General features: G+C 30.1%; 2 protein-coding genes across 5 annotated transcripts in view; both read left to right on the top strand.

Annotated features, from left to right (window-relative positions):
* Positions 1 to 20,784: 20,784 nt before the first annotated feature.
* LOC106681331 (uncharacterized) lies at positions 20,785 to 62,914 on the top strand. Its single transcript, XM_014421591.3, has 5 exons — positions 20,785 to 20,893; positions 55,461 to 55,603; positions 56,066 to 56,217; positions 59,898 to 60,069; positions 61,881 to 62,914. The coding sequence occupies exons 1-5, from the start codon at positions 20,879 to 20,881 to the stop codon at positions 62,059 to 62,061; spliced, it is 663 nt and encodes a 220-aa protein (XP_014277077.1). The 5' UTR covers positions 20,785 to 20,878; the 3' UTR covers positions 62,062 to 62,914.
* A 4,045-nt stretch (positions 62,915 to 66,959) lies between these two features.
* The window catches only part of LOC106681330 (sentrin-specific protease 6), a 46,093-nt gene continuing 40,963 nt past the window's right edge, over positions 66,960 to 72,089 (top strand). For 2 of the 4 annotated variants that reach the window (XM_014421589.2, XM_014421586.2), the window contains exons 1-2: positions 66,973 to 67,078; positions 67,731 to 67,952. In XM_014421589.2, the coding sequence (XP_014277075.1) occupies positions 67,765 to 67,952 (188 nt within the window). In that variant the 5' untranslated portion in view covers positions 66,973 to 67,078; positions 67,731 to 67,764. Of the gene's footprint in view, positions 67,079 to 67,203; positions 67,396 to 67,730; positions 67,953 to 72,089 lie in introns of those variants that run through there. The other 2 variants (XM_014421588.2, XM_067047602.1) reach the window with 2 other exon arrangements.

Raw genomic sequence — 72,089 nt, 5'->3', positions numbered from 1 at the left:
TGATATTTTTTCTTTTTATTAATAAGACATTTTTTCTCAATCCTAATTTAATTTAATATAGTTCTCATATTGGTTCATGCTTAAACTCAGTATTTTTTTTTAAACATTTTTGTTGACATTTTAGTAGTTAACCTACTAATAATACAGACAGCTTCAGCTAGGATAGGTTAACGTTCATTCCCATGCTTTAGTTGAGAATATAGCAATGCATGCAAGAACACTTACATACCAGCATAGTTTGTTTTCAGTATCCAAGTTCTTTATAACTGAGTAGTCTCCTCTCCTTTGTCAGTATATTTATACAATTTGTATAAATATATACATAAATAATATATACATATAAATAAATACAAAAAGTTGTTGGAGGTTAGATTGTAATCAATTTTTAACAACTACTAAAAAAAGTCTTGTATTTATTATATTTTAAATTTTAAATACATTTTATATACCTGCTTATAAAAACATTCATTTCAAAGAGTCAGTCATTTTTGTAGTTCACGAATGTTTTGGAAAAATACTATAAGGTTGTTGGTCCAATAGTTCCTCAGAGTTTGCATTCTTGTTACGAACTAGTAATAGTATTTGTTTCTCTTACTCAACTTCTTTCTTGTCATCATTCATTTAAAGGATATTTCAAAAGATATCTCTATTATTTGGGACTTCTCTCGCTGTGACCAGTTGAGTTCACCAGAATCTAATCTGCTGGATAGCTCTTTTATCAATACTGTTATCAAATACCCTGATTTTTGTGGTAAATGAGAGGATCATGTAAGCTACAATAGAAAAATAAGATATTTCTGAGCTATCTATAGCCAACTTAACTTCAATTTATGAATGTACAATGTTAATTCCATCTAATTAAGTTGCTCTATCTTTACCTTTTGTAACATCTCCTCCTGTTTTACCCATCAAATACCCTGGAGAATTGTTATAACTGTAACTGCTTGATAGTTGATAGATATTACAAGTAATGTCAGTGAAATAACTCATGTTAACTATCACATGTATATGCCTTGACAGTGAACTATTGTACACTTTCTGTCATTGCGCCAAAAGTGTTAGCTACTACCATGGGGAACCTATTTGACAATAACAGTCATGATGGCATTCACAATCTTTTTAAATGATTATTTTACTATCAAATTTCTTTCCTAATTATCTTATTCATAATTAAATCATATTTTCACAACTAATATTGCTCATCTTTATCTCTTAATTTATAACATGTTCGTATGATTCATTTATCTTTATGGAATATGTTAAAACCTTAACTCCCTTAATCCTTTATTAACATAATTTCCTCCCAACTCATAATCTAAGTGGTTTCAATTTATAATAACCTAGCTAATTCATGATATAGCAGTTAAATCAGAATCAAATTCATCTATTATGTGAAATTTCAATTAGAAGTTCTTATGATTCAGAAATCTTGATGAAACACATTAAAAGTCTAATTCTCTTAATCCATGTAAATGGTTAATTTTTCATAACAAAATTAATTTACAACTTACTACATAAACCATAATTAAATTCTATATAATAATCAAAGACATTTCACACCCTTAAAAGGTGAATTATTTTATCATAGTTAAAGTCTATAACATATTGTAAATAATATTTGTTATTTTACAATTTCATATTTTATCTCCAGTTAATAAAAGCATAAGGGAATGAACAATCAAGCATAATAAATACTAATTTAAAATGCATATGAAAAATTATACATCGTTTCAACTCCAATCAATAAAACAAAGTGGAAATGACAATTTAGAATTTTAAAATAATAATTCAACTGTCATAGTATAGCAGCACTAAACAAGAAATGTAGAAGATAGTTTCAATTAGCCCCGTTAGAGGCCAACACCATCCAAACAGCAATTTCATAAGTCTAAATATAGGTTAAAAATATTTTGAATAATAATTCGACTAACTGCATAAAGGTAGCAGCACCAATCAAGAAAGATATGAATCTTAGTTTCGTAAAACCGTCGCAAGAGGGCAGCACCATCCAAACAGCCATTTCTGAAGTGTAGCATGAAAATTTTTATATTGTATTAGGTTATTAGGAACTCACAAGAGCTCAACGAGTCCGTCTGACGTTATGATTGTGTTGGAACACAGTCTATCATTTATGTTCCAACACAAGTTTTAACTGTCTGATCATATCAGTTGAGCTCCTGTAAGTTCCTAATATCCTAATACAAAATAAAAATTTTCCTGCTACACTTCGGAAATGGCTGTTTGGATGGTGCTGTCCTCTTGCGACGGTTTTACGGAACTAAGATTCATATCTTTCTTGATTGGTGCTGCTACCTTTATGCAGTTAGTTGAATTATTATTTTAAAATTCTAAATTGTTATTTCCATGTTTTTTTATTGATCGGAGTTGAAATGATGTATAATTTTTCAGTCATAACTATTTGTGTGCGTTTTAAATTAGTTATTATTTATTGATTGATTGTTCATTCTTTTATACTCTTATTAACTGGATTTAAAATATGAAATTGTAAAATAACAATTAAATATTGTTATTTACAGTATATTATTGTTTGACTTTAGCTATGATAAAATAATTTCGCCTTTTATGGGTGTGAAATGTCTTTAATTGTTATATAGAATTTAATTATGGTTTAAATAGTGAGTTGTAAATTTATCTACTTGATCTGTTTTTTGCAGTTAGTTGAACTATTATTTTAACATTCTAAATTGAATAATCAGTTAGAAACTTCAAATTAGTATTAATTGAATTATGATTCAAGTAGTGAGTTGTAAATTAGTTTTGTTTTGAAAAATTAACCAATTACATGGATTAAGAGAGTTAGGCTTTTAACCCAGTTTATGAAGACATACAAATCATAAGAACTTGTTGAAATGGAAATTTCATATAACAGACGAATGTGATTCTAATTTAACTGATATGTTGTGAATTAGTTTTATTATGATACACTGAAAACAATTTAGACTAAAAGAATTAGGAAGAAATTAATTTCATGGTTAATTAAATTTCTTCATAAACTTAGAGACACCTCTATTTCCTAATTTTATGAAGATTTGAAGCGGCAATTCCTCTTCCTACCATTTTATTTCTTGGCATCCTTCCTCTACCAAGTCCTCCATCTAATTGCACCGTCCATCATATATCTCATATCTTCTTATATTCAAATATTCTGTTTGATCCTCTATTCAGTAACTTTAAATTATTCTTCCTCTTTTTGTTATAAATTATATTTTTACATTGTCATAATAATTAAAATTACAAGCATATACACCCAGGAGTAAAACACTTTAATGATTCTGCCATCAGCCATTTGGCCTAATCAGTCTGCCATCTTCAAAAAAGGTAGAGTTAATTATTACTTTTTTCTCTTCGAAGGTACATCACTGACTAGTAAATGCTATTAAAAAAAATCAAAACAGAACTCAATATGATGAAAATGCTGTCCCTCTTTAAAAGTTAGGAGATGACAATTATGTGGTCCCACACTTTTGCTAACAATATTTTACTCATTAATGAAAGAAACCTTACCAATAATTATGGTGTTTTATTAATATTTTAAATGATTCTGGCATGTAAGAAATTGCATTCTATATTTGAAAAATTTGTTATTTATATAAATTTTGTCATGGCTTATGATAAACAAAATACAAACAAACTTGATTACACATGTCCACATAGATACACAGATAAACTAAAAAAATAAATCGATTTAACAAAAATTGTTATTAAAAAAAAAATCTAGTCTAATAAATTCTTTTACATACATACTCTAGGCTATTATGAGATAAATTATTAAGGTATATATAAAATCCTTCACAACAGTTTCATGGTATTACTTTATTTGTATAAAAGATTTTTATATGTACAAAAGATACTGCATAGACCAGACAAATTTTTTTAGAGGTTTCAATGAAGTTTTCAGTTTCTTAGTGTTTGGTAGGAGTTGTGGTTGTATACGTTTCCTCACCATCTCTTGTCTAAACATCACCCCAACAGATACCACAGTACCCAAACAGCATGAAGGCAACAGGAATATATCTTTAATTGGTTTTTCATCCTTGTCCACTGCTCCCATTCACCAGTAAATGTACACAGTCTTGTAACTGTTGGAAAATGAGTCATTGAAAATGCAGCTTTCTTCAGGTTTATCACTGGTCTTCCTAAAATGAAAGATTTTTTTTTTGTTTAAGGTTATGATCTATTATAATTTTCTAATTCTTAAAATATAAAATAATTTTTCCCAAAATCAAAATATTTTTTGTTGAAAAGGTTCTCATATTTTTAAAAACTGACTTTAAGTATTTAGTCAGCAGGATATACATTTCCTCTTTTTATATTTAAAGAACAGAGTCTGCAGTGTAATTCTTTCATGAATTAAAAAAAAAAAAAAAAAATGAAAAAGGATGGTTGCCTGATTTTAGATGATTTCAAATAATTATTATTTTGTCTGAGGATAAACAAATGAAATCGAAGAATTAAAAAAGACAAGTTTATTCTTTTATTTTGACAACTGAAATTTTGGGCTGACTATGTAGGGCTTCTTCAAGGTTGAGGGAGTGTGTACTAGCATTAGTTGAAGAGTGAAATTAGATATTTTAACAAAATTCATTACTTTTTAGAACTCTGTATCTAAAAATTCATTAATTAAGTACATTACATAAAAGAGACAAATATGCTTCTATAAGTCTATAAATGCAAAAAAAAAAAATACATTTATTATTTCTGAGGTAAATAGAACATCATTTTTTTTTTCATTTATTATTCCTGAGGTATAGTATTATCATTTTTTTAATATAGATAGTGTAAAGCATTAGAAAAATTGTAAGAAATAAAATTTTCATTTTCTAAATTGATAATTAACCCTTCATAAACTTATAAGGAGGTAACACCCTATATTGATTTTTTTTTATTTGGTTATAAAGAATTAATTTTCAATAAATGATAAACTTTATTAATTCGGAAAATGGAACATTTTCATTTTTCACTTTTATTCTAACATTTTATATATCCATAAAAATAAAAGATCTGAAATATTTTTTTCAATAGTAGTACTAAACCTCAAGAATAATAAATTATCTTAGAGAACAACCAAGGTGTTTTGTTTTGTTTCTGTTTTTGTATATTTTATTAATTATAATTAATCATTGAATAACTATTAGAATAATATTTAATTTAAAAGCATGATTAAACCAATTTTAAAAACATTAACTGGATTAATCAATATATCCCAATATTTTAAAATAAATTCTAAATTCAAACTTTTGAATATTTCAATAAATAAAAAACATACTACTTTTGACAAAAATACCACATATAATAAGTAGTAGTTAAGTTAGGAGAAAGAAGGTAAAACAAAGTTTATAATGAGTATGAAACAAATAATTCTTTTTCACTTTTATTGTGACAACAAGTTTTTACTTAAAACTGGCAAAAAAAGAAAAAAAAATGAGAAATGAAAGCATCTATCAGTTTGTGTTCCATAGAAACAAAACTAGACAATATTAAACAAAAGAAAATTACTATTTTAAAAAAAGTACAGTATTAAATTAATAATTGCTAAACACCTATCAACTCTAAATTTTATAAAGTTTAACCTAACCTCCTGGTAATTAAAAGAGTATATTGAATGTAAAAATTTATTAACTGAAGTGAGTAGAGATAGATAGTTGTTTAGGCATAAAATAATTCTTTTTCACTTTTATTGTGACAACAAGTTTTTACTTAAAATAAAAATAAAAATAATAACTAATAATTTGAAAAAATTGGCATAGAAAAATAAACACTGGGAAAAAAAGAAAAAAAAATGAGAAATGAAAGCATCTATCAGTTTGTGTTCCATAGAAACAAAACTAGACAATATTAAACAAAAGAAAATTACTATTTTAAAAAAAGTACAGTATTAAATTAATAATTCCTAAACACCTATCAACTCTAAATTTTATAAAGTTTAACCTAACCTCCTGGTATTTAAAAGAGTATATTGAATGTAAAAAATTATTAACTGAAGTGAGTAGAGATAGATAGTTGTTTAGGCACAAAACCATCAGGCAAAAATTGAGACATTTTATTTATTTTTTAAGATCTGTTTTCTACTTAAAACAACTGTAAAAAACAAAAAATCAAAAATTATTTCTTGTATTGTTTCTAAATATAATTAGAACAAAAATATTGGTCAGTGACTCTGGCATGGGTGGAAACTGTCAGCTGATAGTAAAAACTCACAAACAAATCTTTTGTCTTAAAATGATTTGTATCTGACAGATATTTGAATCCATTATTTCATACTTGTGAACATGCATGAAAACAGCGATCAGCCTGCTTTGAGAGGATGGAAAGACCATCAGCCACCACTAAGAGGGGCTAATGAAAATTTAACATTATTGGAACAAAGCTAAAAAATTTTTCAGGTTTTGTTTCTGATATATAAAGTAAAAAATAAATGTCAGCCATTCAGGTGGTGGTGGAAAATGTTTCAGCTGGTTATAAGGACAAAAAAATACTTCTTTTTGTCTCAAAACAATTTGGACCAGTCTGACAATTTGGTAGATTATTTTATGCTCCTGAGGATGGAATGAAACTTGAACCTTGAATGAAATGAGGATGGAAATAACCTTCAGCCAGTTTAGAGAGGGAGGAAATGCTGTCAGTTGCCACTAAGAGGCAGTAATAAATACTTGAAAATTTTAAATCATTTCAGCAAAACTTAAAATTTTTTCTTAAAACATTAGCAAGGATGAAAATTTTCTGTTCCAAGTTCTTGACATTTTAAGTACAAAAAATAATTGTCAGCTAGTCCAGTGGGGGTGGAAAATGTGTTACCTTATGATAAAACAACAACCAAAAGGGAGGCGCCTTTGAAAAGTTATAAATGGATTAATAATTTAATTCGCAAACATACATAATATAACATTTTTGTAAAATTTATACAATAAGTAGATATGGTTCAAGTCATAATCTGCTGCATAAATTATACATAAATAAAATTTAAAAAATATTATTGATTAATTTTAAGTTGAGTAACAATTAAATTTGAAATTAAAACAAAGGAATCAAAATCTGTATTTGTAAAAATAACCTGTATTTTGTACTTTTTGTTTATTCAATCAAATTGAGTAACTTACCTTATTTTAGTGATATGCATGTGATAAAGTCAAATTTATTAGACCAATTTAAAATTAAAAAAAAAATCTTTGGATATCTGATTAAACATAAGTCTATAAACAATATTTAAGTTTTTAATAGTAACCACAAATTCAATCATTTTGGTTTGTTTTACCGAACAAATTGTTTCCTCTCTATTTTATTAATTTATTAATTCTCTTTTTAACACTAATTAATTTGAAGACCCAGTTAAATGTGGTCTATTATATATTATTTCTAATCAACAAATTTATTTGTATCCTAAATACAGTAGCAAATTTTAATAAAAAAAATATATTTATCCGACAAGTGTGCTGGAATTTGGAGGAAACCTAATGATCTTCTTGGAGTATAGGAAATATTTTCAGGTGGTAGGCAGCCAGCAAAGCTGATCTGGAAAATTGAGAATAAATTAAAAATTGTAAAATGAAAACAAAAGAACCCAAAAAATGTTAAATCATAAATTTTGAAAATATCCTCTGTAATTATTATCATGTGCTATTATAATTATTTTTTATCTTTCTGTATTATTAATAATAATTTTATTATAGTATAATGTACATCACTACAAAATTGAAAAATATGTCATATGAAATTATAAAAAACATAGGGACTTTTGTTTGGGAGAATATTACTTATTAAAGGAAGAATATTATTAATACTACTTTCTCAACACACGATCTTCTATAATTTTAAGTAAATCTTAAATTGTGTTACTTTTCAGAAATTAAAAATTGTGTTTTCCAAAATAAAATAGGGTTAAAAATTATCAAAAAAATAATGACTATGAGAAAAAAAAAACAAAGAAAAAGAAAAATACCGAACTGGCAAGTAGAGACCAGTTACATCAACTGCTCTTACACTTCAATTTTGGTGGGAGATGAAAATACCATTCTTCTAATTTTTTTATGAAAATTTTAGGGTAGAGAAGGAGTTTAATAATGGATCGTCCATTTTGTAGACATCAGTACCTTGAACTACCAATTGAGAATTCCACTTGTCAAAACTAATTGAGGTCTTAATCGTGAATATTAAAAGAAAATTAAATATTTGTCTCTCCATTACCAATTATTGTTTACATTATTTGTCCCTAGACTCCGAGGGATTTTTAGTGAGGCTAGGAAGTGGACTAGTCAATCATTTTTTATATGTACACTTGAGAGAACTTTAAAAAACCCAAAAGAAAAAGAAAGATAAATGTATATTCATATTGGTTTTAAAATACTACAAAACTATGTAAAATACAAAACATAAGCCTCACCTGTATTGATTTTGTTGAGTACTTTGAAGTGAACACCAATAAAAATACTCATACACTTTTCTTCCTCTTTCACATCCTTGAACAACTAAAGAGGTCATAGAAGGGTACAAACGAGACCAAAATGAATAAATATACTTAGTGGTGAGATGCTTCCTGGTCTTAGTCACCTTTTAGCAAAAAAGTATTGTTAGTGGGTATTTCATGATTGGGCTAGGGAGTGATCAAAAACTGTGTGACACAGGCAGCATGCGTTACAATGATTGATGTGTTATATCTAAATTTCAAATTATGTTTCATATGAATATTGAAAAGATGGCATCCGTATTTTAAGGGTTTGCTACAAAAGAAACTGATACAATTGATTTCTAATGTCACAGCCTCAACATTGTAACCGGGCTAAGGAGTGACAATAAAGTATTATATATTTTATAACTAGTTAACAATTAATGATTAGAATAATATTTATATCATTAGACTCCATAACCAGACAATAGATATGAAGCATTTATTTTATATTTACTTAATAGGTAATATGCATTTTAATGTTTAAATAAAATCAAATGTATCCAAATTAAAGTCTCAAAACATTCTTATTTCCATAAAAGTCCAATTTTTTCCAGCAATTTGGCCATCCGCAAGAACAATTTTAAATACCAATTTACATTCACGTCAAATATTTAAAAAAACTTTTTGCTAGCTATTCTGCCCAGGTCACCAGTTTAAGTCAAAATTATTTTGTCACTCTTTCATTAAAAATTAAAACTTTTAATTATAATCAATTTAACACTATTACACCTTGCTATAATAACAATATTCATGACAAATATTGTTGTTTGGGTTTGATGATTATTTGGGGGGATATGAAATTTTCCAACAATGCTCATCTGATTTTGAACTTATCTAGGAAAATCTTTGGGAAATTTACCAAGATTACATCTAATTTCTACTTTCAAATTCATCTAATTATCCTATATTTCTATATCAATTTAGGTCCTTATTCTTCCCGTAAGTGTAATTGTGGTGTTTGACATTTAACCCTTGATCTACTTTTTGGATATCAATCCAAGGATTTTCCAGAATTTATTGGGTCGACTTGATTAAACTGTTTGCTCTAGCCTACTTTAGACTGTTTTCAAATAAGAACATCCTCTAGAGGGAAAAATTCGCTGTCGAAGCAGGGGGCAATTCATGTTTAAACGAAGGTTTGGGAATCGGACACCTCCGAAGTAATAATACTTTGCCACTTTTTGGGGGGACCTAAAATAAATTAGTTTGATCACAAATGATTCATCCATACAGTTCAAATTTAGTGATTTAGTTCACGACTCATAAAAAGAGAAGACAATGGAAGCGTTAATTTCTTACCATTTAGGACAGGAAGGAGACTCCGGAAGAAGGTATAGATCTGGGAGACCGTTAAATCCAGTTAGCAGTTCCCAGGATGTAGCACCGTTGTAGGAGCTCTTAGGTTTCTGCCATGTTCGGGAAAACTGGGAACTAAAATTAGATATTTCTTTCCATTAATTTTTTTTTTTTTAGTAGGCTTTTGGATTATTTGGATCTTTAAATTCCGAATATTTCTTAACATCATTGATACTTTAGTGTATTCCACCGCCAAAAAAAAATTCCACCCAATCTGTGCGTGCATCACAACTTTTACTTACTGCCTTACGAATTGAAATTAATTGTCGCTGGTTTCATAATAGATATTTCTATATTATTCATGGTGGCATAATTTCCCGTACTACTTTTCTAAATGAGCCTTTCGGTAGACAGACCAACTCCAATTTCAACATTTTCAAAAAAGTAATTTTAATAATATTTCTCGTAAACTTTTAACATTCATTCTTATTTTGCAAAAGTATGAAGTAAATATAAAAATATACCTGTTTACTAAACTTTAAATTCTGTGCCATTCATCCAATGCTCATTTGATATAGAATCGATATTGAAATTACTAAGAATGATTTTATGGACTCATGATCGTGCCAACTAAAAGACTGATGTTAAAATTAAAAAGGATAAGTGCAATTACAAACCTACTTAAAAATACTCAAATACTGTTACTCAAATACTTTTTTATTTATTTATTTTTTTAATATATTTATTTTATTTTCCGCCCACTTTGTAACGTATTATTTCATTTTTAAAACTTTTTTTAACACATTTGTCGTCACCCTCTTATCACGTTTCCTCTTTTTAACTGTTGCTAAATACTCATGACACTTTGTCATATTCCGGTACTTCGTCTTTCTTGTAACATACATATATTTTTAAAATTTTATAAAACCATTTGTCGTCACCCTCTCACACGCTTTCCTCTTATAAATATTTAAAATATTTTCTACTTTTTATTTTTTACCCAGTTGTAACGTATCCTCTAAAGAAAACTCTTTGTCATCTCTGTAACGTATTGCTTAATTCTGAGTCTGACCGTTCGCGGCCCAAAACCCACTTGGCGGTAAGATTTCAAGCTAACAGGTTCGTTTTATGTTTTATTCTCCCCCCCCCCTCCTCTTCTATTCTTTTCTTAATTTTCCTTACCCACGTTATTATTTATGTTCACCATATATTATTATTGTTGTTTTCAATTTTTTTACAAATATTTATTTCTTTTGTTAAACTTAACATATATTTTCATTCTTCATCTAATATTATGGTTACATATCTCATTTGTTACATATGTTTTTTTTCTCTCAATTTTATTTGTTCTTTCCATAATTTTAATTTTTAAATTATTAATAAACTAATATATTCATATTTCTTTGCATTATATAACTTCAAATTTTTATTTTATTTCCTTGATTATGTTATTTTTCCTACTTTTTCAATTCCCTATGTATACATCTTATTTTTTCACTTCTTTCATCACTTTAATTTTATTAATTCCATTCTGTAAAATTATTTACTTTATGTCATTCTGTTTATATTTTCTGTATTCATTGGTTGTTATTTTGTTGTGTTCTTTGCCCTGATGAAGGCTAGAAATTCTGGCCGAAACGTTGGCACGATTAAATAAGTTACTTCAACTTATTTGTGCCATATTTTGACTGCACTCCCCCAACCATCTTATCTTCGTATTTGATAAGTACGGTGACATGAAAATAGATAGATTGGCTAAACGCAAAAACACTGTGCATGCGTCTGCAAGTTTAACGGTGAAACACTTTTATTTATGCGTTTTTTTGCCGTTCTCTTTATATTATTCGACTTTTTGTTTAAATATTATATAGTCTAAAATTTTTGGCTTTCTAATGATATATAATACGTCTATATTACTACTTTTATTTACGGAAGTATGTTTTCATACTGGAAACATTTTTTTCCTTCCTATCTCTTTAAGTCCTCTAAAGTTAATGTTTTATTTATTTCAATTTGATTTCTAAGCTATTTTATTTTTATAGAATTATCTTAAACTTTATGGATAATAATTTATTCAAAAAAGAAATAATATACCTAAAAAATATTAGATACAAAATTAAATTTATCGAACCACACTATAACAATAAATTTAGTAAACCTACATTAAACTATATAGTACTATATCTGTTCAAACGCTTACCAGAAGAATTAATAAATAAATCAACCAAAAAAAAAAAAAACTAAAAGAAATATTTAACTGGGTACTTTCTTACTTCTATGATTCCCAATAATTGATTTTGATTCACAAAATGATCATATCTGCCTGTATTTTTTCTTAGCTCCACATAAATTATTTATTATATCACAATTTGAATTAGCAATACATGTGTGTGCTTAGTAATAGATGTTATTGGATCCTTATTTTTATCATATTCCGTATCATCTTGTTTTATTCTCATTATTATATATTTTTTTTTAAATACTGTTTATTTATTGATAGATATTACAATCTGCCACACAGGTGGTCAATAGGTAATAGTGATGAATGATCACATTCATACTAAAATAAAATAAATAAATGAATGAAAAGAAAAAAATCTCTGTTACATTATATACAAAGAGAAGAATATACAAAATGAACATAATCAAACTATGTGTATGAAAAAAATAAATAAATAAAATAACATAATGATAAAATAATATAATCTCTAGTCACATACATTATTATATTAATTCAGTAATTGTAAATTTGTAGCTTTATTATTCACTTCAAAATCCTTTTAATTATTATTATTATTATTATTATAATTTATTTATTTTTTAATAATTATTATTTTATTTTTAATTTACTTACATGTTAGTAGTTGCTAATTAAATTATTAGTTGTATCACTTAACATCAATTCATATTTTACTTATCTAGCTTAAAAATAGTATAGCCTCCACAACGCCATAATAGTCTAAACTTTAATATTTACGTTTTACTTATGTCTATCATTTTTATGTGTTATTGTGGAACCGATCGATAGATGTCATCTGGTCGGACTATATTGGATGTAATTTTTTAAATGATTAAAAAAAAATAAAAATTTATTCCCACACCTTCCGTCACCACAACTTTGATTCATATATTCCAAGAATAAAATCAAAGAGATAAAAAACTTATTAATATAATAATTTGGGAAGATTTTTTTCTTATAGAAGTCAAATCTACACAAGTTTGAAAAATCCCTGTGAGGTATAAACTATTTCTTTAATGTTTTATTAAATACATCATAGTTCCTCCGACCTACTTTTCTATCGTGAACACGGTTCTGTCATCTAAGTGGTTCAGGTTATTTTTTGTTAATTCTGACGTTTCTGAAAGTCACACGGCTATTTACCCCAAGAGCTACTCCCCGGGCCACGTAGCATCCACATTGGTCGTTGTGTCGCTTATTTAAAATAAGACGGGAGTCACCGTGAAATGGAAAATGATGCAGTTCTGGAACGTGCTAGCGTGTCATGTCATCCCAGAGGGCTCAAGAATGGAATCCCATCCTACACTTTAAAAAAATCCTTCCCAATTTCGTTCTTTTATGAAATCGTCATTTAAATTTTTTTTTATTTTATTATACTTGTAGCCCATAAACTCGAGATTTAACTATAGTAAGATTCGTTACAAATATTATTTTTTCTCTTACACATCTTAAAAATCAAGAAAACCTGTTATAAAATTGTCTCTTCCGAAGAAAAACCAGGTAGTTAACATTACTTAGTCAAGAGTGGAAAAAGTTGAAGCTGTTTTGTGAACCACGATTCCCCATCTCCCTCAACTTTTGATCAATGATCAGATAGCTATTTAATGAATGCCATCTTGCCCATCACTTTTTTTTTTTTTTTTTTATAAAAGTCAGAATCGTTGAAGATCTAGAAGTTTCTTTGGCTGGTGGTAAAGGTTGGATCGCTTGTACCCGTGGGAGTTAAGGCTAAGGTCTTAATCCGCAATAAGGACAACCTCAGAACTGCAGCGGCGCTGCAGATGCGTTGAATTCGGTCTTGGGGGTTCGACTTTTATGTCTGTGGCGGTCCCACGAAATGAAAACTTGATCCCCCAACAAGGTTTGAATAGAATGGTACCCCGTAGATACCCCCTCCCCCCGTCATATGTCAGAAATGACTAAGAAGCGGGTCATAAAAAACCAAACAAAAAAAACTGTTGGTGAGGATAAAAGGGATGGTACGACTATGTGCAATCCCATTATTTTATGCTACATAATGATTTAGTTCTCTGGATAGGTATACATTCTTTAGGACCGATCGTCTGTTTCGTCGAGAATCATTTGGGTAAATTTGGGTAAGTTTGTGAAAAAAGAAAAGAAAATGACGTTAGTGGTACACCGACCGTTTTTAAAAATAAATAGTTCTTAGTTTATTATGGACATAAATTCAAAGAAATAAGTGTTTAGTATAAAACATTTATTAAAATGTTACCCTCTGACTTGGAGAATTCGCAACAGAAGATTAATTAAAAATTAGTTACAATTCCATAAGTAATTTCTACTGAAAAAGAAACCAGAAAAAAAGTGCAATTTATTCCTGTAAGCAATTTAATAACATCAATATTTTAAATTAAATATAGTTTTTTTTTGTTTTAATTGGTAAAATAACGTTTTGTTTGCGAATTTCGGTCTATTCATATTCCTCCATCTGTCCATATCTACAAATAGCAACTTGCTGGATCTTTCCCTAGAACATAGATGTTCAAATGGATGGCTTTAAAATAACAAAAGAAGATGTCAAAATCCACATTTTCTCCAGATCACCGCTTGCTTGTAAAATCAGAATGCACTATGTTCATCACGTTCCACAATTCTGGTAGCAACTTTAAAATGTTATTACAATCCGGGAGCTCGTGAAAAAAAGGCTTATTTCATACTAAGGTTTAGGAATTTTAAATGACCCATTAACTTGAAATAACACAAACTTAAACGTTAGCACATATAAAATAAGTCAATTTGCGTAAACCTATATATATATTTTTTTAATATTTATTTATTGCTATTTACAACTGTACATTATAATACATTTAGAAAATCTGATCTAAGTTAAATTGGAGTGTTACAGGCGTGTAGAGAAACTACCCATTGGTAGCACTCTAATGACATTTAACATTAGCTTCATCTTCTTTTCAAACCAATTTTATATATTACCTTCTTATTTTCTCGTTCTGTATTTCTTGTTATTCATTATAGTTGTTATCTTTGTTTTTGTTCTTTTTTCATTCATCGCTTTTTGGTCTTAGTTCTTTTGTTTCCATAGATTTTTTAACTATATCGAATTCCCCTGCCGTTATTTTTTATTCTACCGGCTTGAAATGCAGACGTACATGCAACACAGTTATTTTATATGCACAAACGACATACATGTACGAAGTAAGTCTCCTTTTTTGTCAAGGGATTTCTATTAAGGATAAGATTAAAGATATTAGTTTAATGCAAAGAATTATTTGGAATATATAATAATTATTATTATTTATTAGAATTTGGTGCATGGTTTATACATTTTATGAACTCTAAGTATTGAAAATAAATTACTTATTAATAAAAAATAAAAATTAAAAAAATATAAAATTAAAAAATACATATGAATAAAAAACTTTTTAAAAACCTGTACTGCTATAACCTTTGAAGGGTAAAGGATTTCATTGCTAATAAGTTTTGTTTCTTGAATAACGGCTGTGCCAGGGTGTGATTCGTTCATGATCACACTCAACCTCCAGGTTTTTTCTCATTAAGGGTATGCCCAACAAGGCCTCTCGAACCCATTGGGTTGACTCACGGCTGAAGTAACAGAATAAAATTTTATTTACCATAGACGGATTTTAACCTGGGCCCTAGAGATACTAGCAGAGCGTCTTACTCTTCTACCTTACTCCCATTTTACTTATTAGATTATGGTTATTAAAAGGGATCTTAGATTCTTCGCACTTCCTATTGTCTTTATGGTTTACAATGATTTTCCCAAGAATACATCTCTGTGAGAATCAGGTCGTTGGGTTATAAGGAATACGCTAATGTCGGTTTAAAAACCGTTCTTTTAACTTACAAAGGGAACAGACGTGCGCGTGGGAGCAGAATGCATATTGCGTTCGATGTAGCCGAAGATGAACAATAAACGTTCATGAAAACAAAACATTGTTTCGGTATATGATTTAGTTTTCAAGTTTCATTTGAATGCTACTGAATTACTCTTATTTGTGTGTAAACGGCTTTATTTTGACTTGCTGATCAGTCTGTACAATTTCTTTTAGGTTGAAAAATCAATTCATTGCATTTTCCAATATTTCAATTTAATCCTCTTTGTGTTTATGAAATCATGTTTACTTGGTCAATAACGTTTACATATTCTAAAAAAGGATAAGTTAATGTGCTTTTATGCATCAGTTTCACACGAGATTCCTTATCTTCAAGTTGTATTTTGCTTGCTCAAAATGGAAGAAAAAAAAAATCATTTTCGTCATTTAATGATTTTTTATTTCCGAAAAGGAAAATCCGCTACTCAGACGGTTAACCAAATTTGCAGTGTGAAGGGCGATGATCCCTTAGGAGAAAGCACCGTCCGTAAGTGGTTTGCCCGGTTCAGAACTGGAAACTTTGACTTGGAAGACGCAAAGCACTCGGGTCGTCCTTCAACTGTTGATGACCAAATTTAAGCATTGGTCATAGACAACTCTCACTCTACGACATGGAATCTCGCAGAAACGCTTAACAAGTGTCTCAAATCATTTGTGACTCATAATTGCAAAGGCATAGTTTTCCAACACGATAACGCCCGTCCTCACGTGTCTTTGCAGACCCGGCAGACATTATTGGAGTTTGGCTAGGATGTCATTCCACACCCACCCTATTCACCAGACCTTGCCCCAACAGATTTTCACTTATTTCGGTCCCTTAAAAAATCTCTAAAAAAAAAAAGAACATAGAGGAGTTCATTGCGCAAAAATCTGAGAAGTTCTGGGAGGACGGAACTGAAAAATTACCTTAAACAACACCTGATGGCAACATTTAATAGATCAAAATGGGTCATATATAATTGATTAAAAATATTTACAAGAATCTGAAGTTTTTATTGAAATCACTAATAAAAAAGGCTATGAACTTATTTTACAACCCAATATAATTGACGAATAAAAATAAATACAAATAATAAATAAATAAATAAAATTTCTACAATTGCTACAATTTTTCAGATAGAGTTAGAAATACTAATTTATTTATTGGATGTTGAATGTTATGTACGGATTCAACTTCAAACAAGTCTTGAACCCTGAAAGTATGGGTTATATTCTCGGTAAAACTTTCGAAATTACCAGAAATTTTTTTATAATGTCGCAACTATCGTTGCAAAAAGAAAAACCAAAACCATAGGTATGTCCAAAAAAAAAGAGCTGGATGAAAACAGACAGCCGCAGGAGATGTGTCACCGTTCTCCGTGTCTAACATGCCACTTTTCCGTTACTATCCGCTACATGCCCACACTGTCTAAAAACGTTTGACATGTTTGAAACTAAAAATAAGAAACCATTTTTATAAATCAATAAGGTACTTAAAATAAAAGAAATAATATAAAATAACATTTCATAAAATTACATTTTTAAAAAGAAAAGGTAGGATATTCGTCCGTCGAAGTATTTCTATTTTAAATCCATCAACGTTCGAAAATTGTTTTGTATTCAAACTGATCCGTTCAATGGAATATTTTATCGATTTATAATAATACATTTTGTTTATTTATGATAGAGCTGACTAATTGAAATTTGTGTTTCCTTGGAATAAAACAATAATTATTATATTATGTACAAGCATTAAAAAAAAAGTTCTTTTAATCTGATTGGGAACAAAACTTTTGCTGAAAGAATCGACTGATATTATTTTTCTATTTCGAAATATAAATTAAAGCACTTCATTTGATTATTTTATGACAAGGGCGTTTTATTTTATTCTCAGCTCCCAGAGTTAGATATGGGTCAGTTCTTTCCAATATAGAATGGTATAAACAATTCTGATACATAATAGTGAGAATGCGACTACCTAAAATCTACAATAGATTAATATTTTTGGGAACCCGTATCATCTCTGATAATGTTTCACATCGCTAAAATAACCATCTTAGTAAAAAATAGTCAATATTTATATTTATTTCCGTCCTGCTTTGTCTCGTATCTGTCTTCAGGGGATAAATATATAATACTTTTGGGGACGACCTAATTTGGAGTGCACACCATACCATGGTATACACTTCGGGTAGCTTCTGGTTGCGGTTCAGGTTTATCCCAAGTTCTGTGACTAATTTTACCAATGATTGTCGAAAAACTTATGAATAATTCTGCACCAAATATGAACTCTTTTAAGGGATAATGTGGAAACGAAATTGTTTTGATAGTTCACCACGATGAATGATCTTCTCGACACGAAGGAAGGTTCAACGCGTTATACACACATACTTTCAATTGATAAAGTACTATAAGTAACTAAACATTAGTGCATTATGAACGCATATTAGCTTCGAATTAACACTTGGTATGCACTCCCGCCTTTCGAGGAATCCTTACTTATTGTACCATTAAAACAGACACATATAGGGAGTAATATTGGTCGATCTCTCAAGAGGAGTTCATAACTCCAAATAGCAGAAGAGGATCCTTCCGGCCAACCCGCCCTACTAAACTCCGATTTGGTGACAGTCCTGTATCTACCTTTGAAACGTTTACTTAAAACGGGAAGAGGAAACTTAAGTTAGTTGGAGTTTAAATTAGACTAATTTAACTTAAGTTAGAGCTAGAAGACTTAAGTTGGTTCCAATTTTAGGAAAACGGCGTCTTTTTAAACTTTTTTGTTAAGACATTTTAACGTGATCTGTCCACTTCAAACTTTTATCTAATTGGACCAAAAAGATATTTCTGGTAGTCCACAAGCAAGATCTCGTCCAGACTTAGCTTAAGTTGAAAATTCAGCAATGCACCCTTTTAGTCTCCAAATTTGTGTGGCTTTTGTTTTATTTATTGAATAAAACTGCAATTCCTACCCATTTTTCTGTTTTTTTTTTTTTTTCAATACTGTGTGCTTTCATTTAATAAAATCATATGATTTAATAGGAAAGAAGGACAAAATGTCTATAACATTAATACTAGGTCATGTCCAAATGACCTCAGCCTTATTTTTAAAAAATATTTATTTTTTTTATGAATAAATTATCAAACAAAAGGGAAGAAACGATATTTAATGAGCCTTTGTTAGGAGGCATAAAAAAAGGTACACTACTGTTAGTAAAAATAACTCGTAATTTAAAGGTATAGAATTTAAGTTACCTGCAGTAATAATTAAAATTTGTTACAGTCCACTGCGGAAAGACGTCAATAAATGTTCATTAATTTTTTTTTTATAGAGCAAACTGAATGAACTTATCTTATAGAAAATTTAGTAGTGATGTATCCATCCGTGCATGCAAGATTACCTATGCCATCCAAGATACCGCTGAGAACTCTCTCTAGCAAAGGAAAGGGTATACCAGTCTCATGCTGGATACCGGTCTTAACTATGATGAAACTCTTTGTAGGTCTCTACCTCTTCAAGGCCCGGTGGGCTCATCAGAAGTGAAGATGTGACACTCAAACCGAAACAATGATCCAGGGACGAGTTCAACGTCGAAGAGCCTATGAGGAATCCTAGAGATTCCTATTCCATACAAGATGGCCCTTGTATGTTGACTTCGCTGCAGATATTAGGAGCCTCCAAGCACAGAGATACCCAGGCTGGGTGGTCTCTTGAAACTAATATCTTCATTAAGGTAACATACCCCAGGGATCCGTCTCAGGACAACGAAAGATGCACCTCGGTAACCCGTTTGGTATGGACTTGTGCCCACCATGGAACATACATGATCTGCATACTATCGTGCATAGGCAAGATACAGATATTGTTTTAGGACTTGATGCTATCCACGTTGTGATCCTTAAAAACAGTTTTCTCTACATTGAAGAGAGCCTATTGGGGACCCTTCACATTGAGAGACCCTGGAGAGGGGACACTTTTCCACAAGTTGGAAGATTTGGAATTTGATGTTCCTCTATAAGGAAGAGGACGAGGGTATAAGTCGGCGGAATTCTAAGAGTATCTAACAGCTAAGTATTTTACTACTATTATTTCGCTTCATGTGCTCACAAATATGTTTGGCACAGGCTGTCAGCGCTGCAACTTTGGCCTTGTTTCAGTCAAAGTGGTGACGAACCTCTGTATTTATTCATTAAAATTCTGATAAAAAAAAGGATAACATTAACGAATTAGATGTGATAATGAGACAGAAAGCGAAATGACTGGATCTAAATGAGACATATAAAATTCTGATTGAAGAAGAATTGATAAAGGTTTCTAACAATCAAGATTTTCTTATTTGTAAAAAGGAAATGTCAATACAAATCTTTGATTCTCTCAAAATGCAGTGAAATAGTAAACAGCAAACCCCAATTTTGACAATATAGTGCTCAAAAACATAAGTTACATAAATACAGATTATAGATATCTCTTGGCTAGCCAAATATAAGTAGTACTTGGCTCCAATACAATTCAACTATAGGCAGTTCGATTTGAACTAAATTTAGTTTTTGATCTCATTAATTGAAATGACATTTTAATTCAACTAACTTGTCATACAAAGTTGAAAAAAGAAATAAAAGATGATCTATACTTTTAGTTGAAGTCACATTTACAAAGATTCTTTTTTTGAAGAACTCATTTTAAGGGATGACGAAGATCTGTAAATGCAGAAGAAGTCTATCCTAATCATGACACTCTCATTTTTTTGTAGGGCCTAAGTTAATTAGCCCTAACGGAACTGGGCCGTTCTTTCCCTCCTAGAAAGAAGTCGGCTACGGCTCCTCTCAGATAGTTCTGGCAGGAACTACCTGAAGAACCCTTTTACTTTCGGGGATGGTACAGTTAAGGATGGAGGAAGAGGGGAGCCCCGAGGAATGCAGGAGGGGAGCTCGCCCGTCCATTCCCAGAGCTGCCTTTACCGTTCCACGTTCATTGACTCTTGGGGTGCAGCATGTGGTCTTCGGGAGCCAGCCAGTAGCCGCACCATGAGGGTTCCGCAGGTAGGTCTTCTCCTTTATCTCTATCTTCGGCGCCGTCTCCCATCTCCCGGGGTATCCGTTTCACCATCATTCTTGATCTTAGTTTAAGCTATGTTTAAACAGAGAAGGGTATTTAGTTTATATTTTGTGATAATTCGAAGATATTTATAATAATTTTCGGAAAAACGTCAAATCAACAATCACTTTGAACAAAATCTAAAGTAACAATTTACCTCATCCACCACAATAAACAATAAATCATTTCAACCATAAATAGATAATTTAAATTATTCAACTAGTATATATAAGAATTCAATTAGATTTAACTCGGTCAGAAGAAAACAATCTAGCCTAAATTCGGGAATGAAACTCAATATTCTATTGTAAATTTAAACAGCAACATTGCCTGATTCTTAAGGATTTCCCTTAACTTCGCAATAATAGGTGGTTAACTGATCGAGCTTATAGATAAGGAAAATAAGTGTTGTGATAAATACTTTGACAGTTAACCACTATCGAATAAGAAACATATTTGTCTCGCAGTGTCTTTCTTGAATATTAAATATTACACCATAGATTGATTTATTTTTATTTATTATAAAAGAAATGTGGTATATATGAATTATCAAGTCATTGTTTATTCCTTAGCTTAATTATTTTGACTAAATAGATCAGTAACACTTAAAGTAATGTAAAAATCAAATTCATTCAATAGTAATTATAAATAACCTTCCAAGTTATAATTATATTAATTCAATAAAAGGAGGAATAATTTATTAAAATTAAAAAAATTATTTATTTATTTTTCAAATATTTTACATCTAATTGTTGATAAATAAATCCAAAATTATTATATTTTTTTATTTTCAAAAATTTAGGAACATCCAGTACTCTTTGCACATATTAGACTTACAGCCTTAACTTTCGTTCAAGAGAAACGAGTTAAGGATTAAACCTTTAAGAATTTTTTAATATATTAATAACTTTATTCTTATAACTTAACTATTTCTTATATTTCAGGTATTTGTCAAAATTTAGTTCAGATGATAAATTTATTGAGATCTGTAATTAATTTTTAAATCAAATCTTAATTTCATATTTCTGATAGAAGTTTTTAATTATATCATTTCATACTTTCATAATTGAATAATTTCATATAAATATAAAAATATTTTACATAAAAACTTAATTGATAAAAAACATTAAAACCTATTAGAAATTAACATAAATGAGATTTTAAAGAAATTAAAAAGCATACTTCCAACTATGTATACGACGGTAAAAAACATTATCTTGTGTATAAGAAATATGAATTATCAAACACAAAAATGTATATAAATGTCATATACTCCCAAGACTTAGGCATACACTAACTGAGCCTATGCAAGACGAAGGGATGAATTAACTAATTGTATCCCGCCATTGGTCAGAGTTAAATCAATTTTTCTTGGCCTTAAGAATTTTAGTTTTCCCTCAATACGTCCTCGCAGGTGAAAGTAATAGCATTTTCCAAGGAAAAACGTAACCCTAACAGATTTGGTAGTTTTAAGAATACTCTGCATAGTAAATAAAATTAAATATTAAAGTATTACAATAACATAATAATGGAGGACAGCAAACTAAGATGTATAAAGTTTTTTGGGTAGTATACTAATTTCCAGACTCTAATCATTATCATACTATTACCAACTAAATTACAATTTAACTTCTACTAAATTATTCTGAAATAAGATCTTATCCCGAAAAAAAGCAAGTATGTAATATACTTAATTCGAGCTTAAGTTGCAATTAAATATGAAAACACTATTAACAATTCAATATTATAGGTAGTCTTAAATATTTTATTTAATTTTTTACTTGTCACCAAGTAAATAAAAATATACTAACCATATGTATATTGCATTTATAATTAATTTAAATTGCTTTCCTATAGTTTATAATTTAAAGTTTTTTATTTACATTACTTAATTTTTTTTTTTTACAAACATGTCTATATTTTTAAAATTGCATTAATAACCTTGTTGGTAGTAAACTATAGCTGGCTAATGACCACCAGGAAGGAGTACAAAGGCCACAGCGGCTGCTCCAGAGACCTATTAAAAGACCAGTTCTGGAGACTCCAGACTGGAAGTCCACTCACCACCAAACTCTTTCCTCACAGCGCATATATACAACGGGAACCAATACATCAAACAATCATATTTAAATCAAATAACATTTAGGTTAAACTGACTTTTTATGTATTTTCTATTTATTTTTCAAACGTCATAGATTAAGTGAAAACTTTCAAATTATAGCCAATATTTCCAGAAAGATCAAAACAAATTTTAAATGGAAATGTTTTTCATTTAATTGTTTAAACTAGAATCGAAAAAAGTATTATCTATAGTTAACTTCTGTATAAATATACAAATATAATTTTATTTCAGTTCTACAGTGTGCATTTTAAGGCTTTGTGTCCATAGGCCCCCAGTACAATCTTCGTTAAAATTTTTGGATTGATAATATATTAGTAACTTCCTTGCAGTCTATTAATGAGTGGCTTCGGCCAAAAATGTGGCATGCTACAATTTTAAAAGCAATTGCAATTTCGTGTAAAATGCTCTTTTGTTTTTGTATTTTTATTTTTTGTTTATTTATTGTGTTTGTCCAACATCGTAATCCCACTGTGTACACCTATAATATTATGAAATATGAATTATAAAAAACGTTAAATAAGAATAGCAGAATCTTCTGAAGGAGATGGTCAGGATCAAAAATAACAAAAAAAATTTTTTAAAAATAATTATTGATTGCCGACGTTTCGACCAAAAATGTAAGTCTTCATCGAAGCTGTTGTGGAGGCTGGAGATGTTTTAATCATAAATACATCCTTCAACATCATAAAACTTTAAATAGTTGAAAATTATTTTTTTTTATTTTTTTTTCTGCACTTATCTTCTTCGTCTATTCGTCAATCATTTATAAATGAGGTAGAATTTGTTGAAACCACTTTATCACAAAATTTTCGTCATTTCATTTGTTAGAATCTTGCCTCAAGCCTTTCAAATAATTGTTTTCCAACATTTGTATAAAATATATCGACAAAATTATATGTTATAGAAACTCTAATGGGGCGAAGATTCTAGGAAAATTATATTTTTTCAATTTTTAACTAATGATATTGAAAAACGAAGTATGTGTTTTTTATTAATTTAGAATATAAGGAAATAACATTAAAAATCGGCCATTCGTTCTTGTTTATGGTTTAAGACTAACTGTTCTACAACGCAATTTATTTATACTTATTACATACACATAAGTATATATAATTCGATTTTATAGTTAAAATTTTTTTATATAAATATGATCATTTTTCTACCCCGGCTATAGCTAAATCCGTTGGCCCTTTTATGAAAGGCATCCTCGAATACATATTTTACATGTTCTATATATCACTCCCAAAATAAACTATGTAGATGGATATGGCAAATATATACAGCAATCTTAACAGAATTATTTTATTTTTGTTAATACTTCTTTTGTTTCCTGTGATATCTCAATAAAAATAGTCCCTGATGTTTCACCCATCAAATAATCACTGCTACAGACCTGAGTGTATAGCGCGAGAGCCCCGGTCGTGAGGAAGAACACCTCCTGTACCGTTACACACTCGCGACTGTCCCATACCCTAAGCAGGTCACTGCCCACTAGATTAACTATCGAAGGCCTTGATGTTCACACAATCGATCAGTGACTACTTACTGATCAAGAGAGCACTGTTCCGGTATAGCGGTATCCCAGCTGCTAAAGTGCGGTCTAGCCATAGCCGATGAAACCACACTACAAATATACGAAAGAAAAAAAAATCTGTTCCACTAAACCGATTAATGGGTTAGAGGTTTAGTATTTTGTCTGGGAGTGCTAGTTCTTGAACAACGGTGTGCAAGGAGGTGATTTATTCATAACCACACGCAACCACCGTATTTTTCTCCCATTAAGGGTACTCACTTAATGAGGCTGGGTGGATTCCTGAACCCATAGAGCTGACTCACGACTTCAGTGAAACAGAAAATATTTATCTTCCACAGCCGGATTCGGAGCCTGATCTTTGGAGTTAGTTGAAGAGCTCCTTCACTCACTAAGATATTCCACTCCCCAATATACGAAAGTAAAAAAAAAATTGAATTCTATTAACAAGATGGTATTGACTATCATTGTAGCCAATGATGACTTTTTCTTTTTTTTTAATTTAAATCATTCAACGATTGATTACAAAAAAAAAAATCTAAAAACTATATATCCTGTACAATCATCAAATGTTGGCTATGAGGCCGTGCATTTGTCTAATTTTTTGAAACTTGTACTTGAAATAGTTCCTTGTGTTGAAGTTAGGTACTTATTAGTAGATCAACCAGAATAAATATTATTCCTACTGAATTTAGGAATAATTTTTTTTTAATAACTTTTAAAATTTGAAATTTTCTCGAGCTTGAGTTTTAATATTATTTATTACTAGGTTGAATATTTTTAATAAAAGAAAAATTAAAATTTAATCACAGGTTTCACAATTCAATCTCCGTTAGAAATAGAGTTTAAAATTTGAAATTGAATTATTTCATGATGAATTCTCAATTTCTCTATTCTGGATAGAATAGGGTGGTAACCTGTAGGACATCCTCTCTTTCCTGCCTTAAGTCGGAGAATATGAGGGCGTTGAAAAAAAAAATACGGTTGCGCCGTGGCTTTGTCCAGTTCGTACATAATCCATATTACGTGGTCCCGTCTATCAAATTTTAACAAAACAAAAAATTGAACAGAAACGAATATGTATGCTGAATTTAACATATCGACAGAAAATTTCTACAGTACTACTAGATATGTGCGCCAATCAGCATAATAGAGCCTTTTAAGATTCCAAAAAGGTACGACCCATTCCTTTCCAGCCATAGAGGAAGAAATCCATTTTCCATTCACTTAAAAACTTTCTAGTTCGATGGATGAGTTGAATAGGAATAACCTCCAAGTGTACAGTGTAAAAGTAGTGTGCTTATGAGCCTCGGCATATTAATTGCAACTTGCCATTCCTTCAACAAGCATGGTCCTCCAAAGTAATATATATATTTATCCATATTGGTGAGTATCACACCATGTTCATTGGTATAAATAGTAGGTTTAGACTTTGGTTAGCTGGACATACGGAGTTGAGCTTTGGGACTCCACTAAACCATCAAATTCCTCCAGAATCCAATCCTTACAGTCCAAAATCCTTCGTAAAATCCTTAATGCTCCTTACTTTGTCACAAATCAAGTCATCCATGAGGACCTCAATTTTTCATATGTTTCCGATTTGGCCAGAACCAGATACCGTTCTTTCCATAATAAACTTCTCAACCACCCAAATCCACTTGTTTCTAACCTGGCTTCTCCTTCATTACCTAATAATCCTCCTAGACGTCTGAAAAGAAGATGGTCTCGAGATCTTCTCCTCAAGAAATGTTATTGGAGTTCTTTCAGTGGGTAGATTCTCCACATGTTTTTATCATGTCACTATGTCCCCTACAATATATAATATAACAGTAACATCTTTTAGAATAGAGGCAATCAAAGAATAAAACACGTATAACTTATTTAAAAATCTTTCCGTTTCGGATTCAAGCAGCATATATGTCAATTAACTGATTCAGGGCATAATAGCCAAAGAGTTTCTGAGCATGGCATACTAACTGGTTGGGGTAAAGATGTCAACATTGCATACCGTTATTTCAACTTGAGCTTGCCTTTCTTGCGTACTGGAGAAGGCTTGTTATCTTTAACTGATTATGCAAGCTGGTAACTCTGAACATCTAAGATGTCATTTATACATTAATTAGCATTAGCATTAATTATATACATTAATTAGCGAATAACGTTAGGAACAACTCGAGGGATATAACGTCTTCGTTTCTAAGTACAAATTCTTTATTTTATCACATCAACATCCTTTCTGCTCTCTAGCAATATTTTAAAAACAAGGACATAGTATCTCTCAATAATCATGTTACACTAAACTTCACCCCCAATATTTCTGAAAAGTTAATCCCCATGGTTATTAGTTATTCGACCTTACCACATATAACATGTAATCACAGATGACACAGATGGCGCCCTGACAAACGTAGTTACAACATTAGAATGCTAAGCTGTAGGTATACAATACAAGAATTAATAAAAAAAAAAGTCAGTTTTGTTAGGTGAAAAAAGATACTCCTTCATGATTTCTCAAACAAGAATTAAATTCAACTTTATTTTTTGGAAATCTTTTCTATTTTTAAACATGCATTTAAATTTTCGAAAATGCCTTTTTTTCATCAAAAATATTTCATTATAAGTATCATAACTTAGTTTATAGTTAATTTTGTTTAATTACGCAGTATTAGTACAAGTAATGAAGTCCTAATCCTAAAAACACTTTCCCTCCTTCCTCCCCCCAAAAAATAAAATAGATGAAACTTTGTAAAAACACTTCGTTACCATAAGGATGAAGAATCAAATGAGTCCATAAGAAAAAAAAAACATTATAATAAATAATAGAAGAAAACAGATGAAAAATGTAAGGTCATTACAGGGTTATATAAGGTGATTATAAAAATTCATAATTAATTATTATCAGGTTTTTTTTTTTTTTACAAAAGAACAAAAAAGTGAATTTTGACGATTTAAAAAAATTAAAAGAATTTCAAATAGAAAATGTGTAAAAAACATTTTTTTTTAAAGGAACCATTAAACAAATAGTTTAATAAATTGATATAGATGTAAAATTCACCAATTATGAAAGGAAAAATATCTATAATGATAAAATAAAAAATACCTGAACGGATAGTTTGAAATTATTTCACACCAATTTTTGATTAATTTAATGAAAACTGCGTATAATTACTAGTCAAAATTGATGATAATAGTTATAATTATTATTCAAAATTTTAGTAAATTTCATGAAAACTACTACTCCTACGAAGATAAACATCATGAACTACTTTATAGCAAATTATAGTAGCTTTAATAAGAGATATCTCTACGTTTCATGGTTCCTGAGATATAGATTTCCCACAATTGATTCACTAACTACTGATGTTATATTATAAAAACTATTGAACGTAAATAGTTTTAGGGCTCATATATCAGCAGATTTAATGTACTTAAGACAATGTCTTATCAGGTTTCCTAGTGTTGTAGGTATTTTTAAAAATATGTTATATAAGCGCGGAATTTTTAACATTTTTAAACAGCCGCCATTTTTATTCCCGCTAACTATACTTAGCAGACTTATCGATTTTAACTATTAATTATACATTTAATTATTAATACTAATTTAAAATTAGGGAGAAATAAACAACTTTTGTCTCCTCTTGGGCTCTCGTAACTATCTCAAGCATGGTGAGAGCGAATGCAATCCAATTTTCCCTCTGACTTTCTTCTGCAGCTGATGGGTCGTAAAACTCTTCGCTAGCTGTGTCTGAAACTATCATAATGACCGATAGATATAATAATTACTCAAACCCAGACCTCTCATTACTCATCTTCATGGGCAAGATAGAAAAAAAGGACTTAAAAACCACCTCTTGGCCTAGACCCTGTATCCTGCTTTTACTTAGTATGGCTTTAGTTCCTGGGCTTGGGGCTACTTTCTATAGCCTTAAAACACCTTACCTACAGCACAGAAGTATTCGATCTTTATTCCTAATTTCTTTTATTAAATAAATTATGAATAAAGATTTTTTAAGGAAGGTTTTGCATAGGTACGGTTTATCTATATGAATATTTTTTAATTGTGCATGAGATTTATTTGATTCCTGTCTTTGCAGAAATTGACTACATGGAGTTTATAATACCGTATTATAAATTAAACTATCTATATTTACCTGGAGTTTAAAATACTGTATTAAGTATTTTAAGCCTGTTGTACCTTGTTAACTGTTTTCAATATTTACGCTTTCAGAACGCATCGGATCAAAAAAGTTCTTGATATGCATTCATCTCTCTCTCTTTTTTTAAAAAAAATATTTTTATTGAATTTACAATTATTGTATTAGATAATGCATTCAGTAAATTTGATCTTAGTTAAAATGGAGTGTTACAAGCGTGTAGAGAGATTGATAGCACTCTAATGACATTTTACATTAGCAGGTCTTGTGGACATCTTCTTTTCAAGCGCCTCAGAGGATTGTCAGGAATGGAAGAGGATGCATGGTTAGAAACTAGGGGGTTTGAGTGTTTAGGGAGTTTATAACGGAAGGATTTCGGGCTAGATCGGTAACATAGGGAACATTTATGTATGATTTTACTTGTGACAAAGTAAGAAGCATTGAGGATTTTAGATTGTAAGGATTGGATACGAGAGGAATTCGAAGGTTTAGTGGAGCCCCAAAGCTCAACTCCATATGTCCAGACTAACATTATTACAGTCATGTAGAGATCAGTATTTTGTAATAAGTTGGAAGTTTAGACCGTTTGTCTAGTAAGTGCTGTAATAGTCGAAATCGATGTGCAGTTTTCTGTCTTGTGTAAGGATTCCTGGTTAATCGTTTGTCAAGGTGTAGTCCAAGGTAGCGAATCTGTTCGACAGGGGTAGGATTCATCTTAAAATCCAATTTACAATCAGAAATATTTAAAAAAAAAAAATGAAGAAACAATACTAGACTTAAAACAGGACTTTTTTTAAAAATTTTATTTTATATTACATTATGAATCGAAAGGTAATCTCGAAATCGAGTATACTGTAGGAAAGCTTTACATGCAAAGGTTTTATTGCAATTTGAAAAGCTCCGGCTAAACAATTTATTTCCGTAAGATAAAAATAATAATTTTATCATTTATACATTTTTAGTCATTTCTAGTAATTCCTGAATCCGTTGATCCATATTTACAATTTGAATGATAGTGTAATCAAAAGTCTTAATCTAATGTAAAATGAAAACTATAATACAAGTCTTACTCATACATTTATGAAAATGTAATTTCAAATTAAATGCCTGTAGAATTTCAATTGGCTCCATTAATTCTTCGTACGTACCTGGAAGGTCTCCAAATAATTCTTACTTCTTGCCAACGAAACAACATCTGCGACATTCCAATCATGGTTGGTCAGTTCACATAAAAGAAGCCTGTTAATGAGTTATTATTTTCGAGTGAATCCTTATTAATTACTATAAACTTAAGCGTGCAAAGCATTATGTGCAAAATAAAGATAAAAGTTGGTATCATTCGGTTTATTTAAGTTCATGGCTTAATCGGGCAATGAATTGAATCCGTAATTTGAGAAAGTTGTGTTATTCAGAGAACGGTAAAAAAAGTTCAAATTAATCGTACCAAATTCTAATTATGACAAAAAGGCATACCTACTACTTTGAAAGAAAATTCAAAACAACGAAAAAATCTTTTTTAAAAAAATTGAGATTGTTGACATCGACAAATTTCTACAAGGCACATAGAGTCTGAGGTGAAAGTTTGACCAATGACTCTATGAGGTAGAAGTAAGTTAATAGTTTCAGTCATCATTGATGGTTCATTCATTATAAAGTCAATACTTCATTAATTGTTTCTTTTATGGCGTCATTGGTCAAACTTTCACCTCAAATTCGATTATAGAAATGTGTTTGACTTCAACACATTTCTATAATCGAATTTTAATTTTTTTTTTTTTTTTTTTTTTTTTTTTTTTTTTTTTTTTTTTTTTTAATTAGGATTTAGTGTGATTCGTATCAACTTTTTTTTAATCGTTATTTGAACAACACTACTTTTTCAAGTTGAGGGTTCAATTCATAACCGTACAACTCTTGGTCGGTGGTTCCCTTACTGGGCGCCCCAGCACCTCCCGAAGGCAATACCTCCTCGGTGTTTTCCTATTCCAAGTCCTTAAAATCAAAAACTTACCTATATCCTTGATCTCTTCACTCTTCATTCATCCATTCACTCATTAAACTTTAGATCCTGTCCGAATGATTTATATATCCCCTCCTATAGAACCGCCTTCTTTAGCAAATCCTTCGTCATACGTGCAAACTCCTTCTGGAATTCTCTTCCCATCTCCATTCGCCAGTCCTCATCCATTCTTTCCTTCAAACAACACCTATTCCTTCACTTATTGTATAACCAAACCTCCGCTTCATTGTAATCAAATAAAGAGGTATATATCGATTAACATTATAAACAATAATTAAGCCAATATCCCAATGTAATTTCATTTTACTTACTGGAAAGTTCCAAGTATTTTCCAGACAAAAATCATAATGTATGAACCATGTATTTATTCTTAGGGGACTTATGTCCCAGAATAAAATTATTTTTTATATTTTATATTTATTTATACGAAAAAATACTACTAGAAGAGCAAATCGCAGTGAATTCCGGCATTTATTTCACACTGTTTTTCCTTCATTTCCTATATATTCAACCACTGCTGCCAAGGATGATTGTGCCGCAATTTCTTTTTAGCTCGACAAGTGCCGTGAAATTTGTTTGTTAAGGGTGCCCTGGGAAAAAATTATAGGAATCCACAGCCCAATGAACAGTTGAAAAATAATTTCTTTTTTCTCAACCACAACTCTGACCATCTACTTCTGAATAATGAAAGTTCGTGTAGTTGATTTAGAATGCATTCAGAAATTATATTGAAAAATTTTCGAGTAATACTAAGGAAGATCGTGTCGGACTTAAAGGACAGGAGGTTTTATTGAAGTCTGTCAATGTGAATGAGTTTTATAATAGAGGAAAAATCCTGGCCCATAGGGAGTTTCCTAATAAGCTGTATAAATAGTTCCTCCAAATAAGAAGACATGTGGGAATTCGCAATATCCTGTTCTTACACGGCAGAGGGCAGTTTCTTTTCTCAACTTCAGAGGCGTATCAGAAAATTGATTTAACTTCCGATTGGTTTTCTAATGACCAGGAATTCTGTTTTTAATGGGGAATCCAAACCACAGTCAACGACTGCCAAGAAAAAACTTGGGTAATTGAGAAAATCGCTGCTTTGCTAGTAGTGGCACATCTCACAAAAAAAAAAAAAACCTTTTGAGTTATTGATTGTGCTGATTGGGACATTTTATAGAATTACCACATTAAAGAAAACATCTCTAGTCTACGGTACTACCTTTGAAATACGTCCAATTCAAAATAAAATCCAAGACTTGTTTTTCTTTTCAGCTGAGCCACTATTCAAGAAACACAGCGATACAATTCAAGCTATTATACATCACTGATAGCTTTGGCAAAAAATATAGTGGGTATATTATATAATTAGTTCAAAAATTAAAATCTCGTATTGTGGAAGGTGTACCGTAGTACGAAGCCTTTCACTTAAAATAGTTACCCTTGGACGTTCATTCAAAAAGCATTCAAGAAGTACTGCATTGATTATTCAAACTGCAATGCAGTTTAAAATGCAAACCTGTAAGTCAACTATTCTACGTTGATTGTTGAATTATGAAACATTGATTACTATTAATAATAATTGTAAATGAACAATTTAAATTGAAAATTTCTGTATATCCTTAATTTAGCAGTGTGCTTCTATTATATCTTAAATGCTAAAACTATATTTCTTATTCCCATTAGGTTAGGATCCGTTTCTAACTTTTAATATTAGGAACGAGACAGTAACGTAGGTATAGTATATTTTGTATAAAAGGGAGATAAAATAGGCACCCTATTTGTAAAATATAAAAATAAACCGGATATAATATAACAAGAACTTAGAACGTCGGAAAATTCTGTGAATAGTGGAATAGGGAGACTAAATTTGTCAATTAAAGGAAATAAAATTTTCAAATGGAATGTAAAATAGAAAAAAAATTATAAATAAAATCTCTCTCTCTCTCTCTCTCTCTCTCTCTCTCTCTCTCTCTCTCTCTCTCTCTCTCTCTCTCTCTCTCTCTCTCTCTCTCTCTCTCTCTCTCTCTCTCTCTCCCCCCCCCTTCCTTCCTCTCTCTAATATTTTAAATAAAAATGCAATTTTTAACTTTGTTCTCTCCTAATAAAAAGTATGTTTTTTAATTAGGTCATCTGGTTAAATGGATTTTTTTTTTTGTACACGTTAAATATTCCTGGAAGGATGGTAGTTTCAGTATGATAAAGAATATTAAATGTTTACCATAAAGCCAGAAGGAAACGATAAACTAAACACTAAAATAGAATATGGTTGTTAATAAGCACATCACTATGTGGCAGGAATTTCGATTCTGGGACTCAGGATCCCGTTGTGTTGAGTCAGACCTCTCCCACTATTTCAACGGAACTGGTAGATTGACACGAATCTAATTCTTAAATATCCTTGGTCAGTCGTTTCTTACAAGTAAAAACAGGTCCATAGCTCCATGGCGTATGTAGATATTATTAACTCTAGGATAATAATAACCGCTTTACCTCCTCCTGTTACAGTCAAAGAATAGGAAACACGGCGACTGGAGTCACTAAAAAGATAATCATCAACAAACGAATGGAGATCCTCCGAAGGCCTGACCCAGATGTATATGGGAGGATGGTGTCCTGTCTTGCTTTGTTCATTTGGTTTTAATGGGGATCTTTTGAGCATGATAGATTAATTAGGTATTACTATTAAAGTTAATTATTTATAGATTTCCAATTATTTCGATCTTGTGAAGAAGCTGTTGATGCTTAATTACGAGTAAAACAAATTAAATGAATTTATCATTAGATAGCAATGTAAAATCAAACCAAAGACATAATAGTCATATCAGTAGATCAGTTTACATAAAAGCAAATAAATTTAAAAAAAAACAACAACTAATATATAAATTTTAAAACAAGTTATTTAAGAGAAATACTTAAATGAATAAGTCATTTTTACTTTTACTTGTCAATATGTGAAATACATAGTAAGGGAAAATATTGGCTTCTTGAAAAATTCCTAATTCCAATTATCGACGGAAATACAAGTTTTGAATCCAAATAACCAAGACAATGAGTCCAAAATGGTATCGGTGATTTTTTGGTAAGCATAGCTCAAAATTTAAAAGTCGTCCTAAACTGAAACAACAAATAAAGGCATGTGTATACATGGGATATTATCACAACTTTTTCGTTAAAATCTGACTTCAAGAAGTGCTACATTATAGATCCAATTTTTCAAAAATTTTCGATTTTCTTAAAAACGGCTTAAACGATTTTGATCAATCTCAGTTCATCAATGTACAATTAAATGGTTTTTGATACCAGATAGGTCTGATCCTCATTGATATAGTCTAATAGGGCTTCAATACCGAATTAACAAAAAATCTTCCTCCGAAGTACATTTAATTTTGTTAATTAGAAAAAAATAAACAAAATTAAATAAACCGCCCGATCTTTCCCGCTTGCGTTACGAATTCTTTAATATTTTGTTAAACTAAAGAAGAGACAAAATTTGTACTTGTTAATTGCATCTCGAGGAATCTTGAAATAGGAATTTTCATAGAAATATTTTTTTTTTCATAATGTTCGCCTTTTCGGTCTTTAGATTTTTTTCGAAAATCAAATAGTTATAATAATACAGTAATAAAAATACCACCCTCTCCGTCCCTTCTCGTAGGTATGCCACTGAACCTAGGATAAAAACGATTGTGAGTACTTCTATTCTTTAGAAATAGCCCACGTCGTGTGACACTTTTTTATTTCATCATTGATTCAACAACTCATTGTTTCAAGTATAGACTTCCAGTTTTTATTTCCATTTAGGAAACAAAAAGACCTATATTCAGGCCATGATTTACAAAGAGGTCAATTGGATAATAATTGGGCGCCAGTTTTTGAGGGACCAGAGAATTTGAGGAGCGAAAAAATTATAATTGAATTGTGCTCCAAAATATGAGGCCTAAGAAGAACAAACACATTAAAATAATTTAAAACTTGTATAATAATACATAGTGTATGATAACTTATGTTTTATTTACGGTATAATAAAGACCCCTTGGCTAAGGGTAACATAGATCTTCTGAAGTTAAAAGTTTCATCGTATTGCTGAATGTGACATAGCAGGGTAGAGAAAGGTGAGAAAGGGCTGGAAGTGAAAAAGTAAACGTTTATCTTCTAATATTACCCTTAGGTGGGTGCAAGACAGTTAGAAAATTATTGTATATTTTCTAGTATTTTTCTTTCTTCTTCTGTTATATTCTGTTAAATAATTTTATCATATACTTATAAATAATTATGGATTTTTCGCTCATTGTCTAATTGCTTTTGATTTTCAAAATCCTTTCAATAAATAGGAAATCAAGGCCTGTCTGAAGTATTTCAACCATATTTGATTTTTAACCCATATTTATCAATATAAACACGCAGGAGCGCAAACCTAACAACTGAATTTTACCACTGAATGTGAAACTATAATAATGAAATTGTCAAGTGATAATAACTGGACTAAATTAAGTACGCCAGCGTCTTACAAAATCAAGTACGATGTCTATAAATTTAAAATCTTAAATTATAAATATCATCAATTATATCTGATTATATTTATTTATTCTTATCTTTCTATTTTTCTATATTAAATAAAATATTTTTTTAACTTATTTAACATAATTTAATCAATTTTTTATTTTATTTTGAATTTTATATTAGCTGGTTATTTGCTGAGTTATATTATCCGCTATCCCTGCTTTGTCAGCAGCTAAGCTTGCCAGTTGTTTACATAGAAATCAGAGATATTAACTATTGTAGACGAATATCGTGAAATCACAAAAAATTTAGGTATACACGTTTTGCTTCTATTTCTGATTTTTTTCTCCAATGTTAATAATTATTAAATATCCATGCTAAACTTGACAGATGTAAGAATCAATTTTTAATTGGTAAAATATCTGCAGAAATATATTAAGGGATATTAAAAAATATATTTACAAAAATGAAAAAAAAAAAAAATGTGTGTATAAGAAATCATAGGATTTATTTTTTACTCCATCTAACTATGGTTGGTAGAGTTTTCAATTTTGACTCTGTATATAGTTTCCAAATTTTTAGTTTTCAAGTAATCGAAAATTAAAGTGAAATAACTAGGTTTTTTTTCCTCTTCTAGAGTTCTTGAATTAAATATATATATTTTTATATATATTTATTTATTGACATTTACAAGATGTAAGAATCAATTTTTAATTGGTAAAATATCTGCAAAAATATATTAAGGGATAGTAAAAAATATATTTACAAAAATGAAAAAAAATTCGTATGTAAGAAATCATAGGATTTATTTTTTACTCCATCTAACCATGGTTGGTAGAGTTTTTAATTTTGACTCTGTATATAGTTTCCAAATTTTTAGTTTTCAAGTAATCGAAAATTAAAGTGAAATAACTAGGTTTTTTCCTCTTCTAGAGTTCTTGGATTAAATATATATATTTTTATATATATTTATTTATTGACATTTACAACTGTACATAAAATAAACGTAAATTCGAAGTGAGATTAAAGATTAAAATGAAGTGAGACAGGTATGTAGAGAAAATACCCACTGATAGCACTCTAAGAATATTTTTACAATATAAGGTCTAGATGCCATAATCTTTTCAGGCGCCTTGGAGGTTTGTCAGGAATCAAAGAGGAAGGAAGGTTAGAAACTAGGGGGTTTGAGTGGTTAGGGATTTCTTTCTGGTTCGGGCTAGATCGGTTACAAAGGGAATTTTAATGTCTTAAGGATTTTGGATTGTAAGGATTGGATTCGAGAGGAATTCGAAGGTTTAGTGGAGCCCCAAAGCTCAACTCCGTATGTCCAGATGGGCCTTATTACATTCATGTAGATTAGTCTTTTGTAATAAGGATCTGTTCGACAGGGGTTAGATTCATCTTAAAATTCAATTTACAATCAGAAATATTAAAAAAATAAGAAACAATACTACAGTTAAAACGGGACTTTTTAAAAATTTTATTTCATATTACATAACATATTATGAAAGGTAATCTCGAAATCGAGTATACTACAGGAAAGCTTTACATGCAAAGGTTTTATTGCAATTTGCAAATCTAAGGCTAAAAAATTTATTTCCGGAAGATAAAAATAATAATTTTATCATTTCTACATTTTTACTCATTTCTCATAATTCCTGAATCCGTTGATCCGTATTTACAATATATTATAAACTAATGTGTTTGAGTGGGTAGGAAGTTTATAATGGAAAGATTGAGGTTAGGTTCGGGCTAGACCGGTTACACAAATAACATTAATTAGGGTATTTATTGATGATTTTAAGGTTAAATATTAAATAATGCTTTACTCTAAAATATAAAATTTGCACATAATATATCAGTGAGCTGATAATTGTAGCTCAATATTGCTTTATTTTTTTTTAATTTAGTCTGCATTATTCGAAAAGGGAGTATGAAATGGATTTCGTACTTAGTCATGAATTTCTGATGAATAAGATGAATGAGTACACATGGACTTAGAATTGGGTTTCGATTATGTGACCTGAGAAAGGTGGGTATAATTGGCATCTACTCAGGGCAGTAATGGAATTGAACTACAAATAATATAAACAGATAATGCAGCTTCGTAATAAACATTTACTATTTAAATAGAGATGTAAATCTCAAGCAAACACCCACAACAGGAAAGACGAAGAGGGATAAGTGACTGAGACTAAGGCAACCTAACGGTACCGCGACAAAGCCGCCACTACTCGAGTTCAAGGACCCATTTCTCCCAGGCATCGCCTCTTCCTTTCTTCCTACTCCTACCACGTATTTAGCCTTAATTGATTTTCTGATCAGCATCCACATTCGGGTCTAAAGCGAAAGGGAACGATAAATTACCATCATGCGTATAAAAGCTAAACATCTTTATATAAGATAAACTCTCAATTAAACACAGATATGAGGTTACGGAGTATTCGAAAATAAATAGTGCAATAAAATATTCATCTATTTACCTCCCTGAATACACATCCTCAAATCATATGCTGCAACCCACAAGTATATTTTAAATTTTATTAATTTGCCCCATTTCAATGACATACTTAGGACATCTGGATTTATTTTTGAAGCCATATATTTATATACTAAAAATTGTTTTTTTTTTTAATAACTTTTTTCTCACTGTTAATAATATATGTTTGAGGTTCATTAATTAATAAAACTACTACGTTGTGGCGAGCTTTCGAGACTTTATTGTACTCTTACTAATTCCCAATGAAAAAATATAGATTTTTTGAAAAAAAAATAAATAAATAAAATTTTCTTACCTATAATTAAAAACTAAAATTTACATAATATAAATTAAGATTAGTAATAGAAATATTATTTTCAATTGTTTTATAACTGAGAGTTCAACATAACTGTAATAACTACTAGAACCAACTCGTAAAAGATTAGTGCCAGGCGAAAAAGAGTTGCCTATGTAAAGATAACCGACCGAATTTCACGATTTTATAAGGGTTTGGAAAAAAGTGCATACAAATCAAACAAAAAACAATATTTTCATCATTTAAAAAGCAGTGTATTAAGGACGAAATAGAGAATAAAGCAATGGCACATAGTTTTCTTTATTCATTAAAACTTATATAAATAACAAAGCTATAAATGATCATAAAGAAAATAAAAATTGAGTTCTCTCTAACAAAACGTACTTGCACATATGAAAAGTCATATTTTAATCATAACGTTATGTGGATCATTTATTAAAAAGTATATACGTTGCATTTCCAATACATATTGTGACAAAATAAATAATATTGCATAACAAAAATAAAGAATAACTGCAAGGTCAGTCATGAGCAAGTCAAAGTTGGCGTTTAAACTCGCTCGTCTACGAACGGCTCTACTAAAACTGGAATGTACAATTTATTTTTTTCTTTCAAGGAAAGGGGTGTAATAAGTAGGGGGTGAAACTATAACGTGAATTTCAACTACTAAATCAATGGTAAAATTTTATAAAATAGATTTGAAAGGACAAATGTTAGAGAAAATTTAACTATGACTTACCAATTCAAAATTTAACTATTATATTATATTTAAAAATTTAACTATGACTATGGTGTACCAAAGATATTTTTCCGTTTTATTTTAAAATGTTTTTCGACCAATGTGCTCCATCCAAGAACAATTCCACAAGATTGATGAGTCTGCCAAGTATAGATAGGGGGATTAAAAAATGGCGACTGTTTCAAAACCTTAAAAAACATTGACTTTTCATTTGCAGCTCTATATCTTACAAACTGCCAACAACCCTAGAAAATCTAAGCGAACATTGTTTAAAGAAGAGTAAATTTGCTGAAATATTAGCCCTAAAAGAGCTATTTACGTCCAATAGTTCTCGAGATATAGCTTTTTAAATAGCAAAATTTCTTAAAAATCTACTGTAAGATTAGTAGTTAGTTAATTTATTTTGAGAAATCTATATCTCAGGAACTATGTGACGTACAGATGGCTATTAGCACTCAAATTAAAGCTCGTTTAATGGACTATAAAGAAGCCTATGACCTTTACCTTCATAGAAATAATAGTTTTCATGATATTTGCTAAAATAAATTGATTTATAGTTGTTCGAACAATAAATTTGATTTATGAGAAACTTTATTTCAGAAACCATTGGACATACCGATGTCTGCCAGCGCTCAAATTAAAGCTAGTTAAATTTACTACAAAATAGTTAATTATGTTTATCTTTGTAGGAGTAGTAGTTTTTATTATATTTGACAAAATAAACTCACAAAATGTTAATTTCTAGTTGTTCGTATAAAATGTTGGATTTTTGAAAAAATGTATCTCTAGATCCATAAGACGCACATATGTCTGCCAACACTCAAAATAAAGGAAATTTAACTTACTATAAAGTAGTGTATGACACTTATCTTTGTAGGGGTAATAGTTTTTATGAAATTCACATATGAACATAAATTTGGCAAATGAAATTTTAAAGTATTACTCCTACGAAGATCAACATCATAAACTATTTTATAGCTCATTAAACTAGCTTTAATTTGAGTTCTAATAGACATCAGTAGGTCAAATGGTTTTTGAGATATAAATTTTGCAAAATAAATTCACTAACTACTGATCTTTTAGTACGTCCTATACATTTTTATGAAATGTTGCTTTTTAAAAAGCTATATTTCGAAAACTAGTTAACGTAAATAACTCTATAAGGGCTCATACTTTAGGAAAATTACTCTTCTTTAAATGACGTCCTCTTAGGTTTTCTTGCGTTGTCCTACTTTTTAAGATATAGAGCTCCAAATGAAAAGTTAGTTTTTTTTATCGCTTTGAAACAGCCGCCATTTTTTATTTCCCCTACCTATAATTGACAGACTCATCAATTTTGACTAGTAATTATAGTTTTCATTAAAGTAATCAAAAATTGGGGTGAGATAACTGCCTCCTCTTAGGCTCTTGTACTAACAAGATCAGGCTCAACGCAATCATCCCACAAACAACTTAGTCTACTTTTCAGACCAGTTGAGTTTTTCATCAGATCATCTCAATTTTATTTTCAGGTGCAGTCCATGCAACTTGTTCTGTAGCCACCTAAATTCTCCTATTAACTTCTTCGTTCCTTATTATAAGCGGTCACGTTTCACATCCTTAAAGAACTTGATATTTTTTTAAAATTAACTTTTACATAATTTAAGTTTATTATTCATGTTCTTAAACGAAATAAAATTCAATAGTTTGCCAGTGACATTGTATTTGAAACTTGACTTTCACACATTAGTAAAATAAAATAAAAAAAAAAAAAAAGAATTTCACCCTGACCGCAAGAGGTGCTATTCGCGTAGGATTACGAATAATACAGTTAGCAGAGATTACCCTAGCGGTTAAGCTTATTGAGAAAGCACGTAGCAGGTTCTCACATATAACGTCCTGCCGCAAATGACACACTTAACACGTCACAGGACGTCTGCAACAGAAAAAAACGTGTCCCTTCGTGACTCCGAGTCGTGAGCTTCTAAAAACTTCCTCAACCTTAGTGGGTCACTGATGTGAAGAGCAAGATGTTAAATCTCATCTTTCCCAAGGTAGGGAAATATAATTGTATTTTAAGATCTTAATTTTTATCAATATTGGCAAGCTACTACATTAACTTTACCTGTAATTTATATATATTTTTATTATCTTGTTCCAGACTGGTTGTTTTTATGAATAATGATAAAAATTATCCTGCTGGCAGATCTAGATAGGGCTACTATTCAGGCGTTGTGCAAATTTATAGCAGAATCCAAATTAGATTTGTAAAATTAAATAAATAATAACAAATTAAATTAAATAATAAAAATTAATAAATTTAAATAAATAATAACAATTTATGTCTTCAGCTCCATTCTTTTATAATATAACAACAGAGGCAGTGTAGGACTCCAACGGGAATCTTGGGCCGACTTAGGAAAAGGAAAAAAAAAATTATCCAAGTAGTCTCAACATTCTTTACTAAAACATATAACATCTCCAACGTTTCGGCCGGTTTAGCCATCATTATTAACATTGCAGGCTATTATGCCCAAGTAAATTTAATAGTTAAAATAAATCTGTATTTGTAATTTTTAATAATAATTTCCATCCAACACAATTCTTTAATTTTACTATCACAATCAGAGTTATGCTAAATTATTTATGATGACCGGAGAGGCCGAAACTTTAGGCATGTAATACGTTTTAATAGAGAAGGTTTATTAAATTTAATATTTTTTGTTATTATTAATAAACCTGTAATTTTATATATAGCAACTATATTTTTTTCAAAATCTTTGATAAAGAAACAGTCCTATCTTATCAAAAAGTCAAGACCCTTCAGATGAGTTGTAGTTACACTATTTTTTTTCTAAACTGAGTGTACATGAATAAGTAAACTTTTAATGCAATATTACGGATAAATTTGATTCCTCCATATTTTCTGGCTGAAGAAAAGACGTTGAAGGAACAATTAGACTAGAAATAACAATAAAAAAATGTTCCCATGAAATCATATAATTTCTCTTTTTTAACATCCAATTCAATGGACGACAGAAATCTGAACGCTTACTTTTTTAACAATTATATTCACCTGAAATTCCCACGACATACATAACAAGTTTTGCGAAAATAATATTCAGTCATTTAATCAGAAATACTGTTTTGTACGTACAAAAACAAAGCATCTGAGTTTCTACAAAGCACTGTACAGATAATGCTCATCAAACTGGTTTATACTTGCTGAATTTATTGATTCTGTGCTAGGTGTTAACGTGGGATGTGCTATCATAATCTACACTAAAGCAATTTTCATCCCTTATGATTCCTCTTTATTATTTTTATTAATTTATAATTCAATGTTTTCTCGAATTAATTTTTTTCAATTTATTTAATATGATTTACAACTGTGGAATGATAAATACAATAAGTAAATATGTTGTATGTTTCATATACACTTGAAAATTTTGGGAAGGAACCACCCATTGGTGGTAAGCATTAATTTAAATTAGAAGGTCCCGTGGCCATCTTCTTTTCAGACGCCTAGGAGGATTATCAGGGATTGTTAAGGATGAGCGATTAAGAATTAATGGGTTAGGGTGGGTGAGGAGTTTGGAATGAAAAGACGCATATCTGTTTAGGGCCAAATCTGCAACGAATGGGATGTTAAGGACTTTGTGAATGAGTTTGAATTAATTTTTTAAAAATGAAATTTTAAAGATTAGGGAGTTATCGCTTCTCCGCGCCTACCTACCAACAGCTCATGTAATACGTTGTTTTTTTCCGCAAAAAGCGAATCTTGGGTTAACGATAATGAACATATATATTTTATTCCTTTGTTAGGAATTAGTACAATAATATACAGAGAAACGACTTTGGAATAAAACAAACGGGATGAGAACCGGAGCTGTAAGAAAAAGCGCGAGTCAATTGATATGGTCTGTTGAGCAAAATGCATACAAACATTAAGGAATCGTTTTAACGACTTCATGCATGTGTGCATGAGCTTCGCGCGATAATCGTCCGTGCCGTGGGAACCGCCTCGGAATATAATGGGTTGTATTAGCCCGCCGAACATCGATTATCTGTGGTTAATTTTTTTTTAATATTAAAAAACATAAAGTGATTTAAAGCGTTGGTGGCTTTCTATCATATTCTTCTTCTTAAGTATAATAATTATTTAAATTATTAGATATTATTGGAATCGTGGTTTGTTGTTTCTTAATTGCACTCAGTCCAAAAAAAAAAATGAATACCTGAGGATAATGAAGGTATTGTGGCGTAGCAAGTACTTAGACCCAGGGCGAAATCTTGGGCAAAGGAGGTATAAGTAATCTAAAATATCCAAGTTGATGTTCCTTCCTCTTTCTATTATATATTAATAATTATTTCTAGCACTTTGTTTATTCTAAGAAATATTCCTAGAGAAAAAAAATTAACCTGAAGAATTGGTGGTCCATTGAACCTTGAGGCTTGGGGCAAGTTGATTTGATGTCATTGTAAATCAGAGGTTTGGAGCACATTGCTACCACCAAAAACGTGACTAACAAATGTTCTAGGAGTAACCAGGCCCCTCCTGACCCTGCTTAAATATTGGATTTAACATTTAATTTTAATTAATTATAACTATACTATTACTTATTATTATTATTATTTGAAGGCATTTGACCATAAAAATAATTGCGTTTTATGATAATTTAGTTTTATTTATTTAATTTTAGTATTTAGTCTTAGTAGTCTCCTTTCTTATCTTATTTTATTTACCTAATATTTAGTCTTGGGCGTTGAGTATTTAAAAATTTAGTTGACAGGATACTATACTTTCACAAACAACCTTAGAGTTAGAAAGTAGTTCGTACTGACTAGACTAAGAATAGGTCACACGAGGCTCACTCACTCCTATCTTATCTCAAAACAAACGTCTCCGAAATGCCAATATTGTAACAGCAATTTGACAACTACCCATTGACCCATATCTCTCAAGAACGCCCATATTTCACGTCACACGTCAATATTATTAAGGAGATAGATAAGGTGAAATATCGGGGTTTAAACCCGAATATTTCAAAACCCCTTTAAGCATAATAACAATAAAATTAATACTTCTGTTTTTAAAATCATAAAATTTATTATCACAAATATAACAACGAATAAACGAAAAAAAAAAAAAAGAAAAAAACTAATGTAAGCAAAAATATATAAGAAATTAATGACGTTGAAGACAGTGATGTCTTACGCAATTAAACAAAAACAAAATAACTACCTTAAATATTTGGAGACGTACATAATGATTATAAAAATAAAGATATCAAAAGGTTTACAAACATTTATAAATTTCATTATCATAAAGTAATAATATTTAGAAATGTTGGAACAGTTTTAACAAGGGAAAATTTAAAAATGTTAAAGGTGTGAAAAATTAGACTGGAAACAATTGAATTCCTGAATAATGAACATTGGACAAGAAATAATTTCAGTATTTTTTCTATGTGGGTTTGATATACAAGGAGGTATGAGGAAATGGCTTTGGAGGGATCTCTTTTACTGCCAGTGTGGAATCAATCTCATGAGGGATCCGAAGAGTAGGACATTTTTGGAAATTCAGAAAAATAGGAATCTTCTCCAGGAAGTCAATTAGTTTTCCTCAGTCTAGGCCTTTTCAAATATTTTGTAGCAGTAATGTTGGTCTTATGGTCTGGAATAGAATTAGCTACAATAAAACTATAATAATATCATTAATACTATGATAGAAATAGATAGCCTAGAACTCTCCCACGATAGCCGAGTGTTCTAAATTCGAAATAATACAAAGCTGAGTTGAATTTAATATTGTTTATGACAGTTTCATCAACGGAACGGTAGAGTGTAAATTAATTAATTGAATCTTAAGCATATTCCTAAACAATTTCTCCTTGGCCGGAAAACTCAAAGTAACTAAAAAAAATGCACCATCAAACACTTTCTTGGGGCGGATGTACACAGCCAGGTGTGACTTCCTCCGGTACAACGGCCTCCTGATTCATTACAGGCCGCGAAGAAATGCCGCGGAAAGGAGGAAAAACCGATGTGGTGGACTTAGCCGATTCGTCATAAGAGTTTTTGCCGACGAACGATACGGTTCTTGAGCAAGTCAGCATCCGCTACTTTTTGTGACTCGTCCTTCTCCCGCTGACCAACTCATTAGAGGAGCGGATGAGATAAAATAACATCGGATCTTTGATCTGGGTATAGGCTATTTATTTATATATAAAACAAAACAGCAAGGTATGGAAAGGACAAGACTACAAGGAATGTTGGATCTAAATAAACCATTATTTCTTCTTTGGAAAGCTAATCTACTAACAAAAGTAATACATGTATTTTAATGTATGGTGATTGTGCCGGTAACGTAAGAAAACAATTTACAAGTACAGGATTAGAACAGTAATTAATACCCCCTGTTGTAAATAATTAATACCCACCAGTTAAATCATACGTATACGAAAATACAATACATTTTACACTTTCCTTCAGAAACGTCTCAATCTCTTCGGAGAAGAGCTTTCATCCTCTTCCTTATATTGAACCAAATAGCAACTAGAACATTTTTGCAAGTGCAATAAATTTTTTGTAGATTTGTTTTTGTTGTCGAGTTTAATTGATAGCATTATAAAAGAGTATATGTACGTTTTAATTTTTATTTTCTCATCCTCGTTGAATTACTACAGAATTGGGTGAAAACGTATGATTGAGAGTTCCCTACGATCACTGGTCCAAACTATATTAATTTTTTTAATCGTGATAACAGGCCAACTGATAAGAATAATTGACAACTGAGGCTGGTATGAAGTAACAGATTGCATGAGGCTTAACTTATGTCTATAAACTAGAACTGCTTATAGTATTTAATAATGTATCCATTAAATAAATTTGAGTTATTTTTCTGAATAAACCTAACAACCTACATTAATTTCTTGAAATAGTTATTTATTCAATAAAGAATAACCGGAATAGACCGATTTATTAATCTGGATATGAATAATATGAAAAAGTATCTTTTTGGACAATGGCTAGTTTAATGTATATATCTTCCACAGTGGATGAGTTTTTGCCATTTTGTTTTTATTTCTCCGTTTGAATTTCAAATCAAAAGTACCTCTAAAAAGGGCTTTCTGTTTTCTAATTCAATAGTAAAATTTAATGTGGAGGAACAGTTGTTAAAATCACAATTAAGGAACAGTTGTAATTCATGGTTGGTATCGCGGTTATTATATCATCAACAAACTTATATATAAATGGTATATGAAATGGGATTTTGGTTATTGCTGTGGCTAATAAATTATCTGAAAAAAAATCTGCTAAAATTGGGGCAAAAGGAGATTTTAAGGGAATGAATTTTTCGTTAAATTGAAAATATCCTCCATCAGTACATAAAGCTATTGGTTGGATAAATTGTGTTTTTGTTTGTTCCATTTTTATTCAATGATAGTTTTTTTTTTTTTTTGGGGGGGGGGATATGTACATTAGTAAACAATGATAATACGTCCAATGGAACTAGTTTGCGCCCCATGGAATTTGATTGCTGGTGATATTTTTTTTTCTTTAATCTTTAAGTCTTTAACATAGTATTCGTTGGTGGAAATATGCTTTATATCTAGTTCCAAATATTTATATATCGAACCACTAAAGCCACAAAAATCATGTCTAGGTGTTCTGAAACACACAAAATCTGAATTTAATTTTGTTGTACTGACCAATTATGGGTTTCACTGTTTGCTCTGATACATTAGATGCAAAGAAAAATCGTCCTTCTCAGGGGTTATGCTAAAAATAAAGAGAACAGTACCCAGCTGTGAAGTTGGTTAAAGCCTGGAAGGGTTGACTGAACATAAGGGCAACGCCCCAACCAACAGCTAAAGGTTCTTTATGGTTCTCTCATCGGTAATCCATCTTTGCTTAATTTATATCCAATATTCAGATTCGTTTAATTAAATTATATAATGTTAATTTTAAAAATAATTATTAGCCAAATTCTAGGATACATCTGGTATTTCTCTATTAATTCAAAAATAGAAAACTACAATTTCATTTTTCTTTTTCGTAGTTTGTTATCACAAAAGATAAGCTGATTATCAAACATGGGTCCTATTTTCAGTGTTGTCACAGAAAAGTTTGACTTAAAACTATTACAGTTACATATAGATAATTTAGGCGTTTTAAAATATAATAATAAAACTCTAAGACACCTGCCCTGGTTCAATATTTACAGGGAATACTATCAGCAACATCTTTTGGGTTCTTCGGGACGGATTTGGCCATCGGAGTTCCTCAGAGCAAAAAAAATCTCGCGTTAGCAGAAACTGAGGTAATACAATACCATAATAAAACCCGGAGTGATGTACGGTGGTGAAACATGGTCACCTACAGGCACTCTCGAGAAAAAGAGTCCCGTCTATTTATTGAAATTTACAACTTTAAAAAAAAATACTGTAGGTATATCTATTTCGGGCCAAATTCTCAACGAATGGGATGTTGAGGTCTCTATGGATGAGTTTATTTGTGATGTAATAAGAAGTATCAAGGATTTTGGATTGTAAGCATTGGATACGAGAAGAATTTGGTGGAGCCACTAAACCTCCATTCAATAATATTATTTCTTTTAAATATTCGTTCAAATATTAATATATTAATTGATGTCTGGCTTTGAATAATTCAGACATAGCATATAGATATATAGACATATAAATATGTATTTTTTAAAATATGCTTTTTTAACTAGCATAATGTTGAAATTTAAATTAATTGATTTAAAAAAAAAAATGAACCTAGAGTTCTCATGGTGATGTTGTCCCAAAGTAGGACAAAGGTTTAGAAATTTGAAGAAGGAAGACGACTGAAGATGTAATATAAGGGATGCAGGGAGCAATCGATCGCTCTTGATATAAAAGCAAATAGTACAAGAGCCAGGGGTGAGAAAAAGGTAGTTATTTCACCCCAATTTTTTATTACTTTAATGAAAACTATGTATAATTACTAGTCAAAATTAATGAGTCTGCAAGTATAAATAGGAGGAATACAAAATGGCGGCTGTTTCAAAACGTTAAAAAAATTAATGTTTCTTTCGGAACTCCATATCTTTAAACTTATCAACGACACTAAAAAACCTAGTAGAACATCATTTAAAGAATAGTAAGATTGCTAAAATAGAGCCATTTACGTTAAATAGTTCTCAAGATACAGGTTATTAAAAAGCGACATTTAGTAAAAAACGCACTAAAAAATTAGTAGTTAGTGAATTTATTTTGAGAAAACTATACATCAAAAACCATTCGACGTAAAAATGTCTATTAACACTCAAAATAAAGTTAATTTAATGTACAATAAAGTGGTTTATTACGTTTATCTTCGTAGGAGTAGTAGTTTTCATGATATTCGACAAAAAGAATTCACAAAATCTTCATTTCTAGCTGTTCGGACAAATCTTTTGACTTATAAAACTATATATCTCAGGAACCTTAAGACGTACAGATTTCTCCAGCCCTGAAATTAATGCTAGTTAAATGTACTATAAAGTAGTTTATAACGTTTATCATCGTATAAGTAGTAGTTTTTATCATATTTAACCAAATAACATCACAAAATATTGATTCCTGATTGTTCGGACAGACTTTTTGGATTTATTAAAAATAATATCTCAGGAAATATTCGACGTACAGATGTCTACCAACATTCAAATTAAAGCTAGTTTAATATGCTATAATCAAAGCTCCTTACTTTGTCACAAATAAAATCATACATAAAGACATAAATGTTCCCTATGTAACCGATCTACCCCGAACCAGATATCACTCATTCCATTATAAACTCTCAAACTCCCTAGTTTCTAATCTTCCATCCTCTTCCATTCCTGACAATCCTCCGAGGCGACTGAAAAGAAGATGGCCACGAGACCAGCTAATGTAAAATGTCATTAGAGTGCTACCAATGGGTAGTTTCTCTAAACGCCTGTAACACTCCAATTTAACTTAGTTCAGATTTACTAAATGTATTATAATGTACAGCTGTAAATAGCAATAAATAAATATATAAAAAAAATCTTCATAGGGGTTGTAGTTTTCATGATATTCTAATATGAATATGAATTTTGCACGAGAAATTTCATCCAAATCAATTTATTTTAACAAATATCATGGAAACTATATTTTCATAAGCAGTAATATGTTTTTTTTTAAAACTAGTAACATTTAAATCAATTGGTTGAGCCTACATGCAGTCCAGTTTTTGCATTATAGAATTATGCTACAGAGCAATTATCGAGCAATAGTATAATCAATTTATAAATAAAGTATAATTGAAATTGAAAAGATTTTACTCAAAGAAATCCGAACTCGATCATAAGTTATAATTTTTTTAAAGCATTCATCACTGTCATGGTGATTTCCTTTTAGGTATTCACATTCTTCATGCAGATAAAAATATGAGAGACCTCTTCTAGGAATATCTCATTAACCTCAGCTATCATATAACCAGCAACCACCAGATGCCTTCAAGTTCCTCGATCAATCACTGCCATCAAATCAGAGGTTCATTTTATATATACCGTTTGGTTCTTGGTTGTCGGTAACGTTTAGTTATATTTAGTTTCCGTTAACATCGCACTATAACATTAATCATTCCTAGGCTAACGGATGGCCTTTTTTCATGAGCAATGAATGCCAATTCCATTATCAATTGAAATCGATTCATACGAGCCTATTAAGTTGAAATATTATTCTTTGTCCAATGAAAAATTTACAAACAGTAAAAAAACTCGATATTGAGATTTTTCAAACTCAAAATCTTATCTATCATTTTAATGCGCTCACTGACTTGCTCATTAATTTACTCTGATCAATGGCTCAGATCTCTTAGCTCTTTTTCCGTCATCGCAGATCACTCCTGTGATAAAGAAATCTCTTTCAGGTCTTGGACTAGTTTATGAGCGGATCGACCAATTCTAGTCACTCTGTGATAAATAACAAGTCTGCTCAATGAAATTCTCTGCAATACAAAACTAAAATCATCTGTATCGGAACAGTATTAGAAAAGATTTTCATTTCGGATTCATCTTTTTTTAAGTATTAACCTGAAAATCTATAAAGCAAGTCACATTCTCGATATTTTTCTTCTGGATAAAGAAGAAAGTTCTGATGAAAACTGAAAATTTACTCATAACCCACCAAAATTCCGTAATTCCATTCCTCAGAACACCCGTCAGCTCCTAGTATCCTCTCTCGTCTTCCCCCACATCGACTACGGATCCTTGGTGTATGGAGGGCTATCTGCAGGATTAGAGTTGAGACTGAAGAGACTCATGAATTGCTTTGTAAGATTTATCTTTGGGTTCCCTAGGCGCTCTTAAGTCTCCCGCTGGTATTCCGAGTTGAAGTGGCTCTATCCAACCTTCCGAAGGCAACCTCCATGGTGTTTTTCTATTCCAAGTTCTTAAAATGAAAAAACCTACCTATATCACAAATCTACTCACTCTTCGTTCATCCATCCACTCATTAAACACCAGATCCCGTCCGAATGATTTGTATATGCCCTCCTAGAGAACCTCCTTCTTTAGCAAATCCTTCGTCATACGTGCAACCTCCTTCTGGAATTCTCTTCCCACCTCCATTCGCCAGTCCTCATCCATTCTTTCCTTTAAACAACACCTATTCCTCCATTTATTGAATAACAAAACCTCCACATCTTTGTAATCAAATAAATAAGCATATATTGATTAACACTATAAACAGTAGTAACGCCAATATACCAATGTAATTTCATTCTACTATCTCTAAATTTGTAAACGCTTGCCAGATAAAAATCTCACTATATGAACCATGTATTTATTCTTAGGGGACATATGTCCCAAAATAAAATTATAAATATGTTTTGAAAAGAGTTCAAATTCTCTACAATACAAAAAAACAAAAACAGACTGTTATCAAAAAAGATATGGCTTATTAAAACTATTACTCATGTTTGTTAAAGAATAATTGAAGTACGAGTATTTGAGCAGGTTCCCTACCAATTATATTAACTTTTGTACGAAAGATCTACGTGTACTGAATTAAACTTAAAATTGAATAAAAAGTAATTAAAATATATGTAACAAAAAATAAAAATAAGAAAGTGTTTGTGAATATTTTTTTTTTAAATACAATCGTTTACATAAACTTTTAAATGTGTCTATTTAGTCTAAAAGTACAGTCACATCCAGCAATAGCGAAGCATTGCCGTGTCAGTTAGTATAAATGTAGGAACAACCTAAGAAAGTAATTTTTTAACTATAATTTGTTTCAAATATTATATAACCATTCTACAAACATCTTCCTAGCGAAAGCTGTATAATTTATTTATGTTTTTTCCCAGCAAAATGAGAGTGAATAAAATACTATTCAAGAGCTTATTCACGTTTTCTCTGTTTTATGTTTCCAATTAAATATTAAAAAAATATTAATACGAAAAGAGAATCTAAAATTTATTATTCTGCCAGGACTAAAGACACAATTGTTGTACAAATGATGTTCCTTATCGCTCAATGTACAAGTATTTGAAATTCCATGACGAAGTGACAGAATAATAATCTGATAAGCATGGAGAAGAGAAAGCAACATCTGAGGATTTAAGCGACTGGAAAAAAATACCGTTATAGAAATGGATATGGGAAACTGATTTCCCGCAATTATATTGTAGCATTTATAATACTGGAAAGAAGCTTGGGGAAAGGGTATTGTCAAGGGCGGTACCGTTTGAACCAGTCGTGTATCTTCTTAAAGCATGGACGTCGACATACCTAAATGAAAAACAAAACCATAAAATAAATCACAACACAATACGCCTGATGATAGCTGGATCTATGTTCAATATGCAATAATAGCTAGGCAGCGTATGCATTAATTTTTTTTTTTTTTTAATAATTTAGTTATTGATATTTACAACTGTATACAATTATACACATCAAGTAAATTTGCTGTAAGTGATATTATGACATGATAAAAACATGTGGTAAATCTACCCATTGATAGAACTCCAAAAACATTTATAAAGGAGAAGATCTCGAGGCCATCTTTTTTTATGCATTAATTTAAAACATTTTTTAGCCAAACTGTTAAATTTTCACAAGATTCCAGAAAAGCTATTGTAGAATTATTTTTTGGCCAAACTGAACTTAATGTAAAAATATTAGAAGTAAACTTATCTTACATATTCATCAATCCTAAATTTTTTGGACAAAGATCCACATTATTACTAATGTAAAATATATATAATAAATAAGAACAAAATAAAAATATATACATATTAGCAATCAACGTAGATGAAAATTGCAAAAAATGTTATAGTCAAATGCTCTTTCGTCTTTACATTTGTACAGAGATGCAGATAATAACACATGGAATTTCTCATTTAATAATCATTATATTGAAACTATTTGAAATATTCTTAGCAGAGAAAAATATTTGAATTATTCCTACTTCCTATTCTTTTTATTTACAATATACACAAGACTTATATCTAAAACCTAAATTTCAAAATATATACATATAACTTGGCCTTTCCTTTGCCACATGCCACATACAGCCATACCACATAAGGGAGTGGGCTGGATTCACCGAATGGGGAAGTCACAATATACGCCCATGAACCGCTGGCCGAAGAGTTAAAGAACGGAGAGGGACCGTTCCACTGGGTTAAAACTTTTCTTAGCAGGGACGTCGTTACGAAGGGAAAATAGCGAGGGAGATATCATCATACCACTCCTATAACAACACGAAATGTTGGGGGATTTTAGAACCTAGTTCATATTCTAAAAATAATAGTAAAAAAGATTATGTTAAAAAACAAATTTCTTGAAAAACTCGTCAGACCACCGCAATGTTGGGAAATCCGGTCAAAGTTGTAGATAAATTTAATATTTCGTCTCCAATAATTTATTTTGGGGAAGCTAACCAAATGTTTGTGGCTATATGATCCGTGGTGGGTTATATTTTCCTTCGCAAGAGATAACTATTTACACTCAAATAAATTGAAGAAAATCAGTAGTCCAATCAGAAAAAACTTTAACCTCAACTAAAAGTTCTGGTACAATAAAAGTTTAATTATAAGTTTTCTAGCTAGTTAAGCCCAGGGCAGCAACAAAATGTCCTAGCAATAGATTAGGATGGGTTGAATCCGAGATTATATAAACATTTTATCCAGCAAAGGTCCTAAATAAATAAAAACAAAACCTGACAAATTTTTTTTAATATCATTAAATATAACAGAAAAATAAATATGAAATTGTTATCATTATTTAATGATATGACCTGGCTTCTCCTTCATTACCTAATAATCCTCCTGGGCGTCTGAAAAGAAGATGGCCTCGAGATCTTCTCCTCTAGAAATTTATTGGAGTTCTATCAAAGGATAGATTCTCCACATGTTTGTATCATGTCACTATATCACCTACAGCAAATTTACTTGTTGTAAATAACAATGAATGAATTATAATATATATATTAGAAATAATACACCCTTGATGACTGACAGCCTTGGAGGAAGGAGAATAATGAAGGGAGTAAGCTGGCAGAAAAAGCGTAGCCAAAAAGGCGGACCTTATGACGGAACAGGGGCGTGGCAAAGTAAAGAGGAAAAGTACGAGCCAATCACTGGTTGACTCCTCTTTGAGTTTACACTACAATGATGGACATTCCTATTAACCTCAACGTAAGCCTAAGCTCTATGGGCGTGACCTTTTTGGCTACACTTTTGATTTGAAAGAGAGAACGGTTATGCTACCCCCTGCTGAAAATCCTAATTAGAGCTTTGGCTGTTTACAAAGTTCACAAATTTACTTTTAAAAAAGCCATTTGATGCATTTCATTTCAAAAATGTACAGATCAACTGAAAATTTCCCTAGAGGTACTTATAAATCTACATCTCTGAATAAATCATTTTTAATAAAAATTTCTGAATTTTATTCACGAGAGAGGACAACTTTTTTTTGTTTTGTACGTCATCCGTTCAAGTTTTTATTTTAGGAGACCAGTGGCCCTGCTGTTCGTCCAAGAGAACAATGTTTCGAACATATAGGTATGTTGGACAAAAATCTATTGTTAGTGAATTTTTAAATGAAATGACATCCTGACAATGTATATAAAACATAGAAATGGGTATAGAGGAGAAACTCGACGGATGGGTGTGGAAAACAAACTTCAATGGCTTAACCTTATCACAACCATGGATCCCCCCGCCTCATACGAGCTGCAACTATGCAAAATTTCCTGAAACCTGCCGTAAACCCTGACTAAAGGCTGCAGTAACCGAACTAACTTGAGGATTCAAAACACGGATAAAACTATCCCACCTCCGATCTGGCCTTGGTCAGTTTCCGAATATGGACAAGGAGGTTGTACTTCTTTCCTTTAGAACTTTTCCTCACCCAGGAGTGGTGAAAAAAATTGGTTCTTCGCCTGTACATCAGAAACTATCGAGAAAATGTTTTGCTACAAAATTTAATCAAACAAACTTTTCTACATTTTGCAAGTACTCTACGATCTACCGCTAAGCCGGAAGAGTTCTCCGAAATAATTACCTAATTCCTGAAATGTCATAAATGCGATTTTCGTTAAAAACTCAAGAACTAAACATTGTTTAAAAATAAACAATTAATAAAAAAGTTTCCTTAGTACATATTATTGCTTCCTTACTGTTTTTACTCTTATTTTTTACTTTTTCTTTTCTTCTGTGAAACTGCATTTTCTACAAAACCTTTTTTTTTCTGGAAAGTTCTAATAGGAAGGTAATAATCTATACTTCTTAAATAACACTGGTTATCGATTTGATTTGAGGACGTTTAAGAACAGCCTTAATGAAATAAAGTTGAAATCAGGAATAAGACCGTTTATTAGCGAGGGAGTTGAGGCATCACCTCAGCAACCTGGAGATTGCAGCTGCGCAGGTTTGAATTTGGTATGGCGAATTGACTTTTATTTAGTGCCCCACAGAATGAAAACTTGACTTCCTCCACCCTCCTCACTCAGGTTAGAACAGGTTGGTTGCCTATTGAAACCCCCTTCCCCTTTTATTCTATGGAAATACATTTTTTTTTTATTCCCTGCAGTTCAGTAGAGATGAAGCAAAAATATAGAAATAGGTAGGAAACTGAACTGACCCATGTACTTAGCAACATCATAATCGAAGAAAAGCTATGTATTCAAGCAGTTAATGAAATAAAATATTAATAAATTGGTAAAGATGGTCAGGAAGTATTGTGAGCCAAAAGAACATAAATAAACAAAAAATTATTTATTCATGCCGACGTTTCGACCTGAAATTCAGGTTTATTAATAATAAACTGATTTTATAAATTAATTCTATAGCGTTTGTATGGTTGTAATGACAATAGTCAGCTTTTTATTTTCACAAATCTATAAATAGAGTTAGAGTAAGGGGGATCCTAAATACTAAAGAAATTGTTGTTATGAAAGGAGCAAGGATTATTTAAACTGAAAGTTTGGTTTAAGTAAAATATCTGTGACACCTGCACTGCACTAGATTTTTCCTTTTTACACTAAAATCCTCTGAAATTGGTTTGTTATAAAAGAAAATACATTATAATTAATTATTAGAATTTAAAATTTTCAGCGATGGTTATAATGATAAAAATGTACCCATAGAAATTTTTCTTTTTTCTTATTAATATTTACTGTTTCAGGCATTGAGCAGCTTGGTGCTGATGTGCCTTGGTGCAGTGGCAGGGCACTCAAAATGTGGAGGACATAATCTCAAGTACACGTGGGGAAATGCTTTAACTGACTCTCCTGACTGTATTGGGCCGAATAATGTTCCCTATCCATCGTACGTAATTTCAAATTTGTAACATCAATGACTGATTTTCAAAATATTTATTGTTTTTATATATAAAATTTCATGAATTTGATTATTCCTCTAGTTTTAAACTACTTGGTATCCGAAAATAACATAAATATGTGATAATCACTACATAAATAAAAATTAATTTGTGTCTTTGACTTTCAATCTGTTGCAGCCCTTAGTACACTTCTCATGAAGACCAACTATATGAGTCGAAATGTGAATTCTTAATAAATAGTGAACACTATTTACAAATTTTTGTTTTTCTGACTGCCACTAGACATGATTTAACATACAGTCAAACATTCATATATAATATTTTTTTATTAGAAATAAATAAAGAATAATTCACCTTCAAATATAACTGCATTTGTAGTCATTGTTTATCATTAACAATATCACTAAAAAAATATAAAGCGATGTAAATAATATATTGATTGTTTTCAGGGCGCAAATAGCAAGGAACTTCAGAAAAGGAACCATGTGGGGCACAAGTAGAGTTGGAAGATCAAACACAATAATTGATCCTTTAGTCACACAAAAAGCTCTTTTGAAAGCACATGCTTTACAAGATAACTCATTTAACAAATTTAGAACAGGTATTTATAATTTTCCATGGCTTATCTGCTTATTTATTATGACTTTCAAGTAATAAAAAGTCAATTTATGTCTGTTTTTTTTACATAAATTCGTAATAAAAACATATAGATATTTAATTTTAAAAAATGATGAGTAGATTGTTGACTGTGGATAATATATATATTAGAAGAAGATGGTTGAGGTGCGATCAGGGAAGAACACAAATAAATAAAAACTTATTTTCAACGTTTCAACGACTTATGGACAACGTTTTGGCCAGAATTTCAGGCTTTCATCAGGGCTAAGAACAAAAAACAAGATAGCAACCATAATGAATAAGAGGAATTACAGAATGATTAGAAAATAAAGAAACCACTAACGTTATGGTTACAAAATAGTACAAAAGAATTCTAAGATGATAAAGGCTGCATGAGAAAAGTAAAAATAAAATTGAATAAGAGGAAAGAACAACAAATAATTTTTCTTTCCTCTTACTTAATTGTATTATTACTTTTCTCATGCAGCCTTTATCTTCTTGTAATACCTAGACTTCCCCTCATATTAATTTTAAAAAATATTTAGAATTGGGAAATTCAGCAAAAAAAAAAAGCCTAACAATAAATAATTGTTAGTACATATTATTGCATAACTACAATATTTTAATATTTGTTAAAAGATAGATTTTATAACTAAAAATAAAAATTACATTTAATTGTAATGATTATTTTAATTCATCAGTTTCAGTTAATGAGGGAGGATAACCATTAGCAATTCTTACCCTATAAAACTAATTTTTTTTTCCAAAATGAAAAAATAATTTTTGTCTAATTTATGTTTTTTTTTTGTAAAATTAAAGAATGTTCATCTGTTGAAATGAGTTTTTCACAACACAAACAATATAAATTCTATATTCACATTAAAACAGTTAGATATAGTTGGTCCACTTCAACACCAAACTTCTTTAGTTTTCCCAATTCATTTCGATCCTATATCTTGCCTATTAAGGTTAGCCAAAGCAATTTTTTTTTTTTTAACATTATACCACAGAAAACTTGTCTTTAGAGCAGAAAAGTAAAATACATAGAAAAAAAAAATTTATTTTTAAATCCCAGTTTGTGCAGTTTCTTTATTACTTTATAACTTTACTTTATAACCTTACTTTATTCTTTATAACTTAAAGAAAATAATAGTTTTCAATATTTTTGAATGGTTATTGGTATAAACCAGTAAAAAAACAGAATAGGAAAAATAAATAAATTTTTGAATGAACTCATTCAACAAATATATGGACAGAGCAATTACTTTGGAAACACATTTTTTCGATAAATTCAAATTTTCATTTAAAGAGAAATACATCTTTTTAATTTAAAAAACTTTTTTCTATTGGTGTGAAAATTTAAAATTTGTTAAAATACAGTTCTTTACTTGACCTTAGTGCCTTTTGAAAATTTGAAAAATGATTTACTAGAAAAACCTGACAAAGATGCCCTTGAGTGAAGCATGGTTCAAATAAAATCATTTCTCAACTTTTCACACTGCTAGACTTGCATGTTGGGCCGGCCTGTGTTTCAATTGGTTAGGCTCTATGGCAGGTCTATCGTTCTAGGATCTACAGGCGGTGCTGGTTCGAATCCAGCCTGGGGGAGTTGACTTTTTTTATTTAGTGGCGGTCCCTCAAAATGAAAAACTTGACCCCCCATCATGGTTAAAATAGGTTGGTCACCTGTAGATAACCAGGCAAACATCATGTTTAAGTAAGGCGTCCCCTCACTTCTGAAAAGAAATTCATGATGCCATCTAGTGGCAAAGATATGCGGTAAGAAGCCTGGGCAGCCATCTTGGTCCCCAAAAACAAAGGGGTTAGTACCAGTAAAGAAGCCATCGTGACCTGTACCAGAGAAGAAGAGGACAGAACTCTTCAATAAGGTCTCTTCTCATAATGATGAGGGAGTAAATCCTTTGACTCAGGCGAGAGAGGCAGTGGCGGCAAGAGGATGAGAAGAGAGAACCCTCCTTCCATAATCACATTCCCATCAGAACCAACCATCAAGCTCCATATAATCAACCAAGTAAACTGCAATATTTAAACCCATTCATGTAATAAAACCAAATTTCTCACTAACCAACTAACATACATTGTAATCACTTTGCTCAAACTCTACAGCTAATTATGTCAGAAAACTTTAATGAGAATAGAGGTTATTTCATTTTAAAACCATTATATCAAGTTATTTAAATACAGTCCACTCCATTGTTACCAGTAAACTATCAGTAATTCCTTAATTTAAACCAGCTTACCAGTATAATAATTAATTTGGGTAATATCCCCCAATTTTTACTCCAGGGAATACCTCAATTAAACACATCACCTTCACTGTGGATTGCCTTAAAATAAAAAATAATAAATTCCATGTTCCATGGTAATTTGTTTCAAATTACAATAAGGTAAATTGAGGTGTCATTAAGCAGTCCTACAGGCTGTTCAGTTCAGGAACAGTGAAAAATTGCAAGTTTTCAGTTTTGAGAGGATTGATTGGTAAATTCTGTAAAAACACAAAAAAAAAAATGTGAGTGAAGCTGCATCAACTAGATTTAAGTTTGCAATAAATTCAGGCATCTATGTTGAAGAATTGTCTGTTGAGTGTGAAAGTGGGAAAATCTGGCCCACTTTCACACTTAAGATGATCCTTTGGAAGAACACAAGAGTTAATTGTGTTTAATACTTCCTTTAATTAATACTTCCTTTTTAATTTAAATAAGCTTGGATGGTTCACTATAAAAAAAGAAGATAATACTTTATTTGGTACCATTTGATGCCAATAGCCATTTCATTGATGTCTGCTGACGTACTTAGTAAATTATTAAAAAAATATATATATTTTCTTAAAGCTCACAAACATTGAATTAACGGGGGATTAAAAAAATTTTTTTTTCTTAGGGATTTTACATTTTTACTCTAGACGCAGATTTTCCACAGTATAGTGTTTCAAAAAAAAAAAAAAAGTTGGTCTCATCATTTTTCCCACACTGTTTTAGGCCTAAGGAGTCTCCTTACATTCATCCAGCTATTTCATACTCAGTCAGCCAACTCTTTGTATGTTAGTAATTCAATATAGCGGTTGATTCAAAATTATTTACAATAAATTAACAAGATATTTGAAGTATCTCTAAGAAATTGTATTTAATTGGAATAGTTGTATATTTGACTGGAGGTGTTCACAAAACAACCATTAGTATTGATGAATAAATTGATCTATGATTTTAATAAATATTATTTAGCCAACTGAAGCTGTTTCAAAACTATGCCAATTACTGACATTAATTCCATTACTAACACAATGTATGGCACATAAGTATAGATCTTATGCAGGCCTTGTTTCATTCAAAATAATTTGAGCCTCAAGTTTTTTTAATTATTTTATTGACCTTACAGAATAAATAAAATGGCAGTTCAATTTTACTAATAGGAAGTATAATTATACTACTTGCGTATGAAGTATTGATGAGTAAATTGATCTATCAGTGCTAAAATTTTTATTGATAGATTCTTAGAGGCAGAACCGAAGCTTTCAATGATTGGTGAAGGACACTATCAATTCATACAATGTCGCTCAGCATTTTTTTCAAAATAATACTCTTCAATAAATTAAAAATATTTCAATTGACAAATTAAGTAATTTTCACAACTATTTCATTTTAGGGAGAGACTTTTCCTCAAAAGAAATGTGTCCTACAACTCCAGGTAGACTTTGTAAAACAAGGTATAATACAACTGCCCCAATGTATGGTGTATCTCTCACTTCTGGTCAACCAGTAACCATAGTTCAAAAGTTTCCAGACCTTCTGCAACAAGTGGTCTATGAGGTTTGCGAGTAAGTATAAAAATATTAGTTTTTTCTCAAGAAAATCCAGCTAATTTAACTAAAAATACAAATAAATTATGTAAACATAGTCAGTTAAATCTGGGAAACAATAATTTGATGCGAGATACAAAATGAAACAGTCAGAAGAAAAATTGTTTACTGTTTAATTTATTCTGATATTACGTCCTAGAATACAAGTGTGGGAAGAGAGTAAAATAATAATAAATATAATAGTGGAGAATAGAGTGGAGAGACTCAGTGGTAAGGACTAACGCCAAAGACCTGGATTCGAATCAGGCAGTGACAGATAATTATGTATTCTATTAATGGAGCCGTGAGTCAATCCTGTGGGTCCATCCAGCCTCATAAAGTGGGTACCCTTAATTGGGGAAAAATCTGGGAGTCGAGCGTGATTCTCACCTCACGTGATAAATCACCTCCTTGCACAATCGTTGGTCTAGTAACAGTATTTTCTTACAAAGTACTGTCTCTTTATGGGTTGTAGTGGTACAGATTTATTTTTTTTATTAATAAATATAATGGAATATATAAAAGGTAATATAAAGAGATCGAGGACTTACAAATTGTATACTACTTAATGTTACATAAGACAACTAAAAATACCCAAAATAAAATAGTATTAGTATAAAACTAAAAACAGTTTGAATCACAAAGGAATCAGAAAATAAGGTAAGATATTTACATCGTTCCTATATATGCACCTTTTTTTCTGGAATTCATTAATAATCATATTTCCATTATTTTTTTTCCTTTAAAACTTTACAACTTATTATAATATTATTTGATAAGATTTAGCTTTAGAATTACATTCAGTATTATTTTTACAGACAACCTACTACCCTCTAATGAGTAAAACTTGAGCTAGAAGATAGGTTGAATGCGGGTTCCTCTATTTTTTTCTTTTATTAATACTATGTTTTCAAACATTTTGATTGTACATGTAAAGTTTGATACTTTTAAATTTGATATATTATGTTTGTTTGATAGATAGATTATTGATATATAGACATACTACACATATACATACTTTATAGGTATGCTACATTCCTTTAGAATTCTTTTAAAATCTGAAAAGTAAATTAATTTTGATTTCCATATTTGTTTAAAAGGTATTCTCTGAGGTGTTTTTGAAGCTATTTCTATTAATTTTTGTTTTCAAATCATATAGTACATCATTCAACGATTTTACTTCAATGTAATTGTAAATTCTTTACATTAAAGCAGTATTTATTTTTTATATTTTGGAGATTATATTTATCACTTATGCAAGTGTTTATTGAAGTTTGACATATTTCCAATTTATTGTCCTTAAATATTTTTATGACTGGAAAAGTAGTTTAGAAGATTCTCGTTTCCTTTTTTTTTTTGGATTATAAGAATAATACTTTTTTGTATTTTGATCACCGAATTTAATATTTTTTCTGTTTGTCTATTATTTCACCAAGTTCCATTGTATATAGTTTTGCTTTTTTTTCTTACTTAATTATATCTCATTCATAGCCCTAAAAAAAAAACTACAAACTATCCCAAAATACAAGCATTCATTTAACAGAAAACAATTTTTCACTCAGTATTTCATTTTGTTTTTTGTTGCACCCAAACCACTATCTGCGAGATCAAAAGTGTAAATAAATTAATTATTTCAACAATATGAGAGTGCGAAACATGATCATTAAAAACTATATTTTATTTCATATTCAAATTTATATAATTGTATTTTATTAATTGCTTATAATTATAATTCTATTTTATAGCCATTTTATATACACATATTTTAATCTGTAAAACAATTGTTTCAGGTCAAAAGAATGTGAATTAGTGAGAGGAGAATGTACACAAACTTATGTACCTTATCTCTTTCTTGTCATACCTCTGGGTCCAGTTACTTTAACAGGACAAGATTATGTCCTTGTTGAAAGTGGTTGTGTTTGCAAACCAAAGCTTGCAAATGTGTATACTGAAACAATGTCGATTCCATGATAAATTTGATCACATGTAAAGCCACCTATGAATCACACTAAGTCATTTAGTTGTAAAATTAAGCTGTATAAATTTTTATTTTTTAATACAACTTTGTGATTTAGATGTGATCCAAGACAGGCTAAAAAATATTAATATTTACATCCAATTTTAATATATTAATACCATGATTCCCTAGTAATGGATGGGATGTTGACTTTGTGGTCATCAAGGGATAAATCATTGTTCTATTATTGCTTTAAGATCATTTTTTGGATACCTTGTTATATTAGAACTATAACTATGGCATGAAAAGACATAACATAAAAGGACGTAAAGATTAAAATTTTGAGAATTTTCAGTAATTCTCCTGGTATAATAGAAAAAAATGTAATGAAAGGGAATGTTAACAGTTTAAACAAAATTTTCAAGTGATAAATTTTATTAAAGTATTTCATTTTACCCACTAATGAATATACTAATAGCAAAAGAATAAAAAATGGATTTTGATGGAAGTATGTCATTCATTGTATAGTTCATATCATGTTCTATGTTGATAGAATAATTTTACACAATTGTAAATATTAATTTAATGCAACTTCTTAATGTCACTGAGGAGTTGGTGTACAGGTTTAATTTATTTAAAATATACTTTATTTATTCTCAAATGTTGATCACACTGATCGATATTTATTATTAAAATTAGTTGTAAGTTATTTATTTTAAAGAATAAAATTATTGATTACATTACATTAAAGTTTTTCATTATTATTCTTAACTAAGCTGTGTAACTACAACTTTTTATTTAAGAATGAAAGTTAAGTGTATAAAATGTATGATGTATTTTAATGAATTATAGAAGATTAAATTTTTATGTTGTGTTTATTCTTAACCATTTTAACAATATATTTCAGCTTCCGTTAATTTTTAAACTTCACCGACTAATTTATCATATAACTCTGTAAGCATACTAATACATATTGTTAATTTAAGTTAGAAAGGGAGGAAAGTGTTTTAAGATAGCAGTTATAAGCACCAAGAAATGTGAGATTGAAGTTTTGACTGCTTAAGGAGGTCTTACCTTATGAATGTTTGGGGATACAGCCGAACTGGATATTTATTCCTACTTAACTGATATTTCTGTTTTTCTGATATCCATACATCAATTACATGAATATATTACAATAAAGTATGAATACTTTTTTTTTTTTTTTTTTTAAATCTATGATCTTTTCATAATTAGGATTATTCAGTATAGCTGGCATTATTCATTGTATTAAAAATTATTTATTAAATCGGCCTACTTTTAATAAACCTACTAGTAAAAAAATTAATTTAATATAATAAAAATTATTAAAAGTTAAATTTCTAAAGGAATTTTTGTATTTTAATATCTATATTCATTGCAATATATTTTTGTTGATAATAAACAAAATAAACAATAGATAATATACACAAATTAATCAATTAGTATAGATTTCATTTAAAAATGAAGAAAAGTAATTTGAAATAGTAGAAAAATCACCACGAAATCTGGGCCCAAAAGTTTTGTGATTTTCGAAAATGTTTCTCAGGCTTTGGTAATTAACAAAACTAGACTATTCTCCTACTAGTGAGGATGTAATCAAGATATGTAATAAAGTCTTTAAAAATTCTAAGAGACAGGGTCTAAGGGTTGGAAGATCTTATTGGGATAAAGTTAGAGATGTCATTGATGACAACCGATTTGAATAGTGTAAAAGAACTGATAGCTCATTTTATTGCGCCAACCATTATAGTGTAATAAGACTCCAACCACTTCTACAGCGATTGAAATTTGCTTCTTATAACAGCACATTACTAGGAAAGTAACCTGGCACCTATAGCTCGCGTTCTCAATTCTGTTTCAGTAAAAACCATTTCACTCTAAGAGTTTCTAGCACTTCCTGCTAATACTGCTTTGAAAGAATTCTATTGGCCCAAGTGATGGAAATATTACCTACTATCTGGTAAAAACCTCCATAAGAAGATAGTCTTTATCAGCAACTTTTAGATTCCCTCCTGACAAGTCAACTTCACTAAAACCATTATATCTGATAAATATATGATACGAGCAGGACGCCTCATCAGAAACTTGCCAATCAACAACCCATTTGATGAACACATTATTTTGTCATGGGTTTTATCAATGACCATCTTGGCATATATTTATTCCTTCCACATATAGGTTTGAACTTTTATTAAAACACTAAAACCATTACAAAATATAATCTATTGTTTGTATAATATAATATGATATCTATAATAATGTCATATAGCCTTTAATAATCATAATCTATAATATCATATAATCTCTTTTATAAAAGAGATTCACCACTGTTTTTATCATAACTTACCCAGAGCCTGTAGTCCAGTCTGGCCAGAAATATTTATTTTCTAAGATCTTCAGAGACAAGTCCTTCTTCATGGGTAGGTGCACTGATGATAATGTGATCTCTATCTTATTGAATCCCTCTTCAAGAGAGTCCATTTAACTACTGCAAGATTTCTGAAACAAAAGAACCATAAAGAATGCACTTTTTAAAATATTCTTTATCTATTTTACAACTTTCACAATTTATTACAATGAAGTTTAGTTTACTTACGCTCAGAGATACATCAGCATAGAGATATTATTACACCCAGACATCACAGTCCAGTAAACCAGCCTTTTTTTTAAAAAAAAGTTCTTCAATAACAAATTTATTAATGTTCATACCTTATATATACCACAACAAAACTTTCAAAAATTTATGTAATTCTCTATGTCAGATCTCCAACACCTTAACAATCTTCATTTGTGGCTTGGGGTGTGCATCAGCATGAGGTTCCATGCCTCCAACATTGAGGCCCTCTATGACAAAACGATCGTACTTTAGAGAATGACCCCAGCTGTCTCCTTATGTTTAACAATATTGAAAGTAATATTTTCTTTCACCTGCACTGTCTCACTGGGATTTACAGAATTATTTTAATTTAAAAGGTTCATGTTTCTATCATGTATATTTCCAAAATTAGGATGAATAGTAGTGTGGAGATATATCATTGTTTTACTCCTCTTCATAAATAGAGTTCAGTCGGTAATGCACTACTTACTATCTCTTTGAAAGTCTGACTGAAGCAGATTTTATTTATTCTGTTATATCAGTCCTGGATCGACCTTGGAATCAGGAGTGGCACACCCAGGATCTATAAAGTGGGTTTTCTTTAACTATGCGAAAAATCTGGAGGTTGAATGAGATTTCTGATAAACAATTTCCTAGGACAACAGTAGGTCTAGAAACAGTGCTTTCATACAAAGTACTGAATCAGCAAGGGTTGTAGTGGTACAGGTTTTTTTGAGGGTTAATACTGTTTTGATCTTGATGTTTGAGTTAGCTATTATATACTAATGAGAGATATATATGTATGTATTTCATATTATATAATATCTTATTAGAATATATATTATTAATGTGTAGTAAAAATGTTGCCTAAAGAGTGAAGGAGCTCAAGTTTACAAGAAAAAATTCATATCCCACTTTTAAGGGAATCCAACCTCTACTGAAAAGGATCCTTTGGAGGTTTTCTTACCTTTTTAGTGTGAGCGTAATGAGTCCACAAATGTGATCTCATTAAAGCAGCACTAGTAGATTCGAACTTACCGCCATTAGAGCATGTATTGTGGATATATCACTAAACCAATCAGGGATGCATAGAGCAAGTAGCGCGGTCATTTATTTTTTTTTGGGGGGGGGAGAGAGAGGGAGGAAAGATAGGGTTTATATATTTAAAGGGATTATGAATTGTAAGAGGCCACCATATTTTTCTGGTATTTGATTCTGAGGGAAGGTACTTTCCAACCAAAGAACAAGGGAAAAAAACTTACACATCTATAAATCAGTTATTTCATTTAAATAGGAACTAAGTGTATGGCTCCATTTTTTAGTGTATAACTGCTTCAGTTATTGTATTTCTTGTATAGTACTCTCTTGAGTAATACAATTTCTGAAACAGGGACATATCGTCAATTGAGGTGGATTGGGCACTCATTAAACCAATATTGTATGCAATATAATATTAGCAATATTAAATATTACCTAAATAAAAAACAACCAAGATAAAGTTTGAGAAAAAAGGATATCAACGAGGTTAGCAATTGGAAAGGTTCACTTTGTTTATATTTACTTTAAGGAAACTAAAGGAGAAATGATGTAAAAATAATGAGATCTTCAACAATAGAATCATTAAATTGATAATAATTTAAAGGTCGAAATTGACTTATTAGCCAAAGGTACAACCGGATCTCTAGGTTTAAGATCGGGCTTATCACCTTAACAATTAAAACTAAGATATTGGTCAAGAGCTGATTTTTAAAATGATTTTAGAACCAATATTTCTGAAGCCTTTGCCAGCTTTCATTAGTTATTTTATTTATATCAGAAGCATAGTGACATAGAAAAATGAAAATTCAAAATATAAAAACAGGAACAGTGAATGCATTAGAAAAGCAGAAGACATACAGTTAATTTCACGATCAATTACGAATTTTAATTTATTATAAGAGATACGTTACTATTATTTGCTTAAAGTATTTTAAAAGATAACAGTACTATTAATAGTTCTAAATCCATATATTTTAAGTAAATCAATAATATAAGCAAAACATATCTTGCAAATTCTTTTCAAAAAATAAAAGTAAAACGATAGAAATGAAAAATATATTATTAGTACATGAGACTACCCGAAATCATTCCCGATGGAAGTTATTTGTTGTAAACAAAGCTAGGAACATTAAATGATAAGATGTTATAATGAAATATTTTTGTAATTATATTATATTGTTAATATAAAAGTTGAAGATACCTCTGTTGATCTTCATTATAAATAATTATGGCAATCTTATGAAAATACATATATAACTATTTAGCTTTTGATAAAAATTGCCGTGTTAGGTTGGCATCTGTGCTTTAAATGCATACTATGGCTCCCTTGTTTTTAGCAAGTGTTTTTTCCTTGGATTAAAGTTCTTGTTTCTAAGGTAAAAATGATTTTTATATAATACTATTCTGTGTTAAGAGTACCAGTTTCAGATTTAGTTATTTCTGCTTGTGAATGAGGTATCTATTTTTCTAGAACGCGTGTTGATCTGACATGTTACTCATAGCGGTGTGTACTATCGGTGTTGAGTTGTATTCTCGTGCTGTTACTAAAACATAATGGTTTTCTGTGGTTATATTAATTACATCTAGGATACCTGTAGCTTTTTTTAGTTACTGTTAGATGTATGTCTCTGAACTCTACATATAGACATTTTCGTGATCTACATGCCTTTTCATCCCTATGAGCCATATTTTGGTATGTTTTATGTAATTGTGATGCATTTGTTTTACGCCTTAAATTTTAGTTTATGTCTTAAGTATGTTGTTGAGTGTTTACCAGTTGTGATTCATAGCTGTTTTGGTGTTTTATTTATTTGTAGGTTTTTAGTTGTTTTTTTTTGTACCTGCTTAACTTTTATTCATTATTTACTTAAAGATAGTGACCTGTTGGCATTCAGCATTACAATATATCATTAGACAGAGAACTGTGTTTTATTATACAACTTTTTCTTTCTATGAGTACTATTGGGAATAGTTTTACTATTGAGTAAGTGTTTCAACTCTATAACTATACCTTGTTAACATTTTCAGATAATAATGGATACCTTTATTGAATAGATGAAGTATGGAAAAATTGTTCAGAATAATACTTAATGGACGGCCAACGCTCTTAACTGAACAACAGCTTAATATTATTTCTCAGTATTGTGGTTATTCATGTTATGATTTATCAGATGTAAATTTTGATTATATACCTGCTGAGACAATTTCAAATTCCAATGGGGAAGATGGTTTAATGCTTCGTGGCGAGCAGTAAGTGTTTATCAATCTTCTGCTTCGTTTTTTTTTTTTTTCATGGTTCTGTGCTTTTTTTTATTTAAAAAAAAACATTTGTTACTGCATTGTAGATAGTTTCTTTCTATCTACTGTTTAAGTTGTTTAATATCATAAGAATGTGATATTTATTTCTTTAAACAGTTTTTGTTTTATCTCAGTTTCGTTTTGTGTTATGTTTTAAGGTATTCTCCTTGCTAGCTCTTAATTCACTGTTATTATCTTACTTTATGAACCATTATACCACTATTCAATTTATCCATATTATGTGCATGTTCAACTTATTTTTAACTAATACAACATTATTCAAACATAGAATAATGTCATCCTAAGAAAACAAGGTACTTCATTTCTTTTTGAGTACCTACTTTTGGCCTGTAATACTCCCTATTTGGTTATTCCAGTAATTGATGCGTGTTCCTTATTGGTATAATATGTTGTCTTGCTAACACTTTACTAACATCATCTTTCTAATGTCAAGTTTTAATAATTAAAATAATTAGATTATGATCTTTATAAATTATTATTTAATATTATAAAAGGTTAAATTTTGTCTTCTACCTGTTGCACTCAGACAGCAGCAGTGACCAGTTAATTCGGAGTTAACGAATGGATATGGTATTTCATAATAAATTACATGTCTGATAATTAATTCAAGCCTAATGTTTTGTGAAAGCAATTTATGAGTGATAACATCTTGTGGAGATTTTGTTAGTTGGCTAGAAAATTATCAAATAACTAGAAAAGAGAAACCTAAAAATTATGGAATAGTCTGGGTTAGTTGTATGTATTCCGAGCAATTATCAAAACTTCTAAGATAAAGACATTTTATTGAGAAATTTACTAAATATTAGATTGAAACTGGACTAGGTTCGATTTTTTGTTTATTCTCGATTATGTATTTTTGCTCTGGATAGATTTATTTTGGCATTCTGCATTCATAACAGATTTTCTCTTAATTGTAGTTGGTATTCCTGTTTCACTTTAGTTTTTATCGTCTAGAACCTTCCATTATCATAAAGATATTTTGAGATAATTAATGTAATGCTAATATCTGCTAAATCAAAATGAAGTGGGAAAAATTAAAAATATTAACTCTTTGAAGTACCATTTTTCATTTTGTGATTATTAATTCAATTAACCAAATTCTTGTTTCAAATATTTCTAGTGTATGCTTACTGTAAACAAGAGTAAAGGTGTTTTTTGGAAACTAAAATTAAACAATATTGGAAAAATAAAATACAACTACACTCTGTTTCTGAAAATACGCTGCAAAAACTATATCAAAGTGTTGCTTCAATTGGACTGGGTCATTCTATCAGAGATTAATAATAGTTAGTGTAAACTCAATAAACACAAGTTCAGCCTCAAATTGATAGGTTCACCAATGAGTAGATTCTGCCTCATAGGTTCACCAATGAGTAGATTCTGCCTCAATGAGAATGAAAATTTGTATCCCATTTGTTGGCATGAAAGATTTACAGGCTTAAGATTGGCACTGTTTGCACTGTGTAAACTCATCAATCCACTGAGGTGAATAAGATTCATTGAATTTATTGTAATCTTAAGTTTTAAACACCCCCCAATGGTGGCGTGCAATAGGCCTCAAAGGCTGTTGTGCATTAAGCCAAAAAAGTAAAGAAAAAGATTAACCATAGTTGTGTCTTATTTTTTTCATGAAAATTTCAATTAACTTAAACAACTTACTTTCAAGTACTTTTAACTCGTAATTAAGTTATTAGTTGATTTTATAACTTTTTACTGGATTCGCAGATTTTCTGGATTCCTAAAATTTTGAATACCTTACCTTTGGTTATAATCAAAGGAGCACTACTTATTAATGTTATGCATCTTATACTACATGATGTAAATGTTCGGTGACCATATTTTCTAATTGAAAGAAATAAAGAGGGGTACATTTTGTGATAGATAACAAAATCAGAGAATGTTCAGTTGCTTTTTGTTTTAAATCAATGTAACTTGAGTTTAAGAGATTTGGGGCTTGCACACTGATTACTATAAGGCTTTGTTTAATTTTAAAACATAAAATATATTTTTAAATAATCACGTATCAGTATGTATTAGGTCTAGGATTAGTTAAATTTTTGCGCAGAACATTAACTAAACAAATACACTGTTATAGTATTTTTCTCTAAATAAATATTTTTTGTTAATATATTGTATTAATTCTATAAAAGGTTGTTGCCATTTTTTTTGTTACTGTGCTATTCTGGCTGATGTTTAATATTAATTAAATTGAATCTATATCGAGTCAAGTGACTTGAAAAAAAGTGAATTAATTTGAATATAAGTAGATGGTCAGGGTTGTGGTAAAAAAAAGAACAAATAGTTTTAAACTTTTAATAGTACAAATAGTTTTAGACTTATAATAGTTTAAAACTATTTGTTCTTTTTTTGACTGCAACCTTGACCATCTACTTATATTTAAATCTTTACGGTCAACTATATATACATATATGTGAATTAATTTGTATTAGACCACTTTGAATAAATCAAATTGAACCTAAATGAATCAATTTTCGAATTAATTACATGAAACTTTTCTCATATGCCTACATTAAAATTAATTTTAAATGTAAATTATATTTACTATTTTCCAAAATTTACTTTGTTTTTCATAGATTGATAAAATAATCCATGGTAAAAGATAATATATTATTTTTTAATAAGAAAAATAATTTCTTATCATAAGGAATAACTCCAAATAAATATAAAAACCTAAATCTAAACAATGGCATAATACAATATAAATAAAATAATGATAATACTTGACTATAACGTATTCCTCTATGGCTCCTAAATAGAATCACTTCTAAGAAATCACTTTCGCTTTAAACTGGAAACTTATTTTATTTAATGTCACTTCATCAATTGTACTATTTACAACAACTATGCTTATTATTATTGTTTCTTTATAATAAACTAGTTCATTTCATTTAATGAAGAAAACACGCTACTTTGAACTTACAACATTTATAAAAATGTTTACTAGATGGCATTCCAATATTACTGACGTAGCATATTAGAACACTAAACGTAGGTGTGGTCTGATCAAAAGTACGATGAAGACTATCTTACTTCGCTCCTTTCTGAGTCTTAGGTGGTGGTAAATGTTGCCATCTGTATCATTAACAAATGAATGTCTTTTTAAACTAATAGGTTCTAATTTCACTTATAGTAATTTCACTAATAGGTTACAATTTTATGTTCAAAATAAAACATCATGAACTTTTTTATTTTTAATAAACTTTAGTTTTTTTGTATTTATGAATACTTTAGTGTTATAAGCATTTGTAGTTACTGTGTACACATTCTGTTAGACTTTGTATTTATCTAAGCTCTGGGACCTTAATCAATTCCCTATCGTTAAATTAAAATATGATTTCATATTTCAAAATCATAAAACATCTAAATTATAAATAATTATTAACTTAAAATTGTAATACATGCCTAAATTGTTATTTCTAAAAAAATATGTATGATACAATACAACAATTATGCTATCCTTTTACAGTAATCTCAAACATTTAATTAAATCAAATGATTCAATTTTATACAAAGGTTTTTCATTATTCTCATTTTATACTTGTGCCCATATCTACTTCTGTTCATGGCAGCAGTTAATATTTTCTTTACTTCTATTGGTAGAACATCCGAAGGTATAGGTTCCATGGTGTGAAAAAATACACTATGGTTAGAAATGAACTTTCTATGACCCTGAGTTATTGAAACCAAAATCAGTCCAGTAGTAACCATAATAATAATAATAGGAGCTAGTGGAGGAGGTTTTCCTTATTTTTGTGGAAGGCAAAGTGTAGGCACTCTAAAGGAACAATACACGCCTCATTTCTAAGTTCATAACTGATTCTCAAGTTTTATGTTCACTACTAGTTTATCCAAAGAACACAAATAGGGTCTGAACCCTAAGCAGGAGCCGTGCATCCGTCGATACAGTCCTTTAATCTAACTTTTGCCTGTTCAACTTGTCTATTTCTATGGGGTTCCTTAACTAGAATGTCTCGGCATTATCCATTTGAGTGATATGCTCAAAGTTGGAGTTTGATAAACTTTATTGCTGCTTATTAATAAACTATT

The sequence above is a fragment of the Halyomorpha halys genome, unplaced genomic scaffold (assembly GCF_000696795.3).
Source record: "Halyomorpha halys isolate HHAL.00 unplaced genomic scaffold, Hhal_1.1 Scaffold327.1, whole genome shotgun sequence".
NCBI classification, from domain to species: Eukaryota; Metazoa; Arthropoda; class Insecta; order Hemiptera; family Pentatomidae; genus Halyomorpha; species Halyomorpha halys.
Note: the sequence above shows the minus strand (reverse complement) of the source record. Positions and strands in the feature narration are given on the sequence as shown.

Bases quoted from the DNA above. Each gene is read 5' to 3' on its own strand.
- LOC106681331 (XM_014421591.3), top strand. The intron at 55,604-56,065 runs GTACGTAATTTC...GATTGTTTTCAG, and splicing joins AATAATGTTCCCTATCCATC to GGCGCAAATAGCAAGGAACT. The intron at 60,070-61,880 runs GTAAGTATAAAA...CAATTGTTTCAG, and splicing joins GTGGTCTATGAGGTTTGCGA to GTCAAAAGAATGTGAATTAG.